This window comes from Poecile atricapillus, chromosome W (assembly GCF_030490865.1).
Source record: "Poecile atricapillus isolate bPoeAtr1 chromosome W, bPoeAtr1.hap1, whole genome shotgun sequence".
In the NCBI taxonomy this organism is placed as follows: domain Eukaryota; kingdom Metazoa; phylum Chordata; class Aves; order Passeriformes; family Paridae; genus Poecile; species Poecile atricapillus.
The window spans coordinates 50,781,541-50,853,629 of NC_081288.1; the positions used below are offsets into that span (position 1 = coordinate 50,781,541).

Genomic DNA, 72,089 nt, shown 5'->3' on the forward strand with positions numbered 1-72,089 from the left:
TGAAAACTGCATTATTTACCATATCCTCAATTCTTAGTTTCATTTTACATTCTTACTTTTATTATAGGCAGCTTTAGGTGCCATTTTAAAATTTGCTATTTTAAATTCATAATTTGAATAAATTCACAAAAGAAAATTATGGACTCACTTTACAAGGTCAAAAGCAATTTTTTTTTTCACTGACAACTCAGCCTGACCGTATTGGACATTTAAAATTCAATTTGTGTTATTTTTGCCAAATCTAGTACATAAGCATTAGCAATAATGATTTGGAAGCCACATTTAGCTGGTTGAGCTGTTATTCCTAATGTGACCATAACTATAGCATCTAAGTGCAGTACTGATAGCCTTGTTAAAGATTCATGCAGTGCCTGGGACACAGCTCTATTCTATAGCTACATCAGTGCTGCTGGACTGACAAATATAGCATTGTTTTTCTCACTGTAGCGTGACTCACAAAAACCTCTCACCATAACAAGATAATACTTGTATTAAATAAGTTTTCTGAGCACAGCAGCACGGGACAATAATTTGGGAAATAAAAATAACAATAAATGAAAAATTAGCATTTAAAAAACTATCTGTAAATCTCATTCTCATTTAGATTATTTTGGACATAACAGCAAATGTGACATCTAATATCAAACTGCTTTTAAAACAGCGATGCAGGTTTCAGTTTATGCCGTTGTGTCAGTCCAAACTGTAATAATTCAAGAATTTTGCAATTACTATTCGCTACATGAACTAATTTGTTTCTAATTTTATACAAGTCAACATCTTAAATCTTGGAAAAGCTACTGATATACACAGGTGGGAGAGCAGCACATCTGTGGATCATTCTGCGCAGACACTGCAGGTGCAAATTCTGTGCTACGTCATGACCCACAGTGCCCTCTTGACCATGACGTGACTTCAGCACATGAGACATTGCAGCTACTATTTCTAAAAGCAGATCCTGTGTCCATCAAAGATATCTGGCCCATATTCTGTTTCAGTTGAGCACCCCAAATCACAAGGCATATTCAAAAATGTGCCAAATGTTATGCCTCTTTCCTGACATTTCACTTGTGAGCTGCCCTATCACTTCTTCCCACTGGGCAGCTTAAAGTCATGTCTTGACAGCTTGCTGGAAGACCTTGTGCTGCAGCAGATCTAAGCTGCTGCCAAAGTTTAAGAAACTAAAGAAATACTTCTAACCAAGTACATTTTGACTCCCTATTCTGCTGGTTTTTTCTCAGTTGCCTCCTGTGCAACAGTAAGGAAAGACATGAGGAGTACAAATGACATTCAGTCCAAATTACATGTCCTGTATGTCCAGAACTCTTTTTAACCCTGAGAGGCAGATTCTGCTGCATTCAGAGTTCTTCCATCTTCTGAGATGTTTCAAGCTCTCGTTGCTAGTAATGCAGGTGAAAAACAAAGGAAATACACTGTGAGATATGCTAGGGTATACACTTGAGGATGTAAGGCTGGGCTTTGGAGAGAGAAGTCGTCATAATAATAAAGACATCAAACAGCGCACCAATCTTCCTCATGTCCCTAGCTGCACTTGTGGAAGGCAGAAGCTGAGGCCGTAGTGCTGTGCTCCCATGCCATGCCACTGCCACCAGCTGTGTTTCCCACCACACCACACCTGAGCTACTCCAGCTGTGTGCAGGATCCAGTCTGAACCACCACCACTACCACAGCCACCCCTGGCTGATCTTCGTGCCTCCTTCTGGCCCTTCAGCAGTGACCTCTTCTGCTGCTGCCTTTCCCCTGGAGCTGGTGCCAGGGGCTGCGTGTGGTGTGCACCAGCAGGCAGCAGCGGCGCTGCCAAGAACTCACAGAACACACTCCCACATGCCCAAAGAAGTGCTGTAAGGTCATGGATGTGGGAAAAGGGCATAATGGGCTGTACAGAGGTGGATCAGGCACGTAGTCTGACTCTGTATTCAGTGTAGCAACAGCACACGGGTCTTAATCGTTATAACATAATTTTTCATTTTTATTCTTTGAGAAGTAAGACACTGAAACTAGCCTTACATTTGGGGTGGGTTCAGAATGGTTAATCTCACACAGTGCAGTCCCATTTGGATTGGAAAATATGTAGCTTCATAGCAGTTAAGCTGGTAATAAACTACAATCTTAAAGTATTTTTCCCAATTAAAAATAAAATCTATACTTTTTTAAACAAATAAAAATGTCTTACAACTTTACATCCTAATTATAGTTTTAAAGTGCCAAATTCTTTGAAAAATCTTTACAAGGCAGCTAAAGGGAGAGTGGAAAACAGTTTTATCATAATTATACAATTGTAAAGTTTTACAATAAAGAAGTTGTTAAGAATTTCCGTTTGTCTGAAGTGCCTTGTACATTTCTTTACAGTGTTCTAATTGCACAATCATAAGAAAACACCTGTTTGAAATTAGCATACATCCAAATAAGGAACAAAGACATGCATTTTTGACAATGAGAATAATTAACCGCTGGAACAGACTATCAAAGGATACAAAGCATTCTCATTCACTCTCCTTAAATCAAGAGTAGGTCTGTTTTTAAAAGACACTGTCTCTTATTCTGGGATCATTTATTTGAAGTTCTATGATCCGCTATGCAAGAGATCATAATAATGATGGTAATTTTTTGTTAGAGATGTCAGAGAATATTTTGGCTTCTGGGACAGTCACATCCCTGGACTCTGGCTCCTGTCAGCTGCCATCATCCTGCAATCCCTCTTTCCTGAAAATGAAACAGTCAGCAAGTTTTAGAGATATTTATCCCTATTTGGTCTGCAGCTTTCACACTGCCCCAGTACAACCTTCCACCTTGAAACCCCTTCACTTGTTAGAATGAAAATTATACAGTAGTTGCTATGAAAGTATTTTGCAAAAGGAAAAAAAAAAAAAAAATCATCTATTAAATTAAAACCAGAGCCAAATTCAGAAGTGTTTTAAGCATCTTTCATTGGTTTCACTATCCTTACCATTAAAAACACAGTTTTTACTTCCTAGACTTGAATATTTGTACCTTGGTGTGCCAAGACATGCTCAGGCCCTGAATTAAATGTGGTCCTAAACATGAACAGCTTACATATATGCTGCAAAGCAGTGAACCAAATTCCACTCCAATTTACTACTTTTATACCCTAAATATTTCTCATCCCTTCTGGTCTGGCTGGGAGTGCAGACTACACCTGCTTGTCACTTAAATAACTAGGGGATGTGCCTGCACTCCATAAAGGACAGAGCCTCAGGGTTTGCCAGCCAAACCCAGCCTACCTTTGTCATATCCTCTAGGCTCTGCAGGAGGATAGATCCTCAACAGGACAGCTATTGCTGCCCTAAGTAGTACTCATAAGCCAGGTAGGGCTTTCTGCTGGGAAATCCACCCAGGTACAGTAGGATTATGCTGTGATGGTTCTTTTCTGCTGTTTCTCTGTTCTATCTTTTGCTTTCCTCTCAATTCTTTGATCTGCTCCTTGTAAACAGAGTGGCTCTTGTGAGTGAAGCAGTGATTCACAGCCATCTTGACCACAGTGACCACAAAGAGATTGAGTTTAAAAACTGTTGGTGAGAGGAAAAGAAGCAAAAATTCAGCTTCTGGATATGAGGAGGGCAGATTTCATGTTGTTCTGGGAATTAGTAAGTATGGTCCCCTGGAAAAAATGCTTTTGCAGGTGTTGAAGTCCATTTGTGCTGGTCACTTTTTAAACATCATTTCTTTAGGGCACAGAAACAGGCAATTCCTAAATGCTGGAAGTCATGCAGATGAGGCAGAGGGTCAGCTCAGCTGAACAGGATTCTTCTCTTGGAAATAAGGCAAATTAGGAGGGTGTATGCCTAGTGGAAGAAAGGTCAGGTAACATGGGACAAATACAGAGATACTGTTTGCCACTGCAGGGACAAAATTCATATAGCCAAAACTCAACTGGAGTTGAAGCTGCCAGAACTGTGGGGGACCAACTATTAAAAAAAAAAAAAATTATTAATGGCAATTGGCCAGGTGTAAAATTAACACTGACAATTACAGGAAGAGGATGGTCACCTCACAAACAGGGACATGGACAAGGCAGAGGTGTTTAACATGTTCTTTGCCTCAGTCCTCAACATGGATGATGAGCAAGAGGATCTCAGTGCCCTGAGCTGAAGGACCATGGCTGTGAGAACAATCAGCTCTCAGTCAATCATGAAAATGTGCAGGATCTGCTTCTCCAGCTGGATCCCTATAAATCTATGGGGCATGACAGGATTTATCCAAAAATCTTCAAAGAGCTGCTAATGTCAAAAGCTGGCACATCTTCATGAGAGGAAAGTACTGCTTATCAAACCTGATTTCATTTTATGACAAGGAAACCCACCCAGCTGACCAAGGGAAGCCAGTTGATGTAATAATCCCTTTGGATTTCAGCACAGCTTTTGATACTGCCTGTCACAGGATCCTTCTGGACAAAATGTCCAGCACTCAGCTGGATAAACACCCCATGTGATGGGTGAGCAACTGGCTCATGAGCTGGGCACAAAGGGTTACAGTGACTGGGGTGACATCAGAATGGTGACCTGTCACTAGTGGGGTTCCACAGGCTCCATCCTTGGCCCTGTGCTCTTCAACATCCTCATGAATGATTTGGACATTGTACAGGAAGGGACACTGAGCAAGTTTGCAGATGGTACAAAACTGGGAGGAGCAGCAGACTCTTTTGAGGGCAGGGAGGCCCTGCAGAGAGACCTCTACAAATGAGAGAACAGGGCAGTCACCAACCACATGAAGTTCAACACTGGAAAGTGCCGGATTCTGCACCCGGGATGGGGCAGCTCTGGATGTACAGATGGACAGTCTGGGGAATGTGGTGCTGGAAAGCAGCACTGCAAAAAGGGAGCTGGGGGTCCTGGTTGATGGCCAGTTGAATGTGAGCCAGCAGTGCCCTGGCAGCCAGGAGGGAACCCTGTCCTGGGGGGCATCAGGCACAGCATGGCCAGCCAGGCAAGGGAGGGGATTGTCCTGCTCTGCTCTGAGCTGGGGCAGCCTCACCTCCAGTGCTGGGGGCAGTTCTGGGTGACACAATAAAAGAAGGATATTAAACTATTAGGGAACATCCAAAAGAGATCCAAAAGGAAGGTGAAGGGCCTTGAGGAGAAGCCTTTTGAGGAGTGGCTGAAGTGGAAACTGAGGGGAAAAATCATCACAGTTACAAATTCCTCCTGAGGGGAAGAGGAGGGGCAGGCATTGATCTCTTCTTTGTGGTGCCCAATGATAGCACCTGAGGGAACGGCCTGAAGTTGTGCCAGGGGAGGTTTAGGTTGGATATATTAGAAAAAGGGTGGTTGGACAACAGGTTCCCCAGGGAAGTGGTCACAGCATCAGAGTCTGTCAGAGTTCAAGATACCTTTGGGCAATTCTCTCAGATACATGATATGACTCTTGGGCATGTCCTGTGCTGAGTTGAGAGTTGGACTCAATGATCCTTGTGGGTCCCTTCAACCTTAGCTCATTCTGTCATTCTGTGAAATCATAGCTCAGTGGAGGTTTCTGCTGCACCTAGGCTCCAGGCAAGCCCCTCAGAAAATGTCCTTGTCCTATCCATCATTTTATTTAGTGTTTTTAATTTCCACCCATTAACAAGAGATGAATATGCAGCTTCAGCCAGAAGCATTTTGAGAAGATATTCATGCCAAAAGATACAGTCTTCATAATACAGAGCACAAGTCATAATAGCAAGGAGAGGCTCTTAATAAGGTATGACAAAAATGGTTTATCACTGTAGCATATAACAAAACCTGTAGCCAGACTTACTGAAAGCCTCTTACACTGCAACCTGTGAGACCTTCCAGTCACTCTCAGGTAACATAAACCTGCTCCACAGGTTGTGTCTTAGGCATGTGCATTTTAAGTAAGATTTTATTTTTTTTTTTAAATCTCTGCTGTCTAATCCCAAGATTTTTACTAGAAAGATTTTCCAATATGAATTCGAGTCAATCTGCTAAGCAGCACTATGAAATTTTCATCAGTTTCTTGAAACTGCATTTGTGGCATTGCAAAATGACATGGTGAAACTTAAATTTTGCACTTTTTAAAAATTTGTATAAAATCATTAAGATTTTATGAACAAATCTAAGTGAAGAATTTGTCTAAAGTTCATGTATTTCAGATTCAGATTTGTGGAGTAATTTGCTTGGCTTGACTTTATCCACCCACCTTCCATTCTTCAGCACCTTCACCATTACCTATTGAGCTATTTCTCTGTTTCCTCCAAGCAGACATAGGCTCATTGTGCTATCCTTTGTGCAAACCAAGGACTGCTTTCCCATCTCAGTAGTTCAGAGTAGCCCATCCCAGGGAGCGCTCACTGATCAAACTTGGCCATGTGCTCAGCCACCTCTGCCCATCAGGAGAGCAGCCTCGTGCTGACCCAGATTATGAGCAGACCAAGCCTCCCCTTGCCTGCAAGGCACTGATTAGACACACCTGCATCTCTGCACAGCTGCAGGAGACTCCATGCCAGGAGGGGAAATTATAGTGTGATTAATAAACAGCTTTGTCTGGACTGCCAGACATGAAGAAAAGTATTGCAGATGTAGCAAGGTAGGTTTTTTGAAGGGGAATTGCAATTTTAAATGTTGCAGTTAGAGAGGTTTTCCCTGAAGACTTTAGCAACTGTAGGAGTGTATCTCTAGAAGATAAACCATTCCATAGGTGTTCCAGGGTCAGGAGCTTGAATTCTCTGTTTTTGTAGTCACTTCTGTCTAGACTGACCACAGCAAAGCTCTACCTGCCTGACTGCCAGCACCAGTTTATCTTGCTGCTGTCCAATTTCAATGATTTGTTTACCACTAATGTAATGGTAGTTTGTACTATGGTATGGTTTTATTTGTATATAAGTAAATTATCTGCCATATATTTGCATTAATATGTCTTTGTACTAAGCTGAAGTAAAAGAAAAAAACAAAAACCCAAAGGCAGTCTTCATCATGTCAAATTGAGTGAGTGGGAAAGCTTGTGGAATATGAATATTTTAAAGGACATAGGTATTAAAGAATAGGTAACATGTAAAAAAGGGGAGATTCCCTGGCCCCTTAGTTTGGGGAGGTTTACTTGAACCTTAGTATTTAATTTGTCTGTCAGGAAAGGCAAGACCTTTGTGCCCAACCAGCTTGTCAGCATTCTGTTAGGGGGACTCCTCACTGAGCAATCCTGCTGGATCAGGGGGTGATTTGAGTGACTTAGGCAAACACACTAACAACATAAGGGAGACCCCTCAGCAAGTCTTTCCACTTTATGACCCCTCAGTGGGTCTTCCTCTTTATTTGAGCTGCCAGCAGCTGTACAGTGCTCATGAAGGACTCACACTAACGGAGTAACATCCTTAATTAATGTAAAATTGTGACAGGTTAAGGTTTGAGGATTGTCAGTGATAGTAGCTGACTGCAAAAATATATTCAAAGCAATACACAGAAAAGGTCCAATAAAATTATTTAGCATTGGTAGGGATGCCTATTGGCATCCCTATAAGGATGAAGAGAGGTTAAGCCCATCGACTGATCTCAGCAGTTCTAATGGAGTCTTTCCTAACTTTCCCCCCTACTCTCAACTTACTTATATTTCTTTATGTTTAGTGGAGCTTGAGTGACTTTATTAATAAATTCTTTGTTTACTGATGGGTATAAAATTCTCTCACTTCACTTTTAAAGATACAGTAAAAAAGAGTACAGTGTGCATGCCCAGTGAAGGTGGTCATACCTTGGAGGTGGGTAATTTTGGGATAAAGGTGTGTGTTAAGATTACAATTAGGGTATAATCTAAGGAGAGTAATTTTGCCACAGCTGTTGGCTCAACAGCAAGACATCTCCTATCTCCCCTGGTTGGCAGGTGTTATGCAGCTTCTCAGCTGCAAAATACCTCCCTGAGAGGATTCCAACAGAGTCTGGTCAATGGCTTTCTCCATTCTGCACCACCCTCCATTCCATTCCATTCCATCCCCCTTAGCAGATGCTGTGGTTGCAGATTGTGGTGTGGGGAATCATTAGGGAGTAGGATTTGAATATGCCAACTTCATTCCATCCAGGGACCAGCAACTGTATTTTATAATTTCTATACCATAATAATTTACATTAGGATATGAATAAAACTTGGTTTCTTCTAATTGTATCCCCAGCCATCTTTCACCAACTGGGCATCTGAAAAGGAAGTTGTCTTAATTATAGCTGTGATGCTAGACAAGAGACAAATAAGGTCAAGAAAGAGACATGATAGGTATTGAAATCTAGATGCAAGTTTTTGTTACTAATTTAATTTAGATTACCATTAAACTTTCTTTCAAAATACTGTCTCTTCTCATGCACTGAGAGCTCTGGGTTGCAGTCCCAGCTGATGGTCACCTGAGCTGTCCATTGCTTCAAGCCCTGTGGACTGCGAAGAAAACCTGCCCACAACAATGTGAATATCTCATGGAACAAACAAACATGAAAACTGTGATATCTAGTGCATAGCAGAAAATGTCACTTTGTATCCACGCAGTTGAACACAGTTCAGCATTGGTTTATTAAAAATACAATTAATGAGATTGCAGTTGTCATTAATCTAAATTAAAATCAATTTTTATTGAATGTATAAATTCTTGACTTTTTCAGAATTAAAAGGAAAGTACATAGCAAGTCATGCTATTACTTTATGCTGTATCAGACAACACACTTTATAAAAAACACCATGTTTGCTTCTCACTTGATATGTTTATGTTAAAGGATGATATACAGCTGCAGGTGTAAGTCTGTTCAGACCAGTTAGTCTAAAAGGTCACAGCTGCAGTTGATAGTGTTGAGTTTCTTACACTGTATGTCTTCCAATGTTTGATAATTTCAAAATAATAACAATTTATTTAAACATTTCTTTATACCAAATTATATATCATGTAATGAATAGCACAGTGAATTGCTGTACATGCAGTTTACCATGCACACTAAGCATAAGATTGCAGGCAAGGACACAGGTAGCTCAAGTGGTTGCTAATGGCCACATGAGTGGGTGTATGTGAAACGCACAGTCCCAGCAAAGCAGGCTGTGAGCACATCCTGGCCACACCATCCGAACACTGCATTTACAGCAGCCTGCCCACCTCACCTGCAAGGTTAACAGAGGCATTGCCTCTGCCCCCAGAAACAAAGCCTTTATTAACTGGCTTTCTAATACTGATGGTTTTTTTGGTTTTTTTTTTGTTACTAAAATACAAGGTGGGAAAATAAAAAGACTCGTCTGTGTTTGTGCTCTTGTCTGGAGTGCAGCATGGCTTAAAGAACAGTGGTTAATCACAAATTCAACCTGAACTCAGAAAAAGATAATTTTCCCATTTATAAATCTCTTGTCTACTATGGAACAGTGCAGGCACATGCCTGCTTGCTTGCTTCCTTGCTTTCTCCCTCTCTTTTCCTGCTATTTTTATCTTCCATTCTTTCTTCTAATCTATAAGCTTTATTAGTAATTCTGCCATAATTCTACCAAAATGCTGCATTATATAGAGGGATTAGACACTAAAATTATGTCACAAATTTTTATAAAACTGCTTGATAAACCAGTAATTTATCAAGCAGTATTTCCCTTTCACACCTAATCTTATAAAGCTCTTACAAAAGCCTTACTTCTGTCTCCCAAAACATGAAATTAAGATGGGTACAGGCCAAGACTTGTGACTGCTGAGACATTTCCCATATGCCTTGCTTAGTGTGCCTAACTGCCCTAAGACCATTCAACAGCCAAGACCATTCAAGGAGGTATGAAACCTATACAAGAGGCCTCCTGCTCTTGTCCTTTATCAGTCAGGGATCTTGGTTCATTCATGGCACAGAGGGACAGACAGGTACATAGCTTGTATGAATAAATAAGGAGTTTCTGAGGAGCTTAATCGGAACTTTCCCCCAAGCCAATCATTGTTTTTTGTTTTTAAAGAGTTCAGGTCACTCCTAATTGTCCATGGTTGCCCTAGAAGCAGAAAGGATTCCTCCCTAATAAAGGAGACTTACTTAATAGGGTAACTTTTGTCTTTTCCTCAGAAGTTCTCATTTCCCCTTCAGAGACACCGGAAAATCTGCAGTATGGAGCTGCCTTCTGTCCTTCACTGGAGAAGGTAGTGCCAGGAGCACAAGCAGCTAGCAGCCCCAGAAAGATCACTGGTAGAGGGGATCAGAAATTTCCATCTGATAAGCTTGTATAGTGGCTTAAATGAGCCTGTGTGCCCTATGATCTCCCTGTGATCACATATATTCAAGACATGCTCCTGCCCTGTAGTCCTTAGGAATCTAAATGTCCTGCAGCCATGTTTGCTACTAGAAAATCAGAGAAGCTCCTACATGGCTCTGAACTACCAGACAACACAGGGATTGTGGGAGCTTCACTATTTTCAGGTAGTTTTATATTTCTGCACTAATAAGCACTGTCTGACACATACTCTTGTTTTCTCCTGACACACATAGCTTCATGTCATTGGGGACTGACCTGCATAAACAGACATGAGGTAGGTTTGTGGCTCCAGCCTGAGGCTGTCCCCCTGGAGGGTAAGAACATCCTGAGAAGGAGGCTGTGTTTCTAGTCCTCAGAGCGATGCTCTAATCTTGAATCACTGAATATTAAGGTCAAGGGCAAGATATGCTCCACTATAATTCCATTAAGTGGCAGTTGATAAGTTACAAAAAGAAGTTAGCATGTATTTTAATTTTTATACGTTATATAGCTAATACCATATTTGTGTTGTCTGTCCAACCTGCTCAGAACTTAGTAAACTTTCATGTCTCTAGAGAAAACTTTCCAATTAGACATTCTGTTTACTATTTCTTTTCCATTCCTCTATGGAATCTAGTTCTCACCTTCCCATTCCCTTTTCCTAGGGCCACCCATATACACATGAACACACATATCTCATGTACCACCAAATCACACATATCACACTTGTAAAATAGCTCAGCTCACCTGGTTCATACCTACTCTGAACTCACAAATTATCTGTTCCCTTCAATCTCCTTATGTTTTTGACAAATACTGTCCTCACTCAGGCACATTTAGTTTTGGTCAAAAAATCTCCCTTGACACCTACCTGAATTCTGAATCCTCAGCAGCATCAAGACCTCCTAGATCAGAAAGACGTTTTGAGTCCTGTCATTATCCATATAGCTCTAGGTCTCCTTTGCAGACAATGCTCTCAGAAGAGCTGCAAGTCTTAGCAAGCACAGCTGGGAGTCACAAAAGGACATGTTTTCCTGAAGTGGAACTGTGCTGGGATTTAAGCACCTTTATAGGTCTAAGAGAGAAATTCACAGGTCATGACTAGACCAATTCTCCACTCCTGATTGATGAGGCACTGATGTAGGCCTGGAAAAGTTAATTTATAGTCTAAGGAAGAAGTAGACCTCACTGAAGAGATGTAAAGGTCTTGTTTTTGTATTTTATCTAAATAGAATTTCACATAAGATGCATGAGTTATTCTTGGAACAAAGTTTATATCAAAATATCCCTCCAATCTATGGCTTAAGGGATTAAACTTTCTCTTTCTCTTGTCCCAAAACTCTAGGTTTGTTTTCTGCAAAGTATCCTGTTCCTGAAGGCAGCTGTTTAGGTACCTCAGTGCACAAGAGGGCTGCAGAATATGGAACCTGACCTGAAAAAAGCATGTCCCTGCCCAGCAGTAACTAAATCCCCCTGGTAGGGCAAGGGTGTACGACCTAACTCTGCCATCAGGGGTTTTTATTAGAAAAATTTGACAGTTCCATATTTAACACATTGTCTCTTTTGATTCTCATTCATATGTTCAATGACTAGAGAGTTCAGGTGTTTTATTCAGGGGTGTATATATTATTTGGCATATAAAATCTAGTATAGTGACTCAGAACATCATCATATTAACCTTCCTTTAGGGATCTAGTTCATACTCTGTCCTCTTTATTTTTTAATTTCCAATATTAACTAGGACTTTAAAGGCTGTAGATTGTTTCAGAGCCTATCCTCTGTTGAGCCAAAAGTCACTGATGGATAAGAACTAGCAAGCAATTAGCAACAACAAGTCATTAATGATGCAGCTTCTTCTGACTACCTCCTAGCAAGATATCTGAATGCAGAAATTCTTCTCTTCTGCCCTGAATTTATATTTAAGCCAATTCAACAGATTAGACATGCCACAATATGAAAATTAATTTATTTGTTACATGTGCAGTTTGGATAATAGCCATGGGACATGCCTGCCATGGTATGGAATGTAGATACACCTCATATACCTTGCAATAATGCAAGGAAGCCTTTTTAAATTATATTATTTTTGATCACTATATTGTACCAGAGTCAAATCCTTTGTGACCACAGGATTACCCTACCATCTAGGATTGCACCTTCTTTCTGTAAGAAATAACTAGAATCTACTAGAAATTAAAGTATTAACTAGAAATATGTTACTGCTGCCTTGTAGGCAAGATAAATATGAATCATTGCAAGAGCACAACACACCATTTATTCCCTAAAGTAAGCAAAACCCAATACTTTGCCAATGTTATAAAGGTGTTTCTTCTATACTAGAAACAAAAGTAAGAAGATTTTTAAAAGATCGCTTATCAAATGATAAATAAAAGAAGATAAAATTACTTGCTTTGTTGTTTTAAGCACATACATATTTTAAAGTTCGGGCACCTGTGCTCACAGATCAGTCTTGAGTCCTGTTTTGCAATCATAAGGTACGATATGCTGATTAAATATTTTAAATATAGAACATAAAATCCCAATCCAAATCTGAGAAATGCTAACAGTATTCCACTTGTGTGTAGATGAAATATGCTTATCCTAACACTCAAATATTTACCCTAAATTCCAACTCTGAATGACTGTACGTGTTAAAATGGCAAACCCAGATGTTTAACCTGTTGATTACAGGAATACAGCTGTTTAAAGCACACTTTCTGTAGAGATTGAAGTAATTTAGCTAAATGTTAGCTGATATTTAGGAATTGTTTAAAATATGACACATATTAAAAGCCCACTAGTTTTTCATGAACGTCTGTATTAATAGATCATCTCTATCTATCCCTTGCAATTTTTTTGCAGGTCATATTGACTCTACTGAGCTCTATGTAACATTTTTCTGTTGTCCGGAGACTGATTCAATTCACTGACTTTCCTCCACCCATGGTCCTGGGTCCATCAATCATCTCTAACCCTTTTCTTGCTCTTTAATCAGCTGAGCTGAGCCTTTGACAATGAACCAAATATTATGGGCTGAAATGCATAGGAAACAAAATTTTCACCTTGCAGATTACATACAGACAACTACCACACAAATGTATGGCTCTACTATGGGTCCAAGGATGTCTATGCTTCTGTGAGAAGGAGCAAAAGGATCCTTAAAATGCACACTGCATAGAAACCCCAAGATTCAATAGAAAAACACAACCAGGCTTTTCTACTTCCATGGTGACAGCTCTGCTTAAAACAAGGCATGTGTCCAAGACATTTAAAGTTCTTTAGCTGTCTCAGGTGCTTAGTGATTTAGACTGTGTCAGATTAAGACCTCTCTTAAAAATGGACAAGTTCTGGGAAAAGAAAACTCCTCTGTGATGGGAGCATCAAATGAGTCTCTAGCCTCAAATGGTAAAAAAAAAAATATCTATTGTTCTGTGCAGAGAACCATTTTCAGTTTTATTCAGCTGAGAAAGTAGGAAACCATCTATGCACAGCGGTACTGCCAAACCCCGGTGAGCACAGTTCTCCTCATAATAATACTACTCCTCATAATAATACTACTCCAACAGTACATTCTGCTGGATGAAAGGCCCGGGTTTGGTAAAGCTGAAGATATTCAAACATGGGTTTGAATCCTGTGACTTAGTTTGAGATCTTACCTAACCAGTCAGGAACCTGGACTTTGGTCCTTGCTCTGAAGTTTATGAATTTTGCTTTAAAAAGCCATGCGGTAAATTAGATTGTTGGGGCTTTTAACTGCTGACTGAATCTAAAGATTTTACTTTCTGCCATGGTTGTTTTAATTGTAAGATTGAAATGTGTCCAATGTCTTTGATTTCTCTCACTTGAGGAATCTGGCATTGTGAGACTTTCAGCAGGACAGGTACAGGATGCTTTCTTCACTTTTTATCCCTCTGTCTAAGGACCTTGATTCTGTCAGAATATAGTAGGTGTTATTTCAGAGTTTTCACCATACTATGAAGTAAAGCAATACCTGATGTCTCTATCCCAGTGAAGCTGAAAATCTGATCCACTTAGACCAGGGACTTGTCACACTGCAGGAGGTAAACCACCAGAAGTAAGGCAATGTTGTGCTTTTTGGAGATGTATAAACATCATGAAAAGAATAGGTTCTTTCAGCATTTGTTGTCTCCAAATAAAGGAAGGTCTGCAATCATTACTTTGGACTTACACTGATTTAACTTCAATCCTGCTTTAAGTCTAAGCCTAAGCTTTTTATTGGATTCATCTCCTAATGCCTATTGAATTAATTTCTTTATCTCAATGAATATTTTCCTCATATATACCTTTGAACATCTGGACACAACCCTTGGGGTAGCTCCTTAATGCCTCTAGCCCATCACTATAACTCATTCATGGATTGCTCTCAGAAGTCTTCAAGGTATCCAGCCATCAAAACACCTATTAGCAATAGATCACACACATACTTGCTCACCCCACTGAATGCACTGCTAAATGAAAATGTTCCAAAGTTTTACATTCCTGCAGAACAGGAATGCCAAGGTGCCTCCTATAAAAGAGTTTTCTATCATCCTGAAATATGTGAATAAGTTTTACATAGACTTTAAAACATTTATTCCAGAGCTAAGCTAACAACTAAATAATTCTGCTATTACATAACCAGTCAGATATGCAACCAAGACTTTCAGTTAGGGTATTTCACAGTGGTAGTAAGGAAAGTGAAACAAACAGCTTTAAAACAACTTTTTTACCTTCTTAATTTCTATGGCTTCAGAGACATTATGCAGTCTTGGTGCTTCTTTTAATATCCTACCTGTGATAGCATCTCTGAATATCCTCTGGGAAATGGCTGAAGAGCATCATAACCTGTCCATTCTTTTCCTTCTGGACAAAATTGGGCTTGATCTTGTGTGGGACACCTGCAGTGTGGGACACCATGCAGCAAAGCTGCCTATGTGTTTACCCCACAGAACTGCTGCACAGGGTCAATTTGGGCTCTCCTTAGGGCAGATTCTGACTGCCCTGCAGTCTTTTCTGCCTTACCCAAACCAGACAAAATAGCCTCCCTGGACCGCAGGGTCATGCTCAGTGCTCTCTCTTGGTGTTTTTTTATCTCTAGGTTGCAAGCCATAGGGAAAAAAGCAGTAAATCTAATTCAGACATGCTCCACACAGTTATAGCATTCCTTTGTAACATTTATTTAATGCTTTGTAGATACGCTCAAGCAATTCTGACGAAAAATGTCACTTAAAGGCTTTGCCCAGAATAACCGTTCAGTGAAATTCTCAGTCATGTTACTCAGTCCTCATTTGCAAAACCCAAAAAATTTTCGTGCATGTGAGTGATCAGTAAGAGGCCTGTGGCTGTGACCTTCAATCTTTACAGGGTGGAAACAGCACATCTATTCTGCTACACAGTTATATCCTGGAAGTTACATGACGTTATTGAAGTCAAAGCCTTACACTTTTCAAACAGGGGTACTGCTGAAGCTCTAAGTCAAAATAATGAAATAAAAATTTGGAAAAATGCATTAAACTATCAACAGATGCATTGCTTAGAGCATTGGCTAATTACACTAGCAGATTATCAACTGCAATGTCAGCACCAAAATACTGACTTAGGTTTGATATTGTTCCTTGTGTTGTTATGTACCACACAGAATCTTAGGAAAAAACTTCCCAGAAAAATATGAAGCTTTGATGCAAAAGAAATTAAAGCAAGTAAGTGGTGGGCTTAAGTACTATGGAGACATGAAACGTTGCTTCTTCATATCCTGCTAAGAAGCAACAGCTGTACTTCATTTTAACTTGATGTGCTTCAGAACTCATCTTCATATAGGTATTTAATGATCCAAACAAAATGGTCCTGCATAGTTTAATTACTTACATGAAGGCTCAACTTTATATGTGATCTCTTAGTAAAAGATGCTGCTGTGGAAATCTTGCTTTGGTTCTAGCAAAGAATAAACTCTTTAACAATGAAAATGCTGTGGTGGAATTGGAGGTTATTGACCATGGATCCTGAGCACAGCTGACAGTCTGTTATTCCTTCTTGACAGACTCCTTGTTTCGTCTTCCTTCGTGGTATAGCCAATACACGGAGAACAGGTAGAGTGCAAGGCAGACCATCAAATCATAGTGGTAGAGTGTTGCAGCAAATAGAAGAAACAAGAAGAAATAAAATATTTTGAAAGCAATATGTTTTAGACCTGGAGACTCACTAGGTAACTTAAGCACTTCACTCTTCTGGTTAGAAATATCTGCAGAATCAGAAGTGTATTGGCTTTCTTTCTGTGAGTCATTAAGCCAGTTTAGTGTTTTCTCTTCGGTTATTAAATGGTCAGCTTGAGAGTCTGTTCTTCTATTTTCTTTGGTAGACTTACTAATGAAAGCCTCTGGCTTCCATGACTTCTCTTGCTGGAGCTCTGCTTGATGGAAAAATTGACCTGTATTCCTTCCTCTTCCTTCTCCAAAAATTGCTGTGTCTGAAGTGGAAGGTACTTCTTTCTCAACTTCAGGAGAGCAGCTTGTTTTAATACATGTAATTTCCTCTGTTAGATTTAAATTGTACCCTGACTCAGCAACTACCTTCTCAATGACTTTGGATTCAAAGTATCTATGCAGGTGCTCCCTGCCTCTTTCCACAGTGGGCCCTTCTGAAGATGTCACTGAAGAGCTTTTATAACTGTAAGTAGGCACAGTATTTGTACCAGAAGGTGGCATTTTTGTTTCAGCTTTAGAACATAAACAGGAAAGTGTATCACCATGGCGTTCTTCCCTGTAGAGCTCTTCTGCTTTCTCAAGGTATAGATGCTTCTGAGTACTCAGGGGGCTTTCAGGTACTTCTGAACATAAACCCTCCTGCAAATCTTTCTCTCCTGTAGCAGAAGCCTTTACTGCTTCTCCTACAGGTAGAATATTATCTGGTTGTGCTCTGGCACATTTTTCCCTGCTATTGCATACAGGCTTCATTTCTCCTTGCAGTGTTTCATGTACGCATGCATTATAAATACCTAAAACTGATTCCTTTTCAAATTCAGTGTCATATAATACACCCACTGTGTTGAGTTGACAAAGAGCATAATGTGAACCATCATTTCTCCCTTCACGTGTATCAAACGCTGTTTCCTTTTCCTCTGTGGGCCTGTCACTTAGTGCAGTCTCTCGAGGTAGCTTAACAATTACTGCTTTTTCACTGCCAGGCATTTTTTCTGGAGCACTTTCTGATGTTGTTTTAATTATATAAGCTGTACCTGCCTCTGTTTTCTCTGTAATAACCTGCTCAGAGAGAGAAGACTTTTCACAACTCTCTGCCTCCTGGCAGGCAAACAATTCCTTTGTGGAAGTCACGGTCTGTGGTTCCATGCTCCCCCTCACACTCCACAGAGCCTCACTCCCCGTTTCTTGCCACCTCTGCTCTGCAAAGTTTGCTTCACTTTCCTTTCCAGTTGGTCTCCCTTTATTTGAGTCATCTAACTTCTCTCGGTCTTTTAACCTCCTGAATCCTCTGAGCTCCTGAGTGTTCTCAGGTCGCCTTTCATCCACGCTGGTGGCCCTGGGTGCCTGCTTGTTGTTCTCAGCTGGCAGAGGTGCTGAGTTCAGGGCTTTGGCATTGTGTTTCCCGTGTGACCTGAAAGGCTTGTATGCTTCCTCCTCACCAATTGATGCCAAGTCTGCCACTTCAACGACTTTCTTCTGCTTCCCTAAATCAGTGTTCTTTTCTGACATTTCACCAGCTCCTTTTTTTTGTGAGGAATCTGTTGAGACACCAGCACGTTCAAAAGTGCTGACATATAAATCTCCTCTTAAATGTACCTGAACTTTGCTTTCAATCTTCTTGATTTTTCCTTCATTTCTGTCAGCATCTGACAACAATGAATCCAAAGTCTGGTGAGACGTTTGTGGTGCCCGGTGCTCCAGAGCTGGATTAGCGTTACCATCCAGCGTCCTTGCTATGCATGCATTTAATTGCACGGATTCATCATGCTCTGGCAAAATGGTTTCTGGTCTCGTTTCACAGGCCCCTTTTGAGGTACCAGCAGCATCCTCACTGATGAATAACCTCTCCATCATCTTATTTCCTGAGGCACTATCTATTTCACCTTTTGAAATATCTGTGTGCCTCTCTCCTTGTTGGCTTGAGCCAGTATCCATAAAATTGATAGCCTCATTCTGCTTTGTCAGAGGAAAATGTTTTGCCAATAAAAGGCTTTCACTGGTACCAGTATGTTCCAAAGACCGCCCATAGCTGTTTACTGAGCCAGCAGTGACTTCCTTCCCTGTTAGCTGATTATTATAATCTCTCACAGAATACTTAGCTTTATCTTTTAGTTCTTCTCCTATCGCATGTGAAGAGTTTTCAGATGAGGATCTGATAGGCACAGGGTGCAAGTCACCGCTTCTTTCTATACAGGTTAGCTTTTTCACCAATCTTTCAGTTTCACTTAGAAAATTAATTGGTTCTGTTGTGTATAAATTCCTTTCATCTCTGGAAGAGGTACCTCTAGCTCCTGTGAAGTGCTGATTTAACTGAAACAATAGAATAGAAAAGAATGATCAAAAAGTGCTTTGCAAAAATATGCCAAATGAAGGAGGCAGGATTTCATTATAGAAAGTTTTGTTTTCAGTAACAAAGCTTTTATGGAAACATGTTTCAAACCATTTGCAAAATTTGCATTGCATGTATTTTTTAACATAGGTAATGAGCTTTATGGTGGTGCTGAAAGGAGCAGGAAATAAAATAGTGCTCAGAACCCTCTCTCTTTATTCATGAGTTCAGTAAGCTGCTAGTGGATTTTATACAAATTAAATCTGAAGAGAATATTCCCTTAAAGGCAGGCTAATTTGTTCTCTATACATTTTATTCTAGATTTGGAGAAAGGAAGCCGTGGGGTGAGGGGGGAGGAACGGTGCTTAAACGAGGGCATTGATACAGTACATCAGTGTCTGGTAATGTACAGTATTGTCCAGTAAAACAAAGACACATTTCACACTGACAAATACTGTAAGGATTATCTGTGCTTCATTTCTCTCAGGGACCATTTTACAGGCTTCAAACCAGACTGTTTTTAGACAATCTGGTAAGACATGAGATTAGCAAAGTAAAAGGCCAGAAACTAATCATTCTCCCTCCTAGCTTCCAAATATCATATTGTATTATTCAGCTGTGCCTGCTTGTCATTGCACTCTCTTCTCACTTTAGCAGAGTCACACTGATAGCACTAGCTGATCAATTAGGGGCTAGCTTCTTGGGCACCCCTTTATACATTTGCACTTGCTGTAGATACCCCCGTTACAGTTTCTCTTATTAATATGTTTTCTGCAAAGCCTCTGCAAACTATTAATAGTAAAACGTCACTCAAAGAAAAGTGAGGGAGCTAATGTCTCTGCAAATTCTGTTTTAATGACCCTCTGCCAACCAGTGCTCAAGTGTATTTGAGTTCTTCGGTGATGCCAACTGTCAGGATTTAACAGTGAGATGCCTGTGTTTTTTTCCCCTCCTCATAACTGACATTTGCATGATCTCAATAATTATATGCAAATCTTACGATTTCCCCTTCTTCTCACATAAGGCTCATGTTACTTGTCAACTGCACAGCTGTCTTGTGAGCCAATGCCTGTGTGTTTCAAAGATTTGGTTGTATTTCCATGTATTATAAGCCTTCATTGTTTAATTCATTAAAGAGCGCACAGTGCAAATTAACATCTAAATTATAGCTCCCCCTTCATTTATTGTATGGACAAGTCTGGCAATTGATAAACAAATGGTTATATTTGATCCTCTTTTTTTTTGTAAAAGGGTGGATTGAGAACAACAAGGGATTTTAGAGGTCCTCCTTTGCACATTTCACCATAAAGAAAAAAGAACCAAAAGGTTGACTTTCAGGCAGTGAAAGGTCCCACAAAAGGCAACAATTTTCAACTTTTTAAAGTAAAAGACAAGAAAAATTTATATTCAAGTGAGAGGAATTTTTACTCTCTATCAACAAGAAAAAAAGAATGGTTCCCATCTTCCTCTCTTGTCTGATTCAGCATTCACATTTTCACAGGTGATAGCTGTTATAATCTATGATTATGAATCTGTGCACCCAAATGATATGAGCTGAGAACAGACACTGGGAATAATAGATTGCTGTACGTGTCTCATTTATTGCCATTTTTTCTTTCATACTGAGAAATGCAAGGCAAACCTCACACACACGCATGCACACAAATCCAAATAGATTGAATATTCACTGAGTGTGAAATTCATTGTAAAATACATAATGTAAAATACTGATATAGAAGAACCCCCTAATATAAATATATATATATATTCTTACTTATGCTCATATAGTTACAATTTCAAACATCTCATAAGTAAACAGTAATACAAATATAAAATTTTTCAAATAGAAAGCATATATTTAAAAATATTCCCATCTTAGAGACTAAGAGGGGAGATTTTTTTAAATGTCACCCTTCTAATTCCTTAGAACTGTCTTTCAGAGCCTCTGGTGAAGAAGTAAAAGGGAGACATCATTAATTTAAGACCAGAAAAAGTTGATGCACAGTACCAAAATCAAAGCACCTTCTTTTGTTGAATCAGTTAGAGATTCAATGTAAGTACAGACCAAGGCTTTACATTTGTAAATTAGTACATCAGTCAGCTCTGTTAAAAGGGGGCATTTCACCAGCTTTGAAGCGTAAATGGATTCAAATCATTTAATACTGTAGATATAATTGTATAACACTTACCAGCAACTCTAATTCTTCTTCATCATCTTTGTGATCACCCTGGCTGTATTCTGCATTTTTCTCTTTTATATTTTCATTAGCTAGTTTGGTGTCTTTGTCTTCTGCTTGTGAATAAACAATCTCTGGGATGTTTGTGTCTGAAAAGTTAAAAAAACCAGTTGAATCATTTCCATGAGGCTGGTTGTTGTACTATTTTTAATTAACATGTGCAGTAAGGAAGAACTAATTAAACCGGGTGTTGTACCTGAAGTCCTTGAGTTATTCCATGTGCCATCATCAGATGTTGCCAATATTTCTTCTTTTCTGTTAAACAAAAAGAAACTTCTTGTGTTATTCTGCAAAAAATATTGTTCTAATCCCCCTTAGACTCAAATGTAAAGACTACTAGTTAATTACACAGAATTTTAAATGCTGTTTGAAATTCTGAAAATAACAGCTACATAAAATTTAGCGTTTCTGGAGTGACCTGATATTAAGGCTTGGTCATAAGAAAGAATTGGCCAAGAAAATGAGAATGTGTTGAGCTTCAGATTACACTGCAAATCTGATGGCTTTTCCCAGGCCTTTTCTGAGAAAGCAGCACAAAGGTGATTAGATGGGTCAGTGACAGGAGAGCATAATTTTGGGGTCAGGCAAGGGTCTGGAAGGATATATGTGTTTGAGAGGCCAGGGCTCTCTCTTGCTTGTGTTTTTCAAATATTTGTATGTTTACAGAGATGGCTGGAAAAAGGCATCTTTGTTATCTGAAATAAATCAAAAGATTCTCCCTGCATGTGTACAGTATAAATCCTGTTGCTAAATTATGCCTGGCTAGCAGGAACAAATTCTGCTTCCTTCAGCTAGTGCAATTTTTCTGTTGCTTTGCTGTCTGTGAAAACAAAGGCCAGGTTCAACACAAAAAACACCTAGAGAGAGATGCTGAGTGCCTGCAGTCCTCATCAATATCAATTGATATCAATCGAACTGCCAAGTCCTAGTAGTTGGAATTGTCTGCTTATAGGGATCTAACCTTTAGTGGAAAAGGAAAAAAAATGTTAAAAGAATGTCACTTATGTAAAATGTAAATTATTATATCACTCCTAATGACTCCTCTATGAGGAGCAATTTTTTTTTCTGTAGTTCTTAATTTATGTGATTTTCAACCAGCCGTCCACCTCTGTTACTGAAAATTACTTTCTAATTTTCAAATATTAATCTTTTCTCCTTCTATTTTCTCCTTGTGTCTTTCATTTGAATTGATATAACATTAACTCTGCCACCTAAATGCTTAATTCAGAAGGAGGATGCTAAATTTATACTCTATTAAAAGAACGTAGACATGTACTGTCACCAACTTTTTAAAAAACAGTCTTTATAGGGTTTGCCAGACTAAAGCAGACAGAAACTCTTCCCAGTCTAGCATCTGATCTCTGACATTGGCCACTATCAGATGCTTCAGGGGAAGGTGTAGAGTTGTTGTAGGAAAATACTTGGAGTAATTTGCACTGCCTTATTAAATTTCCTTTTGGCCATTTTTTGCTAGAAGCTGTCCTTGAAGCACAAGATTTAATGCTCTTTCAGTGGTTCTTTTTCACCATTAATTGCAATAATGGTAAATACTCCTGCAATGTGTAGGAATGTCATGTCATGTCATGTCACTCTTGAATTCTGGTATGTGCATAACCTCCATGTATTTTTCATCCCTCCACTCACACTGAGTTGTATGTTCCCCTGCCTGCAGTTGTTATAATCTGCATTTCATTCTGAAAAAGGTGGCAGATTCAACTTTTTTCAGTTGATCTGTGGTGGTTTTAAGGTAAATCATTAGCGGTTATTATTTATACATAGGGGTTTGAGGAGAGTGGTTGCTTTTTGTTTGTTTGTTGGTTGGGTTTTTTTTTACAGTTCAAAGGCTTGTCTTAGTGTTACATCTAGTTCTCAGTTTTCTTCGCCTCTTTTGCATCTTGTTCACTCATCTGCTTCCATAAATCTAGGCACTGTGTAAGTTGGGGTTTAACCATGATACAGATGCATCAAAACATTTAGATGTTATTAGGGTGTCTGCAAATGCCCCAGATTAGGAGCCGAGACATGTAAAACACATGAACAGAGTCATCACCGCAAAACAATGATCCCAAAACCACATGGACCCAGCAGGAAACCGTCCACTGCTTCCCAGTGGTGAAAAAAAGAGCATCCTAAAGTGTCTACATTTCTTTGAAAGGAGCTGACTACCTACAGTGTTCAGCCATATGAATGCCACAACTCTTGGAAAGCAGGGATGGAACCATTTGCTGCTAGAAGGGACTCTCATCTCATTCTTAAAGGAACAAGAGTTTGACAGTTTTTTCATTCAAGAGGCATTCCCAGAAGAAGGGGAGTTGTTAATGCCTATATCTAGCCTAATATTCTACTGCTAGCTAAAGTTCACAGCACCTACTGTGGCATCCAAGTAGCAGTGCCACTTTCAGCTTCTATCACACCCTCGTGTGATAAAAAACCCCACTGCACATCATTCATGCAAAAAATACCCAGATTGCCAGAATAGAGAACATCTGGGGAAAAACTGGAGGGCAGATTTACCTGCTCCAAATGGAGTTGGATGTACAAGCAGGGTCCTTACTCTTTAGCTTTGTTTTCATACCTTGGAGAAAGGAGAAACTAAAATCTGCCCCATTTCCTGTGTTTCCTATGCAGTGAATATTTTTTGTTTCGATTAAGAAATTTTCAGTGTAGAAATATGCACACAGTGTTTGAATAAGGATGCTAAGGATGAGTACCTATTTTATAAACCTTTAAATGTACAGGTAAAAAGATGCTTCAAAGTGGATAATTATGGGTGTGTGCCAGGATAGTGTTACCTTATCTAACCTTATTTTTCTAACATCTGTGTTCAGGCAGTCCTGTATATAATCCCTATTATCAGTGGTGAGTGATTATCACTTCTAAAAGGAGATTCATTCCCTATAACATGGGAATCATGAGCAAGGTGGAGTGACATATCTTGCAAAGATGCTTCTTTACCTCTGAAAGAGACTGACTAAAAGGAACCTACATCTTTGGAAATTATCTAAAGCTGCATGATTCTCACCTTGTAACTTTAAATTCAGACTGGAATGTAGTTATGGATTTTTAGTGGCTGGGACTGTAACACTCAATGTATGTGTGATCTGAGCCCCTCAGTTTTACTTTTGCTGTGATTAGAGCTGAATTTTTCCTTAACTTTTGTTCTAGTAGTATATGGAGCCCTGGCCCACAAGTTTCTTTTCACAACAGCAATACAGGTAAAAAATGGCAACGATAACACAGCCTCACAGATACACTGCAGAGCTTGTAGCATAATTTCTTGCCTATTACACTTAATTTTATAATTAATTTATAAATTTATAAGTTAATAATAATTAATTTTATAAAGATTTAAGGTTTATAACCCATTATTTGTGCACACCTGCCCTGCAAATACCTGAGTACAGGGAACATCAATGTAACATTTATTTTACTTAATTTAATTTTAGATGAGAAATATCTGTCCTCATATAATTATTCTCAGGGGAAATTTAAAACTGGCTTAAATTGAGGATATTGATACTCCAGTGTTTGAGGATCACAGGGAGCATAAAACAATAGTAATTTAAATCACTACTTCAATTTAAGAAATTATATTTTGAGGCTGCAGGTGCATATAACTACTGAATAATCTGAAACTTATTTCTATATCTTAAAGACTTAAATACTTCCCAAAAGCCATTAAAATTTAGCCCGTTCATCAGACAGGGGCAATTAGAAGGTGTTTCTCTAGTTCATAAGTTTTTTTCTCTGTGTTATATTTTTTCTATAGTTTTCTGAAAATGTCCTTACACAGTATCAGAATTCCATGAGCAGATTTTAAATTAGAATATTAATTAATCTTTTGTTTCAGAAATTAATTATTGTTCTTTGTTGTGAGGCGTGGTCTAAATATCCTATATGATGAGAGACACAACATTTGTATTCTGTTAAAAGCCTTTAGTATTATTTTTAAGTAACCCAGGTATTCTGACAACAATGCAAGCTACAAAAAAATCCTTTATGTCAGATTACACAATTCCATTCCAGCATAAGTAGCTGTAAACCTGCAGAAGCTCTGTTGTTTTTTCTCATTCAGCTGAATGGGACACAGCTTCATAAAGAACACCAGGAACTTATGAATTTAAAAATGCCAAAACCTATGCTCATATGATTAATTCTTGATGAAATTATCATTCACTTGTATTGAGTTAAAAAAATAAGCCAGGACTGAAAACAGGTTATCATTGTAATTTTGCATTAGAAAGAACAAATACGAAGTTCCGGGTTAATTAGTAGGAACCAGAGGACTGAAAATGTGATTGACATTATGTGAAGGAGTTCAGAAGTCCCAAAGTTATGTGGAATTTTCATCCCAGAGAGGAAATGTTAAACTTGAATGCTAAAGAGGTGAAGAGTAGACAGAAAATGTCTAAGGAACAAGAAAAAAAATTAGTCAATAAACAATTTTTATTTGACTTCCTGAAGGGTTGGAATAAACTCACAAATGTCAAGGCTTTTGAACCAACCCTTTTAAGTTAAATAAGAATTTTTTTTTTAGAAGTGAGGCTTCATCAAAATTTGAGATAATCTATATATAACACCACAAACAAAAGACTTCTCATAAACTCTTCTACCATAGCGGTAGTGGTGGGGCAGATTCTTACAGGAAGATAAATCTTGCAGGGCATAACTGATGTGAACAGCAATTTAGAAAATGATATTATTTCATCCAGTCTGGTAGAAGAACTTGTTTAAATATCCTCCGATTAAGAGAAGCATATAATCTCTGACCCAAATATGAGAGACCGAACAGAGGCAAACATATCAGTTTAAAACCTTTGCTATTCAGATCTAGTCAAGTGGTCCTATACTGTAACAATATCAGAAGAGCAGAAAAAGTAGAAGCTATATTTAGGAAAAAGAAGAGAAATAGCGTCAAGGCAACTACAGGCCCAAGTGTCTTCAGAAAAAGTTTTCACAATAGACTTAAAAATGAGAGAAGAAATATAGATAAATGGAAAATGGCGTAAAAATGCCAGACTCACCTGATAATATCTATCTTTGATAAGATTACTATATTTCCCTTGTCTAAAAATCAGTTATCTGGACTTCATTAAAGCATTTGTTGTGCAGCCACATGGGAAATTTATTAATTAAACGAGAGAAGAGGGAGATGAGCATCAGAGCTGGGCGGTGGGAGAGGGGCTCGGTGCCAAGCAGGGTCCCAGGAGCTGGGCTGTGGAGCTAGCAGGCGTCGCTGGGGAATTGGAGAGGACAAGCCATGTAATCAGACTTACTCAGTCATGTTATTACAGACCAAAGCACAAGAAGTCAAAGTTAAATTAAATCCGTGGCAGAGAGGAAGTTGGGAGACATCACCAACGCAGAGGAGGATTGAAAGAAATCGGTGGCCTGGAGGATCAGAATAATAGATAAGGGATGAAATTCAAAATTATAAAGTGCCAGGTTATACATTTAGGGACTAGAAAAAATTTCTGCCACAAAACTAGGCCTCAGAAGTTGGAAGAAACAGGTGAACAAGAAAAATTAGAGGAGTTTTTTTGCCAGAAACCATTTCCAAGCCACTGGTGTGAGATGAAACAGACACTGTGATATAAATGCAAACCAAGTTCAGCAGTAATGTCTCAGGGAAGGTAGTCCCAGCTATGAAAGATTTCCAAGAAATGTTCATGTTGTGGCACCAGGCACCAACAAGAGCTCCTCTAGAACGTTTGTCTATAATGTCCAAGAAAGATTGATTCAACCTGAAACATGTTCAGAAGAGGACTAGAGGAAGACTGGCAGAATGAAAAATCTACATTAACCAAGGAGACAGATTGAGTAGTTCTATTTTCAGCATAACAAAGTCTGAAAGGAGGAATAAACTCCCTCTATTTATATAGCAAAGGTGTAAATACTCAAAAGACAAAAAAGGCAGTGAGACTGTTAATGCATTAATATAAAGAGTTCACAAAAGTATTTGTTGTGAAAACTTAAAAGATCTGCAAGCACTAGAAAAGTATATCCTGTAGTTTATTAGTGCAAGTATCAGATACAAGAAATTGAGAAGGTCTCACTGTGGAAACATGAATGTATTTTTGTGAATGAATTATGCAACACATTTCCCAAGGGAATAAGACTTTCATGATCCCACAGTCACAATCCAGCCCTATTTCAAGCGCTCCTGTGCAGCTATATGCCCTGAGAGTTACGCCTGCAGGAGTTTTCACTATGGAACAGGAGATGCTTTGGTCTTGCCTGAAATAGGTTTGGGACAATAGCTAGGACTAACAAATTTCTTCATAGTGGGTGGAGTTTATCATAGCTTGTCATGATTTTAATTCACACACCAATATTTGGCTAAAGTTGTGTCTATATATTTGTACAACTCCTGGTACTTTGTTCTGTGCTGTATTCACTTATGCTGGATCTTAGTATCTAAGTCATAAGATATTTATTTTTAAAAATGTGAAAAAAAGGCTAAAACTGCTGGATTACAGAGTATAAAGAGATGGAAATGTACCTGAAAAACTTTGAAATTAATGCAAACTGATCAATTTTATACTATCTAATATTTAAAAGAAAATGTGGGATAATACTATTTAGTCTGAAATTCAGAGAGTTATGAGGTTATTAAAGCATTCAAAGACTGTATTTCTCAAATATTTAGTTAAAATATGTAAAAGGGAAAAAAGTTTTTAACATTATCTTATTTAAAAATAGTCTTAGGTTTTTGTGGATTCTTTCATGCTTCTGATTTTTACTGTAGATTCAAAACAAAACAAAATTCTACCCTGAAGGTAGAACAGAACGTATTGAAATTGAAGTTGAGGTGAAGCTAAAATGTCCTCATGAAAAGAGCTAGCAAGACTGAAGTTGCTAACCAAACCATAGTTATATTTTAATTTCAGGACAGATTTCTAAGCCTAAGAGTAACCTCATACAGCAGCAGCCTTCAATATAACTAGTGCTTTTGGATCGAGTGCCAAAAATAGCCAGCCTTGCAGCAGAATGATGCCACTGGGATGTAAACAACATGTGAGATCCCTAAAATGAGGTAGTTACATGTGTCAGCAGTGTTTTACTGAGAAGCAGAAGAGCAAAAAGTAAATTAGCGCAGTTAAGTACTCATGTTTGAGCTGTCACTGGAGCAAACAGGCAATTCTGCACAGAACTGTAACCCCACGGAGCTGAGAAAGGGAATATGGGGAGGGAAGGGCAGGCAGCTTAGTTTGGTTATTTTTGTATCATTAGAGGCAGATGTAATTTCAGAAGGAAGTAAAGAAGGAAATAACTGCATTTAAACAAGCAACAGCATAAATTATTTTCAAATGTTTATGTACACTTCAAAAGTAAAAAGCCTGCAAAATTTCTCAAAGACCTGGGAGAGACACTAGAGAAAGGATTTTCCGCATATAATTCTAAGATTCAGTAGTATTGTATGCAGTATCATTCAAAATTCATAAACATGAAACAAGAATGAATTTCTCAGGAAGAAAGAATTTTGGAAAGGAATAAGAAAGATTTTGTACGTGTAAAGTTCTAAGCAGAGCTCTAATGTTCTATTCAATTCCTTGTAAGGCTCAGAAGAATAAGAATTCAAGATTTTTTTTTACTAATACAACCCTTGTAACATTTGGCTCACTTTAAAATATTGCTGTATTTGTATCGGTCCTAAAATACCAGTTGGACAGGTGACAAAATATTTCTGAAACCAATTCACACTGAGAGGAAAATGCAAGAAAAAAAAAACAACCCTTGTTACTAAAAAAAAATAAATTAAAAAATAAAATAAAAAAAGCAAGTCAAAACATGAGCTTCATTCTGGTTCAGGAGCCACCAAGGATCCCGATGTGGACCTTCAAAGTGTAGACTTTGATTTATTTTGTGATGGTGTCTCCATAGTTGATTTTATTCCATCTCACTGACTGGATTTATGGACTAACTTATGAGCAAAGACAAACTCATTCCATGCCTTCATATTGCTGAGTTCAAAACTCACTACAGGGACAAGTCTCCCTACTGATTTAAACTGATATCTGTATTCTTAGCATTTGAAGCTATAGTTTAAGAGTAAAACCACTTCACAATTTATTATCACATGCAGTTCTTAGTCTCAAGCCCTGGTGCTTGCAGGAAATGCACAGCTGAGCTCAGGAAGAGGAGGTACAGATGGCTCAAACCCGCCTCTGTGCCTCCTGGGGCCTTGCCTCGCTGTGCTGCAGCACCACCAGGCTCCGTAATGTGGTCTGGAGATGACAAGGAGGCTGAGAATTACCTGCCTATGCACTGGCATAAGAGGGAAAATATATTATTTCTCCTCTGGAAAATTTCTAACATGGAAGAGTGCCTGCTTGGGGTGTGTCCAATGGCCTCACCACTGATCAGTGCTTGACCTCCTGTTCCAGGACTCTTGAAAACTGTGTGGCCACAAAACATCTGCAGCAGAGACGCATGCAGTGAGACACCTTTATGTTCCACCACCTGGGTGCTATGGAGAGAAGCCATAAAGTGCCTGTTGAGCTTCCCAGGACCTGTGCCCAGTAGTGCCTGGCAGTGCCACTGGACCAAACCAGCTGGTGGGCACTAGGATCTGTCCTCCTCCAGAGTTCCACCTGTAAGCTGTATCTGCTCCCTGTGTCTGTAGAAAAAAAAAGAACCTTCATAAAGCTAAGGAGCAGAATCATTGTTATTGCCAGACCTAGTGCTTCTTATTTGTTTACCTGCATATTTAGTCTAAATCAAGGCAGAATATTATTTTTATGAACAGTATGCTCTCATTTGGAATTGACACTAATGAATGCAAGGCCCTTTCCCCCTCTTGTTTGTACCATCAAATTAATTAGCTCTATTGTGACATCAGTATTTTTCTCAAGTAGTTCAAGGCTTGAGCGTTTTCCTTTCTTTTTCTAAAGGGCATCTTCAGTGCCCTTTATCTACCATAAGAATCATGCATCACTTGTATTTTTCACAACTAATGCTGTTTATTATAAAAAACTGATTGTGATGTGAAGATTGTTATACTGTGTGGCAAATTGCCCAAACAATTACTGTAAATGCATGAGCCATAAACTGTACTGCCAAGGACACTGGTAGGTTAGCTCCTATAAAAGAAACAATTAGAGTCTGAGGTGAAAATAATAGAGATGAGATGACAGTTATTGAAAAGGCAGAACATCCAGTTTAATGTTGTAAATATAGGTTTGTAGATTACACTGATGGTTTTAAAGTGTTCATGACTTATTGAATGGAATAGAATATTCCATACTTTAGAATGGGGCCATAATTATTATTTCCTTTTAATTGTGATGTCTGATGCATTTGTGAGCAGTTGTTGAGAACATCTTCACATTATACTGATTCTATTTCTAAATTATCATCCTGCTTCAAGGGTTGGAGGTTTTTTTATTATTTTACTTTCTTCGCATTTTGTTGTTCAGGGTCTGTTCTGAACAAAGTATTTTCTCTTGAGGAACGTGGAGTGCTTAGAGGGTTACAGCAATAATTATTTCAGTTTCAGCCTACACACTTCACTGCTTTAAATCATCATTAGAAGTTTCATCCCTCAGCAACTCCTGCTGAGACAGTCTTAAACTCCAAGAAACAATTAGATAAGAATAGCTAATCTTTATAGCAACTTGTATATAAAGGTATTGATAAGAATTTGCCAGAAATTAAGGGAATATATTTTTTTCTTAGAAATAATCTAAATACAGAAAAAGATTATTGCTATGATCGCTAAAGAATTCCAATAATGCAAACCAGATTTGGAGTGTATGAAGCTTAGGGTGCATGAAAAAAAGATGTGCACCCTACAAGAAGATGTTTTGCAATAAACTGTGGTGTACATAAAGAAAATGCAAGAAAATTGACATTACTGCCTGAGAATATTAAATAGTCCTCTGTTCTTTTTTTTTGAAGACAAGACATATGTATAAAAGAAAATGAAAATAAAATTCTAGTATTAGACCCTAGGGAGAACACTAAACAACAGGACAGAATTATGGCTGTCCAAGAAGGCAGTGGTACTGGGCACATAAAATCAGAACAGGGAAGGGTCTTCCCAGGGTTTAGAGGAGAGGGTAAAGTGAGCAGAGCAGAAGTAGCAACCAGCAAAGGGCAGTCAGTGTGAGGCAGCCTGTGTGAGTTCTAAACTACCAAACCCATTAGTCAGGGGAAGCTGGAAAAAGCTCTAAATTGGCTCTGAAAGCAAGTTGCAAGAAAATTAAGTACTTGTCTAAAACACTTTTCAGGGAAATGCTCTAGGTCGTTTTTCAGGCTTTTACATACTGTTAAAAAAGGATGATCTTAAAATGAGGTGGGGGTGTCAGAGCTGTGCTGGAATTTGATGGAGCTGCACTGAAGTTCAGGGAGGTGTTATGGAGCAGAGATGGAGAGGTGGCAGAGCTGTGGGCCTGGGCAGTGGCAGCATCCTCAGGCTGAAATAACTGCCACTTTCCAAAACTCAAGGCAGAGTCCTGGGAACTAGACCTTAAGAATAGCAGAAGCCAACAGCCGCAGTAGTTAGAGACAGACCAAGACTGCTCAGAGCAGTGTGAGCACAATGTGGAGAATTGCTCAACAACAAAATAGAGGACAGCTGAAGCTCAGCCAGCACCATTCCTCGATTCTGGGCTCCTAATGCACACTCCTGATTTTGACTTCTCAGGTGGCTTTACTTGAAAAATGGCCAATTCCCACCTGAAAACATTTGGGCTTCAAATGATCCTTCCTTGTGGAGATGCTATGTTATACTTGTCTGAACCATATTATATGTCATGTGTGGTGGTATCATGGCTTTCTGTTTATACCATTACTTTCTTTCAGGAGGTATTTTAAAAAAACAGAAGCACAACAAAAAGAATTTAATGTAAACAGTGCAGGAAATCATAATTTAAAATTATATTAGATTCAAAACTGATTGAGACCACAAAGGAAAAGATTCAGAAGCAAAAGCTGCAGACAAAATCAACATGTATAAATGAAGAGCTGTGTGAACACTAAGCAGAAATAACTAGATAATAAATACCTAGATAATATATATTAGATAATATATATATATACACTAGATAATAAATAAATAAATAAATAAATAAATAAATAAATAAATAAATAAAAAAGGAATATTTCAAAATATTGCCAGTACGACTGATCCTTTTAAAATGAAGCTGTATGAAAAATAGGAGCCCCGATTATGAATCTAGGCAAGATTTATTTTCTTTTATGACCTTCAACTACCAGAGCTGTTAGAGACGGCTCAACCTAGTTCTTAGTAAATAGGTGTCACCCAACAAATGGGACTGACACTAATTAGCTTCCTTGTTGATAGTCAGGAAGCAGAGGACAGGGGCAGGAGACGGCATGGTGCCCTCATTATTGGAGCAGGAGGTGAGGGCATTTGCGGATGCGTTTTGGAAACTACCCTGGGAATAGAAGAGTTCACTTCCAGAAGAGTTGGTCAAGCAAACTTCACAAGCATCTTGAATGAAAACAGAGCCACAAAGAACCTCTACTTAAATGTCTGAAATTTGAGGAAGAAAATATTAACCTGTGGTATTTCTCCACCTTGAGGAAATATCCCTTAGTTTTTGTCTTCTCACATAAGAACAGGGGCTGTTACCAGAAAAAGAGAGAAAGTGAGCCTAAAAAAGGACAATAAAGGACTGTCAGTAACAAGGAGAAGTTAGAACAGAAGTTTGGAAAGTGAAGTTGAAAAAGATGCTCAGAATAAGCAATATATGGTATTATGATTAATAGTATCAAGGGGGACAATTGATCAAGAGAGCAGCTGTAAGGGAATTTAAGCATTTTTTCTGCGAAGATAATTCCCAGTAGGATTCAGACAATGTTTGTAATAAATCTATTTTTATTAAGATTATTGGATTGGTGTTATCCAGGGGATTATATTTTTCCAATTACTAATATTTTCATTTTTCAGTCTTATTTTATGATTGAAGCAGGGACATGGGTGGCACAGAACAAAATGCATTGGCCTGACTTGGGATGAGAATAATCATTGCCTCAAAGCAAACAAAGTCCCAAGAAATTAGTCTTTATTTTCTAGCTCATTAAAAGAGACCTTGAGTTTTAATAGCAAAACATTCATACATTTTTATTTTTTTAAAAATATAGATGTATATCTGTCCATTTGAAGATTTTCGTGCCATCCAGTTTGAACCAGGAGCCCAATACCAATTTGGTGCCAGGCTCAAACCTTTAATATTGCACTGTCTATCCCCAAATCTCATGATTATAGGTATGAAGATTCCATAAGAACCCATTGCATAATAAGACAGTTATACCTCAAATTAAGCTACAGCAATTATAAGCAGGAGCACTGCCACTTTTTTCAGACCCTTTCATAGCTCTGTCATGATTGTTGTACCTTATAGTGATATCCATGTAGCAATGTTGAAGCAGTACCTGTTCAAAAGTATAATACAGCTGTTTTATATGTGGATTGGTCAGAAAATTCATTGCATCCTTTCACAGAATGGGCTAATTCATAAACAGAGAACCTCTTTCAAAAATATTCTCCAGGTCAGTGTTAGAAAGTCTATTGAGAGGTCCATTGTGAATTAGTAATGCAGGACTTTATCTATCTCCAGGGCCAACTGTTGAAAAAAAGGAAAAGGAGAGTGAGCAGTCAAGTTTTCTGAGCACTAGGCTTGGCCTAATGTCAGAAGATATGCTTCATAGGTCACTATTTTGTCTAGAAGAGGCATGATCAAATATCAAAATGGTTCTGTAGAAAGGAGCTGGGGGTGGTGTCCCTTGCTCCTCTCTTGCTTCTTTTCCTTACTGCTTTAAAATATTGAAACAGAGAAACTTTCAAGTTGTGCCTATTTTGGATAAATCTGAGAGGAGAAAAACATGAACCTATGTTGCCTCTGGTCTTTTTCTGAATCTCACATGGGAAAAATAGAGGTCTCTTCCTGGCATGTCAGAAGAGAGTATTTTCCAGGAGGCTGCCTGCAGTGTGCTGAGGCACGTATACAAGAACGTGGTAAGTGCCTTAGATAGAATGTAGAGAGATAGATGGCAGTCAGGTGAGAGTAAGACACAGATATCACTCCTGGGGAGGAGAACAGAAAGGGTGACCACAAAAAAAACAACCTTACAGAGTTCCTAAGAGAGGGCAACTATGATCTAAGTCTTGGAAAGCAATTGTAAATTCAATAAGTATGTCAATAGGATGAAAATCCCAGGCATTATCATGACAAGAGCCTTTATAACTTTTTTTTTTTTCATTTTTCACATACTTACTATGGCACAGCAAGAAGGCAGCTGTGTGATGGGTATCAATATTTCTATTAAGACACATAAAAACCTAGGAGACACTGGCTCAGATTTACTAGGGTAGCTGCTGAGACTGACAGACTCCCCAGCCCTCTACCATAACATGAAGTGTTTCAGCCTAGCATATCTTATAATTATCACTCAGCATCTATAAATGTTATTGCAGAGACAACAACTGTGCATCAAAACAAAATGTAAATGTCAGTCCACTTGGTGCACCTAAGTTCAAGGTAAGAAAAACCTGCTAGCTTTGCCTCGTTCACATCCAATTGTGTAGCCCAGTGCCCTTCAGGACTACATTTAGTAACCAGCAGTAATAAATCTTCAGGTTTAGTGTTAGAGTATCAGCTGATTTCACGAATCAGAAGAGTGAAAGACGCAGAAAACCAAGCCCCCTATTATGCTTTGGCATGTCAACTAATACTTGTGTGTGTCACTGAAGGTCTAGGGATCAAATAGCCACTTCTAACATTCTCCCACGGTGTTTAAAAGGTCTTACCCTCTCCTTTGCCCTAAGGCAGAGACTTCATTTAACTTTCAAAGTATTTGTTTGGACCATTTTTTCCACCTTTTGTAGATGAGAAGATAATCCACATTTTATATTAAAAATACCACGGGCAATTGTTTCTCTAGACCTACACTGTAGTGTTAATTTCATTGCTACAATTTGCTTCATTTTCAGAGTTACAGTGCTGAAACTGGATCACAGCTTAAAGTTCATAATCAGAATAAACAGCTCAAATGACACTGGTAGTCATTGCAATGATTAAACATGACTCCAGTGCTCTCAGCTAATGTTGCACTAACTTTAAACATCTTTTCAAGACTAACATTTAGCAAAGCCAAGGTGAATGTAATGGAACAATTTTTTTTTTTTTTTCCAACTGAACATTTATGAAATGTAGTACCTGAATGGTGGACAGGAGAGAGTATCGAAATGGTAATTTACAGCCTGGTTCAATTTGAAAAATAGATATCTTCCTAAACAAAAGAATCATTGAACATACAGGAGTTCATTTAGCAATGTACTTCCATTTTTCCAAAGGTTCTTAACCAGCAATCTGAAAGAGCATCTGGTCCTGTAAATATTAACATTCAAAGACAGTTTTACACATGAAGAATTCTACAAAGTTCAGTGAGACCCCTGACATTTATTAAATTATTTATTGTGCCTATTGCAGGATAAAGCCAATTGCTGAATTAAAAAGTTCTACAAGTCAGTCTAATAGTGTTACAGTATTGGCATATTTAAATAAACTGGTGAAACTGTAGTAACTAGAAAAAAAAATCTTACAAGTGTAAAGCCAAGCAATGCATGTATAATACAAGTACTTATCATGGCTGAGAAATGACACCCAGATTACAGAGCATTGGTTTTATATGATTTCATGCAAACAACTGAAAAAGCTTTGTAGCAACCAATATTTCCCACACAATAGAACATAAATTTCTGTTCTGTAGCATTGGTGAGAACAGTTTCTAAAGCATATCATGGAAATGAATAAGAAACCACTGATAAGAAATAAATTCCAGTGTAAGTACTATGCTAGGATTGCCAGTACAGCAACATGTTATTTTCATGGGTTATTCCCTTAAATGTAAGAATCTTCTTTTAATATTTCTAGTCCAATAAATGGATGGCAGATGGGTGGCACAGTTTACAACCACCAAAAGTAAAAATGTGACAGGTTTTCAGCTTTGAGATGCTCTCCAACTAGGAGACCACAAGTACGGGAAGAATGTGTCTATTTGTCTGTGCATGCCATTCTGATCCACATCTTCCACCTCTTTCTTTAAAACTTCTCTGATAGCATTCATAGACTTAAGCCATTAACCTAAATATCTATCTTTAGGGCCTTTAATAAGTTTCATATTTCAAATAGTATGCATGCCCAGATTTTGAAATATTATGATTAAACAGACAGAAAAAAAAATTGAGTGTAGTTTCTGGCCAAGTAGGATTGTTCTCTGGAGAATATTTTTCAAGTGGTTTATCTTAGCTTATTCTAAATTACTTTGGAGAGTAAGGCTGCAGCAATTTCCCCAAAAGATAACCCTGGAGTTGCTGCTAAGAAGCATTCCTAATGCTGAGTCAAACACAGTTCCACAACTTGCCTTTATCCCACTTGTTTGAATAATATGTTTCAGAGCACCTTAAAAAATTAACATGTGTCCCTGATAATCATGGTCCTCAAGTACAGGGAAAAGTCTTATTTCAGTGCCAGCCCTATCTAATTCTACAATTGAGAAAGACTGGCAATGACCAGGGGGCAAGAGAAGGTCTGGGAATACTAAGTCACATTAAACAAAGAGAGAGGAGTGTTCCTCTTAGCTGGCTCCCTGTGAATGGATAGCTTCTGTAGCAGCTGCTCTCCTGGTAAAAACAGTGACTGCAGTCATTTCCTATTAATAGCAATAAACTTTAGTCAAATCCCATATCTGTATGCTGATCAAGATGTAGCTCATGACTTAAAATGCCAGAAACAACCCTGAGATTAAATAGAAGTACACAAAGAAGATGTGTGTTTTAACACCTTTCCTGCTCCTCTTTTCCCTTCCTGATTATGATGACACACAATCAAAAGAACAAGGATTAAAAGGGAATATAATTTAAATGCCATGTTTTAAATGGAACAGAAAGGAATGATACAGTTGTTCCTCATAGCAAAGTGCATGAGAGACTATTTCCAAACATCTTTGTCAGAAGCCTTTGATTTTTTTTTAATCACATGATGAGCTTGTGGGAAAGGCCAAGAGGAGCTGAATCAAAACTACATTTCTCAGCACAACCTAGGCACTGCTCTGCCATCTGCCTAGGGAGACTGACTGAGCACAGTGCAGTCCTGCCAAGCTGCATCTTCAGCAACTTTCACCTCCTTTGCCTCCCATCAGAAAGGAGATGATCAGCAGCTGAAGAAAGAAAGGTACTCAAGCACAGAAGAAATTTTCTCAGTGACAATTGCTTAGAGATCATTCAGTATATATGCTGTCAAATTTGGCACTGGCAGCCCACAGACAACATCTTCTGTCTCGTTGCATGTTGCACAAAGAGCAGCTCTTGTAAGAGCCATTGTCCTATCCTCTGTTGTGTTTTAAAGTGGCATCATGGAGGGAAGAGAATCGATGCACTACTACTCAAAAAAATATACAGTTCAGCAGTTACAGAAAAAAAGCATAGGACCAATATCAGATGGATCAGTGATACACTTGTGGATGAGTTCAGAGTTGTGTATTTGTGGGCTCAGAGAACTAAGGGAGGATTAGCTCCAACTGCTGTGACAAAATACTAACCTTCCCCTTCCTTGTCGGAGGACAGAAGTCCAAACACAAGATACCCTCCTGTAAAACAATTCTCATGCTTATCAGCCATTTTCCTGGTGCTGTCACTTTTGCTCTTGACAGATGGTAAACCAAGGCCAAGCACAGAAATGGGATGTAGCATCCCCCGTGACAGAGGACATGGCTTCTGTAACTCCATCTCTGCACCTTTCAGCACAATCTGCAGGAGTCTGCCTCATGCAACACCCAAACAGTTCCTGTCTGATCAGACCAATGCAGGAGCCTAGTGTCCACAATAAAATCATGTGGGCTAAATCTGAGGACTGGGAAGAATTCACATTCAGAATCATTATCTATGGATAAATCCCAAAAGCATGACAGTCAAAAAAAGAGAAAAGAGTGGAGCTGATGCAATTAATTTACATTTTTCTGACTTTTATATATATATATAAATAAACATTCTTGTGTGTATATATTTATAAAAATAGGATGGAAATTAGGTCTGTTTATTGGTAGAAGCTTTTTCATTTCCAGTCAGTCTTAAAATTTTAGGAGTCAATTTTTCTCCTGAAGTATATTTATGACTATGACAAGCTAAGCAAACACTTTCTTCATAATAATTAAATTAATTAATTTAAACATTATTTTCCCAAACTGTATTTTGCCCCTGTGCATCCTTTTACTTTTAAAAACCACAAAAAATGTAAAAGTTTAAGAAGAAATAATTTTAGGTTCTTAAAGTACAGCTAGAACCAAATACTTTTGAAACTTTAAGAGAAGACATGGAAGCAAAAGCAAATGAAATATGAACTGTAGAGGCAGAGTTTTAAGTAATGTGGTTCTGAATAGCCAAATACAGACAGTTTTCAGCATTAATTATTTGATGCATTTTTCCTTTTCACTATGAATTTTTTTTCAGGAACAACTTTTGAGGGTTAAGTTCATTTTTAAAATTAATTTCTTAATAATGGTGTCAGAAATCAGCCTGTTGCCCTCATTCACTCATCTTAGGCCTGGACCATATTCTTAAGCGTAACTTGAAATAGTCATATTATTGTGTTTCCCCAGTAACTTCCACTGGAAGTGAATATTATTCCTTTCACCTAACTAACACAACTAATCCTTGCTAATGACATTTAATGAGCCACACAAGTATGCCATAGAGTGGATCAGACTCTCTGCTTATAAAACATGATCCTTTCATGTCTTATTTTTTAACTGCAGAGGTAAATTGTACATTTTTAGAGAAAGTATAAATATCTCAGAGCCAAGAGTTTAAAAAAAATTAAAAATCTTATTACAAGTTTCTAAATTTGAAACAGAAGCGTAAATGAGCGTCCTTTAAAATTATCCTTTTATTCAGATTGTGATAAGGAAAATTTTAAGATATCTAACTCATGTGTATGGACAGCAATAGGCCCCACCTGTCACTTGTGAGAATCATAGATAAAATGGCTTTTACTTCTATCTATTTGCAGTGCTGCAGCTCCAAGAACAAGTTAGTTACGTTCAAGGACCGCCTTCCCCCAGCTTTGCTGCATGTTCTATAACCGCCCAGCATAGGTGGTTGCTGCAGAGTTTATCATCCAAACTAAAAGTAAGAGGAGAGAGAGAGATGGGCTGCTGGAGGAGAGCTGGTAAATGGGCAGCACTGCTCAATGTGAGATGAAGGAATAACAGCACATCAGCAGCCTCACTTTGCCAGTTTTGGGGGGTTTGTTTCTCCTGTGCTTTTTTCAAGATAGCAAAGCAAAGGAGTTTTAATGAGGGTCTGAAGGAGAATAATGAGGTACTTTTGCAGATGTCTGCAGGGTGTTCCTCCTCACTCAAAGGGGCAACTCATACAAAGACACTTTGAAAATCAAGTGAGCAATGGAAGTTGGCATCTTAGTTATTTTGAAACAAAAGGCCCTGATGCTGACCTCATTTACATTGGCAAATCTGTGACTCTTGTGAAGTCAAAGTCCCTGTAGCATAAAATTAGTCCTGGATTACATACTGCCAGAGCTGTCTTTCAGAAGCCTTGGTGACCACTGAAACAATATTCCGAAGATATTTGGGATTTCAGAAATTTCAGCTCATTTTTGCACTTATTGTAAGGTCTCTGTACATTTTTCTGCCACTAAAGAGAGTCTTGAAAGTGCATGCTTGTTAACTGTTCGACAGAAATGTGTAGTAGGTCCTAGTGTAGACAAGAATCTAACCACCTTGGTTTAAATATTTTTAAATTTACATGTGTGTACGTGCCTATATGGACAACTGTACAGATAAATGTATACACACATAGATACATATGCATTCCTCTTCAGTCTGACACAGGGGGAGACAACTTTATAGTCTGATTAGAGACAAAGTAATTTTGTATTGAGAAGAAGACACATTAGCTCCTTTCTCTTTTTTAAAAACATCTCTCTGTCTGGCTTACACATAAATCATTTAGTATGATGTTAAAGAGTTATTACTCTATGTTAAAGAGTATCCACCAGAAGGAAGGCTTCTACAACTCTTGGTAGCATTATGCATGTCATGGAAACTTTAGGGAATTAAGCATTCAGAAGCCATTTCACCTTAGAAGCCTAAAGTTTCAGGTTATTTCTGAAACCATGTGGAAGCCCAGGGCTCACTAAATCGAGATTCAGCTCCCCATGTCCCCATCTTTTCCTTGTGGGCTACCTCAGCTCAGGCTGGAGTCATACTGCCTGCACCTGCCTGTGGTGTTTGATATCACAGCTCTTCTGCGGGCAATCTCAGGCTATCTTACTTATCCAGAATGGGTCATGTGACACACCTTGAAACACAGAAATTTTGTAGAAAAACAGACACAAATGTCAGGAATTGACCACAGGACATGTAAAAGCATCGTTCTCTCTGCTCTGATGTTCCTTCATGGAAGTATCCCCATGAGGGTTCCAGAGCTGGCCCAAGGGACACTTGTCAGGAGAGTTTTGTGGACTGGCTATGAACCAGGCCTTGGGCTGGCCTTGGAGTGGCTCCTAGCCTGTGATGTTAATACAAGCACTAAGCCATATTGTGAACCTCTCCTCACAGGGCTAATGTGTGCTTAGGACTGGCAGAAGTTCCCAGCACAGCAAATCTGGTTTTGGGAATGAAGGCTTGGAGCAGAAGAAGCCCTGGCTGTCTCCCTCTTCCTTAAGCTCCCACCACTGCTGCAGTTCTGTTCCCCCTTCCCTACCACTTCAGTCCAATGGAAGAGCACCAGCAAAATCAAACAGCCCTGTCTTATTTGGAAATAGTATAGGAACTAAAACACCAACATAAATTAAAAAACCTGACATCAACGTAGTTCTGGCATCCAAGTGGCAAAGGACATCACAGGCAAAATACAGATTTAATTCTGCAGAATTAAAGAATTCCAACTGATTTGAAGTGAATTTGGGGAGGGAAATAATTAAGAATTAGATTTTTGCATGCAACATTGTTTTGCTAACAGAAAGAACATAGTTAAAAAGTAAGAAACCAGAAAATACTATTCCTAAGTGTCTCTATATGCAATTAAAGTATAAGTTAACAACTGCCAGAACAGTATATAGAAGATAAATTCTATATATTTTCTCTTTAATATATTACTGATTCTGCCTTATTAAATATACTGCTTTCCACCATTTGTGAAACAGAAGCATGAACCAGTGGCAGGGAAAAGGAATTAGACCCCTAATATACAAGTTGCAGAATAGCCCAACCACTTGCAGAAAAGTTTGTACCAGCTATTTTAATTGCTGGATTCTTCCCTAAGTTATCCGCTTCTGCTTCATGAACCACTAGTGCTGTTTCTGATTTAATAATTGCATGTAGAGAAATAACTATAAAATAAATTGTGTGAAAATCCAGCTTTTGTTTTGCTTTTAAATTTTTGTTGACTTACAAAGGAAGTGGATGCAAATTATTTTAACTGTACAGCTACCTTAATCTGGAACAAAGATCCCATTGATGCCAGCTCAGTGTGTATCCTACAGAGATCAGAATTGGTACGCAGTGTCTAGAGAGTTTATAGACCCTCACACTCTGTTTCAAATGTATGGCATACATAAAATCATGATCCCAGCTAATATGTCTGCAGAAAACCACTGGCTGACATATACAAACAACAGTTCTTGGTCTATTTTTTCATTTAGAAAAAAAATTTAAACCAGAAGACAATAACATGTCTTGACTTGAGTAAGCACACATAGAAAGCCAGCATTAGCCAGTTATATTCTAAATTACCAAAAATTAAGGTGTAATCTCACCTGCTTTGTGTTGTCTTTAAGCAGCCTTTAAGACACCTATCTGTAACCTCTTTCTGGGGTTTATTATCCACCTTGGGCACAGTTTCTTTCTTGTGACAAATCAGTGTGTAATTTTTGTCATCATTGTTTGCCCAGAAGGTACCAACTGATGTCTCATAGCGTATACAGAATTCCACCTTAGTTCCATCTTCCTGGAAAGGAGGCACCAAGGAAATCTTAAAGCAAAACTGGTCTGTTTCACCACCACAAGAATTAGGCATGAACTCTGCGAGGATGTCATAATAACTGAGCCAGTTATTCAATGTCATTCGAACGTACACCTGCTTTTCAAAGGATACATTGAGGACTCGTATAATGCCGTTCATACAGGTAATCCCAGGCAGGAAGAGGACTGACTCCAACATTACTTTCTGCTCTCGCACTTTTTGTAAAAGCTCTTCTTGAGAAGCAGGCAATGTAAACTGCTGGGACAAAAAGTATTCATCTTGAGGAAAAACTTCTTCTTCCATATCATTTTCTTGTCCTGTATTTGGAAATTCCCAGATATTAAACTCTTTAACAGACACAAGATCAAACCCAAATGCATCAGCAAATGAAACTTTTCTTGAGATGTTGGTGGGAGTATCTGCCTCCTCTTCCTCTGAAGCTGAAGAATTCCGTCTTCGGGGACGTGGGGAGAAACGAAGTTTAATGTCAATATTAACATCTTCGTCCTCTGAAGTGAAATCATTTCCAGTGGGGACTTGTAATAACTTTGCTCTGTGAACCTGACTAGGTCCTTTAGAAGACTCCATTGGGCTTGCTGATATAAACTGAAAGAGAACTGTACAACTAGTAGCAGCTGCTATTTGAGATACTATGATTTAAAACAAGGATTAATGTTACAGTTGACATTGCAAAAGGGATCAGGTCTATTAATAGATGCCATGGTGTGTGAGCTATGTTGGCCTCTCTCCATTTGATAGTATTAGATGTTACAATTTCGGTGATACATTTCAAATATTGTATTCCCTATTTTTATGCGGCTAAGAAGAACAGCATTTAAAAACTATCTTCTTTGCATAGTTAAATTGCACAAAGCTATTTTAAGATGATCAACTTATGCTGCACAAATAATATATCATATTGCACTAATGAGGAGCTATTAATCTCTGATTAGGATGTATACTTCATCATGTAAATAGTTTCTATATTGATAAAATATTCCCATATATATTTTCAAGGCCATTTTTGCAATATTTCCAGATATAAAATGCAATGCCACATTCTGCCCTGACTTTATACCACACTAATTGAGCCAGATACTAGGACTAAGTCAGCTTCTTCTAGCTAAGGATTGGCTATCACCGCTTCAACGAACCAGGAATTCAATGAAACAGTGAGGTGAGTACACTGGGCATGAACTTGTAATGTACCATTGTAAATATGGCTGAGCTCACCATTAATTAGATTATGAAATCATCTCCTGCTAAATTGCATTTAGCATCATCTAGCCAAATGGAGAGTAAAGCAACTGGAAGAATTTAGCAGCCAACTCTGAAACACAAACCTGTTTCATACAGCTACAAACAGGAGGAAGAAAGACACTAAGCTTCTTAAGGAGTGTCCAAGCTTTATTCAGAATATCTTCCCATTATATGAAATGAAACAGTGGCTCCTTAACCAGCTTATTCAGATAGCATTTGGCTTTTGCTTTTATGGCACTCCATGCATGGAAAGATTCAGTCTTTACAGAACAAAGTTCTTGAAGTTCAAAATGTCACCTTTTTCCATCACATCATTTAATGTTTCCTATTTCCCTTGCCTATATCAAACGGTAAGCCTACATCGTAATCTAATAGTACAGTACAAGTTAAGATATATAGCAAGACTATCTTGAAATTAACCATGCCAGAGACAGAGCATGAGTAGCATCATCACAGATTTCAGTACAGGTTAGAAACCAAATTCTTCATTCAGGACACTTTGAATCCTTCCCCTTGTTATAGTTTCACAGGTAACTTTAAAGCTCCTCTGTGTATGTCTATTTCCAGACCACAAGGTAAACTGCATCTTACCACAAATCCACTTTTCTGATGAAGAATTCCCCCCTGCACCACGAGAACATCTCCAGGTCTTACCAGTGCTCTATCAAAACCCTTCAATAGCCATCGTATCTGCTATTGCAAAAACATTCCTAATTCACATATCATACTTTGAGACAATGGAATATCAGAAGATATTTTAAAAATAGCTTTTTACCATAAACTACATAACTCCTACACTCCAGGGACGTTACTGACTTTGAGCTAGCCCTTTACAATGCTGTTTTTTAACAAGGGTCAGCTGTAAAAACATTCAAGACTACTTGTTTAAATACAGACAGTAGTGCTATCCAGTCATATTCATGACTGTCTAAGAAAGGAGATCTCCAGAACTTCCTCACAGAAGAGTCCAAAGTCTTTCTCAGAGGGATTCCAGAAGCACCAAGTTTACCTGCTCCTGCTTATGTCTCTGCACAGAGCTTGAGCTGATTTGCTACACGCACATTTCGACTTTGTACTGTGTGAATTAGTCAGTTTGGAAAATGAAACTTCTTATTCTAATGGGAAGTCAATTTCTTCTGTCAACATAATCTAAGAAAATATTATTTTAGTAATTATGCAAACAAGGAGAATTTATTCATGACACTGTTAGCTTATTGGTTACACCTGTTCCCGTGAAAAACTGTTTCCTCTTTTGCATTTGGTATACTTTTTTACAAGAAGCTACACAGACAAATGTAAATGGGAAGGTAACTTCCCCAATTAACCATAGCGGGACATGGAGGCTAGAGGTGCAGGCAAGAGGAGAGCTGCCAACCGGCAGCTTGGTCTTCGATCAAGGCAAGCTTTGAGAATGGATTCATTTCTAGGAAAATGGAAGGAGAAAACCAGAAAAAGAAAACTCGTAGAAATTAGTTTTGCCTCTAGACTGCATGAAAATAGGTTAAAAACTCTTTAAAGAGAGTTTTGATTTATTGATTAATGTTGTTGCAATTTTTCTTATCTTAATGCTTGCTGAAACCAAACAGTGCTTTTTCTTGGCCCAGTCCAGCACTAATTCAATTAGGGAGAGCCTTTCCATAGGCTTCAGCAGCTATTAGACTAGATACTATGTCCAACTAACAAACACACCACTGCATTGCATCATGCTGTGCAAGGACTGCTTAGGAAGAAAGGGTAGGTCACAGAATGTTCTGAAAACAAAGACATAGTCAAAGACATATTTTTGTTTAAATCAATTATCCATTAATTAATGGATATTATTTTGTACCTCTCTATCCATCTTGCCATTCACTCAGTTCAAACCCTTTACTTCTGTCCTGGATGTAAATAAACATTGGAGATGGGAAGGAAAGGTCAGAAAAGGTGCATTTATTAGTTTAGTCTAAGTGCTACCACTGATCGACAAAGTCTTCAGTCTCGTGCCATTATCTAGTTAGAGAAAGAGCATGTACTTTGTAGGGGCAGTTAAAATACGAAACAGAAAAATGTTGTATAAGAAATAATATGAAAGAGGGAAAAGATTCTTACTTTGTACAAGAAAGAAATACCAACAGTTATAAGGAGGGAGACTAACAAGCACAACTGGGAACAGAGGGAGACCACAATCTTGTTGAAAACAATGTCCTATCTACAAGCTTCATCTTCAGTGCAGAGGGGAAGAGGTTTATGTCTGTTCTCCATTTGATTTAGTTTTTGTCTGAACAGTTTGCACTGAGTTAAACTTTGCACAGAAACCCACTTTTTTATCAAAAATATGCAGAGAGTTACACCAAATCAAGCACAAATATAAGGATTGCATTAACACTGTGAAAATAACACAATTAAAAAGAATATAATTTGTTCTTCGTATCTTTTAAAATGATGTCCTAAAATACCTAAATCACACAACAGAGTAGCTATTTCCTTTCAAAGTATAACAGCAGCAGGTCATTTTAGAACATTTTAATGGGACAACTTCTTTAATGACTTCTTTACTGAAGCCTCATTCCTTTGAACACATCAAAACCAAATGTTGAATCAAGACAAATAGTTTCCAGGTGTCCTTAAACACTCTCTAAGTAACAGTGGAAACAACAGAAAGAATTAAAAATGTGTAGAAAATAAGACAGCTCTATATGGGTTAGCCTCTGTATTGAACAGCATAGTAAACATTAGAGGGAAAAACATTACAGAATTAGCAGACTTTGGACCTAATTAAACAAACAACAGTACAACAAAAACTACAGTCAAATGTTTTTGTCATATCTATTATTAGCACTGACTAGCTGATCTTTCTTTGCCTTAACTGAAAGAAAAGAGGCTATACCTTTGCATCAAGTGGAAAACAATTATGTCTTAAGCACGGACTAAAGATGAGCAGTATAAAATCTGGTTCCACTTGGCTTCCTAACAGTGAATTCCCCAGTGCCCTAGAAAACTGCACTTCTTTAGCAAATAGTATGAGATGTATTACTTTCTGCACTGCTATTAAATAAATCTATTAGGATAAGGCATAAATACATCTTCTCCTTGCAGAGAATGCTGTTCTTGCTGACTGTTGAATGGTCAAAAGTGCTGAACCAGAGGCAGAAGAAATATTTTAAAGGTTATATACTTTAGAAAGAAACATTGATGGCATATTTTGAGAGGTATTTTGAAGCAGCAATTAATTCTGAAAGTATGTAGAGCCAAGGAAGAAAATACAGTATTACACTTAAGCAGTATTTTCTTTCTAAATTCCATATGACTGTAGTTAAATTTTCGTAATAAAGGCTGAGTGAGGACAAAGGTTGCTCTCAATTGTTTTCTGCTCTTTGTTACAGTTTGTAGGCACTGTCAGACTTTTTAACAAAACTTTGTCCTATGACTGCAACTGGTCTACTCTGTGACCCAAAGTTGAAACCAGACCACTCCCTAAAATATGTGCTTGTTTTCACAGTACCAAGAAGAAAAATTGCAGGCTTTCTATGTAAGGGGATCACCTAGATTCATACAATCAAAGCTAAGACACTGAAAAACTCTCCTTAACCTAAATTAAGGGCAGAGGAAAAAAACCCTTGTACAGTGAAAATTCAGAGCACATTACATTACTGGAACAGAATTTCCACATACTCTTTTGTCCTCATTCATCTTTTTGAGAATACATAATTTATTCACAAATATATATGATAAACTATTTAACTAGTCTAGCTGATAAAGCCAGCCCCTTCTTTTTATGGAGCTTTGTGGGAAATCTCAGATTTATAACCATGCAGGGTTTTAGCAGCATTGAAGAGGATGTGGCAACAAAAACGATGCTTTAATAAAGTGTGTGCAGACGTTTGAAGAGGAATCTGCTTCCCCAGGCTGGAAAAAGTCTGCATAGTAAGAATATACAGTATGCTTTCCCTGTCTCTCATTTTTCTTTTCAGATAAAACTGGACATTGAGCCCATGAAGGTTGTTCCTCTAATGTAAGAGCTTTGCATACATTTCAGACAAGAGGGTTCCCACAAAGAATAAGGATAAAACAGGGAACTTGTCTTAGTTTTTTAGATGAAATCTAGTTTTGGGCAGAGAGGAATTTCCACTTTTAATGAAAAGACTCAGAGGAAAACAAAAGCTAACTCCAGAAATATTGTGCAGAAAGAAGGAACAAGCAAGACAAACAGGAGTATGGGATTAATATTTTCCTTGGTGGTATATCTGAAAAACAAAAATTGTGATTTTGGAGACTGGGACTTGCAGCCCTTCCAAATGTAGGTTTTTCTGCTCACCCTTTTGTCTTTCATTCCCTGTATGATCTTCCTTTACTTACTGAAAGAACTGTTCATCTGTTCATATATGGAGCCCTTTCAACACAATTTTTCTTCTTATATAGGATTTGGCTTCAAGTATTATGCATTTGACTTTTGGGCATTTACTGCATTTAAATTTCTATTTCTTCAAATTGTGTCCTTTTAATAAAATCGGTTTCCTCTGTTCCTGAAAGACTGCCCTTAAAATTAAAAAACTCTAATTAGATTGTTTTCCTTATTGTTAATTTAATTTGGATATTTGTAGGCACTCAAAATCTGGGTTCTGTGCCTCGTCCTTCTTTACAATCCTTCAATTTACAAAGTCACTACTAAAATAGCAGAACATGTGGTTGATTCTGTGTTTCTTGGAGCTATGGGGAAAGGAACACACAGTCCTTGTCACAGTGAGCAATATTAGTTCTCCAGTCTACAACTGCAATGTTTCATAAAAATACAAATTTATGTAGAAATAACCTAATATAGAAAATCTGGTATTCTGAACTAAAATCAAGTTTTTAATATTATTATTGTAGGAACCCCTTTAGGTATAACTTGCTTAAAGTTGAAACAACAGAAATGGCATGAATAAATAGTCTAAGTGCCATATCACAGATTTCAGAGATAATCTCAATAATTTCTGCTATGACTTGGCAACCATTCAGCTGCAAATGAGAGAGCAGGAGAAAAAACTGGGTAAATTAGTCATCAGAAGGTTATGAAAAACTACCAGTAACAGAGAGATGATGGCAACTTTAGGATGTTCCAGGCAGACAAATTCTAGTAGGGATAGAGCAGGTCAAATTAATGCCTTCAAAAGAAATTACTGCTGAGACTGAAGACCAGGAAAAAAACTGTTAAATAGCTCATCATGTTATCACTAGGATTTTTGAATGCACAAGGCTGTTAAAATACCAGGTATATCCCATTCACAATGATTACTGGGAAAGTGTTCTATTAAATCTTGCAAGCAAGCAGGTGGCAATTCTACCCTGGCACAGAAATATTAGATAGCCCATGTGACCTATAGCGTTGCATTATGAGTCTTGTTTCCTAATCTAAAAACATCAGGCTACCAACTGAAACATTGGTTTCAGGTAATGTAACTGAGACAAGACTTACAAGGGCACAATAAAGATGATCTCTCAGGGCATGAACTTCAAGATCAGGAGGAAAGGGATCATTTTAATAGATACCCTAATGTCCCTCTCTCTTTGACAGAACTAGCATATGAAAGGAGCAATCAAGGGTTATTTTCAGAACCCAAAAGAGCCTGAACAACAGCATCAACTTCAGGCTTTTAAAGTTAAATTTTTGATGCCATTGTTGATACCCCAAAACATAGACCTCATTTGTTAATACATATTTTGAACATCAAAAGTGACCCAAAAAGAAAATACATCCTCTTTCAAAGCTTCCACCATGTTGTTTCATTTTGCTTTAGAACGTATTTCAACATATTTAATAACCTTCCTAGACTAATCTCATGAGATCATAGAATTATTGAATCATATAAATGTTTGGGGTTCAAACCCCACTGTCATGGGCAGAGACATGACTTCTTCTAGACCAGGGTGCTCAGAACCAGCCCAACCTAGCCTTGAACACTTATGGAGAGGGAGTATCCACAACTTGTCAGGGCAGCCTTTTCCAAGATGAGATGACTGTCTTCTCCTTAGCAGTGCCAGACCCCAGGAGGCTGAGGGCCATGTCATAGTTCAAGTGACAGTTTGTGCTTTGGGGGTGACAGAGCACAGAACTCTCTGAGTGTTAATTGCTCCCTCAAGTGGTATCTTGTGTTGGCAGAACTGGTCACCTGCATACTCAGCACAGAAACTAGTTGCTATCAGAGAGCTAATAAGAAAAAAACAGGGAGAAATTTGTGTTTGGGTTTTTTTTTTTTTTTGCTTTAATTCAATTTCAGCAATAGCTATATGGCAGCTATAAAATTTGATAGGTGGTTTCCTTTCACACAGAACTTTATATTAGCAGGTAAAACAAATGTTTATTGTACTAAATACAACATGTATGACTAAGTGTAAAACACAGGAACCAACATGTTGGTTTCAGTTTGTTCTGCATATCACTGGAGAGTCTGATCCTTTTGCAACTCTATCTAAGCACCTTAAATTTCTCATTAATCATTATGTTTCAATGGGGAACACTGAAGGGTATTTTCTCAGATTATAATGAAGTGGGAGGTTAACGTCATGGTCTGTTTATCTTCATACTTAACACAGTATAATTATTTTGTATTTTTTTTTTCATTCAGCTAGGACTTGCACCTTGACTTTTGTAAACACAGGCAGTTCGGTTTTCGTTGTTAAGGATGTTGATTTAACAGAGTATAAAATAGAAATCTGGATACGTGAGAACAGCACATTTGAAGTCCAGTTTTCACTTCTCCTGCTGGTTATATTCAGTGGGCCAATTATTCAACTGGCTATTTGCAGTAAAATATCAGAGCGCTTAAAATAAATGCTGTGTTTCAGGCTGCTATAATGAGTGAAGACTCTTCTGAAAACAACGAAGGAAGTCTAGACATCTGTACAGTAGGAAAAGAAGAAGAAGAAGGAAAACTGGCTCAAGGGCTTCTACCCCGAATTCCCAGCTCTCACAAAACTGCCAAAAAGGGTCTTCCTGTGATTGTGGATGAAGGAAGACTTCTGGATAAGCCACCTCTGTCATACATAGCTTTGATTGCAAAGGCGATACTTTCTTCCCCCACAAATAAACTGAATTTAGCTGCTATCTACAAATATATTGAAGATAATTTTCCTTTTTACAGGAACAAAGGTCGAGGTTGGAGGAACAGTGTAAGGCACAACCTTTCACTAAATGATTGTTTCATCAAGGTGGGAAGATGTGAGGATGGCAAAGGAAACTACTGGAGTATTCACCCATCAAACTTAAATGACTTTGTTCATGGGGACTTCAGGCAACATCGAAGGTCACGAAAGCGAGGGCACCAAAAGGAGGTAAAGCACTGCCTTGCTGTGAATTATTTCACACCATGGGAACTCTCTCCTTCCTGCCCAGCACCAAATTGGCTTTACCAAACACATTATTTTCCGGATCCACTGTGGAAACTTCTGTATGCTGACAGACTGCAGTTTGTGCATGAATACCAAAAGTGGAATGTAAACAGTGATTTAATCATGGGGAAGTTTTCACCTCAATTACAGACTGATAAACCCCACAGCATTTCTGGGGACTGGTTTTATGGATCTCCTGCCACTTCATTTATGCAGCAGAATATTTTCCTAAATATTCAGCCAGGTTTCCCTAACTCCCTTTTATTCTCTTCTCAAAAACAGCACCAAAGTGAAGCATTCAGACACATCTGTAAGTACTAAAAAGTATTTGAAGTGCTTGAATAACTTCACAGGTATCTTGGGACTCTGTCAAGATATGTATGTTGCACAATTTTGAAATTTTGTATATGTTTAAAGACAGCAGAAGAGTTTGCTTACTTATATAATCCATTGATTATCCATGATTATTACCTAATGTATTGGCTTTGAAGCCATAACAATGATTTTTTAATAATTCTGCTAGTCAATGGCCATGCATAGATTACTTCAGTATAAAAGCAAATCCATCAGCACTGCCTAATGAAATTATTTTTAAATTGTTCTGTATTAATCATATTATTGTATACTACTTCTATTGGATTCAAATTAAAACACATGTATGTGTATTTATAACTATATGTTCAAATATGTACAGGCATATATTTTCTTTTACACTATCTTGAATAGGAAGGATTAATACATTTTTCCTTTGTCTTTTGAGAATGTCTTTGAAATTGGACTTGTCATCTCCCATACTGCTGGCAATACTGAATTATTCTTCTACTCATTTAATATTATACATTGGTTAGTACTCACTTGACACTTTTAATTGTATTGCATTGTATGGATCAAAATGTATGTTTGTACTTTTATATATCTTTAACTGTTAAGTTGTATACTTGTTCTTGTTTAAATAATTGTTCAGATTAATAAATATTCCAAGTGAAATAGTATTGTAATATTATCTAAAATATGTTTTTAAGATCAAATCTTCTTTTAAAATGCATGGCCACATATTAATTAACCTACTTAAATGATAACTTAAAGGCAACATGGTTAATTACAAGTTTACCCATTAACTGGGTATAATCCATTTCAGAAATTTTATTTTTTTTGATATTTTCACCTATTGCTTAGGCTTATATCTATATTTTTAATTTACATAGTCATACTTATGTACATACCTACAGAGTATATGATATTATAAAGTGCTCACTTAAATACATTTTTGAGATGTATGTATCTATCCAGCAACTCCATGGTAGCAGAAACTTTTGAAGTTTCACATGGAGAAGTGTAACAAGCATTGTGAAAAAAACCCAGCTATGCTAAATTATAAAACTAGTAGAAGAGCTTCCTTTGGAACACTTGCTCACAGAAAATGCAGATGAAGGCACTGCAGTGTCTCAGTCATGAAATGCCCTTGTGTGTGGACAAAACCTGAGAACTGGACAAAGGTGGGGAAGGTGAGATGAAGGTGGGATGGGGAGACTGGCTAGAGGAAACTGAGATAACGAGTTGGGACAAGGAGCTCAGACATGTTGATCAAGGAGCTGTGAGACGCCTAAGGAAGACAAATTGTGAATGCCAGGCAATTAAAATCAGATGAGCATGAAAGCTAGGGATAAGAGTCTGGGCAGGCAGGCTTGATGAGCAGTAGATGGGAAAAGTCTCTGCCTGCTATAGTTTATGTATTGGATAAAATCTAATATTCATGGTTCTTTAGCTGTCAGCAAATGACTTTAAAATTACACAAGAGAACAAGTTACTCCTGTTTGTTCTCACTAGTTTACCTGGAAAAAGCCTGTGAAGTACACCTGAGGATGTTCCCAGAATGACACAATGTCGCAACTTCATCTTCCCTTCTAAGAGTTGGAGAATGGTATTAAAGTGTATAACATGACACTCTGCTTGAGCTGTTGTGACCTATCACTTATCAGCTTATCCTTTATGCTTGAAGTAGCCATTTTAGTCTGCTGGGGAAAAAGAATTGTATTTTACCAGATTAGTGATGGTGCAAATGTGACATGTACCAATCCCTAGGCACACTTCCAGATCTTTGTTCTAGTTTCCTGTGGGAATGCAATAATAGTAACTCATATGAAGGAGACATTCTTCTGTTCAGATGCTCAGATTTTATTTGAAGACCACTTTGAAATAGTTTTCATACCACTAGTGATACACATACCATAGAATGAGAACTCCCATCTTAGCTATTTCCACTATGATTATGTAGCTGTCCATATGCTTTCTCACGATTTTTGTTTTATTCAATGTGTTTTAATTTTTTGTTTGTTTGTACAGCAGCTGCATGCCACATTGTAGGAGGATTCTTTCCTATTTATTTTACTATTTATTTTACATTCATCAATCAGTGGGTATCCATTGCTTTCTAACTGTTCATAGTTCAAACACTGCTCTGAAGACAAAATTACCCAATCACAATTATATTATTATCCTTCAAAGCAATAATATAATTTACTTTCAAAATAACCTGAGAGAACATCTTGAAGAACAGACCTAAAAGTCTGTTCTTCACTGTAGACATTCACTTTGGACATCAGGCTGGTGAATCACTGAGTAGCATTTTTTGTTCTCAAAGCCCAGCAGCTGAGCTCCCATTGCCCTGTCTTTCAGCTCTGAGTGTTCAGAATCTTCCCAAGACACAAAGAACATGGAAACAAGTGACCATCCTGATAGGTTTGATTTCAATAACTTGTCCTACAGTAGATGAAAGAGGCAAATCCATATCTCTATGGCAAGCTACAACTGCCATAATATAGAAAATACTATTTCTTCCTATAAACCCCAACAGAATTTGAAGTTATTTAACAAAAAATACCCATCATTTCCTCACTGCATGATTTTAATTAATATAGAAAAAAGGTCCACCTTGAATATGAAATATGGCAAAACAGATTTTTTCATACAACTACAGGCAATATTTTAATACCTTCAACTGAGGTAAGGGCCAAGTTATGAATACACTATTTAGACAAGATGCCGTTTTTCTCCTGCCCTAGTGTCTGAAATCTTAATGATGTTTTTTTAAATTTCAGCTGAAGGAGTAGAGTTAATCCATCATTTTGTGATGAAAATGTCAAAGTACTAATTTGAAAACAACTTGAAGTAAAAATTTCAAAGAAATAAGAAAAAAATCTAGTTGTATATTTTACCTGAATTCTAAACCTTCAAATACACTTAGCATAGGAAAAAAAAAAAAAATCTCATCTTGAAATATAGTCCTTTGATTAGAGAGGACATTAGATTTCTGATACAGGAAATTACCATTTAATCAGAAGACAGAAATGTTCTTGAAAATTAAACAGATTAATTACATGCTTGTACAGGAATTTATGAGGCAGTACTTATGGTGTAAGAGACTTCCTAAGAAGCAAAACCAACAGTTGCAGATGCTGAGTTACAGAAAATCCAACAAGAACAAAATATCTGAAATCTGCATGTTGACAACTTCAGCATTTTCCAACTGAAACATATTACTGGGGTTGATAAAAATGTCAGGAAGTCAGAATTTTTGCATTTTGACTATAATCCTCTGTTATACCCAAAAATAAGACAGAGGTCATCTTTTTATGGCAGATCTACTTTAGGAGTCCACAGATGCAATGTCAGTGTATGACATAAATAGCTGAGATGGAGGTCACATATGCTCTCACAAATAAAAACATCAATTGCTTTCATCTTCTTTTTGCACTAAATAACATTTTGAACATTTGCTAATACTTTAAATAAACTATGCCTTAATGAGGAGCAGTAAGAGAACTGGGACTGAGCATGAGAACCTTTTATTCAGGTAAAAATACACAGGTAATAATTTTAAGCCAGAAAACAACATTAACTTTGCAGTTGACCTTCACCAGATTATACATACATTTATTCTAAAACTAAAGTTTTAAGAGTTCTGCCTGCTAAGCACAGAAAGTTAGTATACACTTGAGTTTCTGATACATTTGCTGCCCAGCAAGACTTTTGACTCTGAGACTTGTCCTCCTTCATATTGAAAATAGCCACTGTCCAGAGGAACAAATGAAAACTTTGCAGAAAGAAAAGCCTACAGGTCCTCTAACCACTCACACACACTGACTTATGCTCACCCAACAGCGATCCATCTCTTGTAGTCCCTGAACAGGTTATAGAAGATGACCTTTGGAGGCAGCAGAACAGAAGTGCCTCATCCAGTGTGCTGAGGCTCATGTACATGGATCTATAAAGAATTTGTCAGGTTTGGCCTGTAGTGACACCGTGAGGGAAAAAAAGAAAAAAAGGGAAACACTCAAAGCTTCTTTGAGAGATGGTGTAATCGGAAGTGAGATTATGAAAATGAAAATTTCCCAATCAGAAACGATTTGTGACCAATAAAGGATGCAGATATGGTTGATTTAAGTGTGTCCTCCTGTAGTTAAAATTCTTTTAATTTCTTTGAAGTGTAATTTTAGTTAGGATCTTCCTAGGTTGGTATAATCTGCTGCACATATGTTAAAAATATGAAAAAGAATTGTTTAAAAATGTTCCTGATCTATATTACACACAAAAGAGCAATGAGGACTTACAGAATTAATTCTTTCTGTGTAAGGGGTAGTGTCATGCCAAATGGATGATGCAGATATGAGTCAAAGTACACAATTTTTGTACCACAGACCAAGGTTTGAACCTTTTTGCCAATACCGATTCCTGACCAGGTGCATCCCAGTGTGTGAGAAATGTCCTGGGATAGGCTACTGAAATGGTTGAAAGCTACCACGGAAGCCATAGACCACCTTGATCCTGTAATGTGTTGGCACAGTTATTGACTGATATATGATGTGACTGAAAAAAGTTGGAGGTCAGACTCTCCTGAGAGCTTTGAAACTCTTTTAGAGTGTATTTACACTATGTTCAATATGTCCCTGAATGACTCCTCTGTGTCTTATCTGTTCCCAGTACAACTGAGGATCTGGTCATTGGCATTAATTATGTCAGCTTTTCATTCTCCTTGTGCTCCTCCAGGATTTATTCTGTCTTTCTGTTTCTGTGTTCCTTTGTTGTCTTCCAAGGTTTTCCTGTGGCTCTAGTGTGTTACCTTATGTACAGTTCAGCTAACACTGTCAGAGAAGAACCCTGGATCCCAGTATTCCCATTTCATCACAGACAAAATGATGCTTATGTCAAACATTCTGGAATAAGATTTTAACTTCTGAAAGAACAATATAGAAAGAAGCTATAGCAACTGATTCTATCAACAGCCATGAAAAAAAGAACTAATTTCATTGGAAGCAACAGATCAAAAAGCAAATAAAACTGAGTCTTGCACACTTTATTTCTATCATAAGACCATACTGCACTAATTTTCCTCTGTGTCTCACAGATTTCTTAGCTCAACCTATAGTAAACTTGACTCAGTAATAGCTTCTAAAAAAGGTCATGAGAGTTTATTACAGAAAACATATGTCAACTGAATTTGGTAATCCAGAAGAGTATACAGTGTTAACCAAGCAATGTTGCACATAAACTGAACTAATTATATTTTCAGTACAAGACACATTTTAAGCAGTTCAATAGCAGGCTGTTGAGATTGTTTACCTAATACAGAAACATTTTAAGACATTTGAAGTATGTGTGTGTGTGTGTTTGGGTGTGCACACAAGCACTTGTGCACATTTATGAGTACTCAAAATCTCATCTTTAAACGGTATGACTTTGCAACAACTTGAAAAATCTATATAGGAAGTACAGTGGGTGTAAAAAGCACATCAATGATGCTCTAGTATTAATAGCTGGTATGTTGGCTGCCTTCACTGCTTCTCATATTCATGACAGAAAAGCTAGATATGTACAGATAATTATCCCACCATCTTAGTAGTACTAACTCAAAGACGAGATTAAAAACTGCAATTCCTGTTTAATCCACGTAGCCTGTGACACAATCAAAGATAAAAGGTAATGAGAATACAACTCATGTACAAGAAGTAGGAATAATATCATAAAGGATACTCCATCAGTTAAAACCACTAGATGTACATCTGATTGCTGCAGATGAAGAAATCATTGTTTAAAACATCAAGCACCAGGTTCACAGACAATTCTGAAATGCAAAGCAACAAATTAAAGAGCACACAGTAAGAGTCAGAATCAATCAGGACAAAATTTATGTCATGCTTGAAAGCCTTACTAGAATTCATACAGCAGTGCTTCAGTTAGTAGATCTTTTGTTAATTGAGATACAACAATACATACCAAAATTTAGTGAGAAATGGCAGATGTGCTACTAGCTGATAATTACTTTGCAAATCTGAATCAAATAATAGCTTTCTAACAATTAGAGTAATCATAGTAATTTTAAGGGTGGAGAGAACAAGGATGATATCAAGTTTGCGATATAAAAAACTGGAATTAATACTTGAATAATCTCCATCATTAATCAAGAAATAAATCCATCTTGCAAGTGGATTTCTTGAGAGCAGTTAATAACTGCCATCACACTTTCCTGAGCCTGCAATCCAAATATAGATAGAAGAATGACTGATATTAGTTGTCTGAAAGTGACAATTCCCTTCTGAATATCACCAGAGCATGTGACCTGTATAATATGAAGTTTTGAAGTTAAATGATCTTATAAGGAAATAATTCAGCAGCCAGCTTGATGACAACTGTGCATCACAAGCAGAGACATTAAGACTTTGGTAAACCTGTTGTACCTTAAGGTTAAGATGAAAAAAGGAGTGTTATTTTTTGGTGTGCAAATATTTAAACTAAAAATCAAAATTTGCTTTACACCAATTTCAAAACATTCAACTGTTCCTATATAGGAACATATAGGAAATATAATAATAATTCCTATTATATCCAAAAGATTTAAACCTCAGTTTAAGGAAGATGCACCACCCAACAGGTGATGGGATAGTTCCCAGGCACACTGATCTTCCTGCAGAAGCTGTTCCCTCTACAAAGCTTTGGAAGTCACAGTCAGTAAAAGCTAAACTGGATGTTGCATGTTCTTACAGCCCAGTAGAACAGGGCAGCTTCCTGCAAGGAGAGGTGTCTGAAAATGCGGATCCTGTGCTGCAGCACATCCTTCTCTATTCACTTCAAATACATAGTATGTCAGGGGGCACATAAGAGATCTTCCTCCACCTCTTAAATGGGTTTCATAAACACACTCACAAAGACAGACCCTTCACTCCTCCTTTCTCCAATCTTCTTTCCCCTTTGTTTCAGAATATAATCAAAAGGGACAGAATTCAGGATAATCTTTTGGTCCTCTAGGCACCTGACTTCTGAATGTTTGAGTGTTAGTAGCACTGTAGCTTAAGAAAAGAATCTGAACTACAGAAAAATTAAAAAAAAAACAACCAAAAACCAAGGCAACAAAAAAGCCACTTTGCTCATAACTCAGTTAATACAAACTGGAATTTCATTTGTCAGATTCATATTTTAGTTAATTTTTTGCCTTAATAGTATGATTCTTAACTTATGAAAGTTAGCTATACCTTTCATGCCAACATAAATGTTTGTGAAAGGCAGTAGAAAACAGGTGCAATGTATAACAGTGAATAAATACATTGTTTTACAGACTCAGAACATGCCCATATGCTTTTTTATAATCCACCATCAGTGTGCAATCTGGCAAACTCCACAGAGACCAATGACAGTTTGTATATTTGGGGTATCAAACACTTAAAATAATTAGTATGGGGAATGAATGTGAAGGCATAGTCCTATGTTTCAGTGACCAGAAGACACCTATTCATATAGAACGAGAACAGATTAATTAAACTCTGCTGGAAAAAAAAAACAAGGTGCTTGCTAAACCTTCAGAAATAATACAGTAATCTGTTAGCAAACAAAAGTAAAGGCAAGTTTCCAGCATCCAACATGCCAGTGAATTCCTAGAATGGCAGTTTGATGTATGTACGTGAAAAGCAACTGCGATGGCAAATTTTTCTAACAGCACTTCAACAGAATACTGTCACTTGAAAGACCAAGGAAGAAATATGGTCTAACATGGCCAGTGGATGTTACTGAGAATTTATGCTGTGATTTAAATAGTACCCTACAAGAGACAAATATTGAAAGAAGAAAGAAAATTTTAATTCTACTGGAAAGCAGAATTTTTGAAAAGTAACTTTTTACCAGAAAGCTATTACAACAACTTCTCTGAAAACAAAACTACCCATTTGTCTGCAGAATGGTAGACTTTTCTGTAGTATCTTAACAAAATGCCTAAGACTTTTCCACATTACTGATTGACTCTTCCAGGTGAAGTACCAAAGTACACCTATTGTGAACATCCAGGATTTACTGAAGAGTGCAAGCCACTATGGACAAAAAATATGGTCCTCTGCCTACATGAGTGAAGACAGCAGCCTCAAATATACTTTTATGAATTTTTATGTTCTGTGACTTACAAGAGAGACAGACTAAATGCAGGGTTTTCTGTACCTGCTACATCAAACTGCCTATTTTCTTAACTAAGTGGCAGAAATTTATCCAACACATTCAATATACTTGGATTTTTGACAAATATTTCATTTGACAAGTGAAACAAACCATCTCCATGTTCCTAAAAGTGCCAATATCATATTTTTGAATAAAAGAAGAATTCAAAATGTGTTAGCCCTGGTTTAGTGCAGATCATCCAACAGTCGTTTATTATCCTGGCCTCTTAGAGGTATTTCAGATCAGGTCAGAATCTTTTAATAGCATCAAATGATACTGACTGATTGGAATAGTCAAAAGGACACATTACAAGAGAAAGAGAAGTAAGAACAGTATGTACACTGAAGGCTGATAACAAAAGAAATGCTCCCAAATTTGTAGAATGGGAGCCAGTGGGGGTCAAAGTTAATGTGACTTTCCGGGGATGCTTAAGTGATGGAGAAAACAGCAGCATGCGGGTACATGTTTCTCACTAAAGTTTTCCTCTATTTTAGCTCATCATCTGACTTAGAATCTTTCTGGCCTTTTGTGGCATTTTCCTGTGCTATGGCAGGACTCCAGGCCTGCATCATTTCTCTGACAGCTACCTGCCCAGAAAGAGGCCCTTAGAAGGGGAAGAGTCCTTCCCATTTCTTCTGTGTCCTTTAAATGACTATCTTTGAGAATTCTCTTTACTTTGAACTTGGATTTGGAAGGCTCCACAAGCTTCTACTGTTAGTTGTTTTTTAATATTTTGCAGTTTTCACACCAGTGTAAGGGGAATTGTAGGAACCAACAGGACTTCTGAAAAACAAGGTTTTATACAGATGAAGTCACCACACTGAGTATGTGGAAGGGACAGGGCCACTTCAACAGGGAGAAGACAGACAATGGGTTGAAGAGGGATAGGCTCTGGCATAAAGCCTGTCTGTTCCTGAATCAGAGAGTTTGCTCACTCTGGCTTATCACAGACTCCAGTTGCCTCACAAAAACATGGCTCAGTCAGGAGGAAATGCAAAAAAAAAAAGAATGGCAGTGACCAGGAACAAGCAGGAGCTGAGCTACTCCATTCTCACAGTTTCATCACTACTTTGGATCTGTCACGTCAATGGTGTGGATCAGTGAACTGGGAGCAGAGCTCAGAACTCAAAAAATGTACAGCCTCACAAAATGGTGATCTGCAACTCTAAAAGTAAAGCTATGTATTAGCTAATGTCACAGCCTGTCAGACTTGTGACCTTTAATTAAAGCGTGCAAAATCATGCTTTTCAGTCCTCTCCGCAGTGATACTCGGCTCAAAATGAGATATTTTGAGAGGCAGAAGTTTGGTTGGCAATGGGTCTGAAGAGGGATGGCCAATCTTTCTGCGGTTCTGGTTGGGTCTAGTGAATTAGTAGCATCCTGCTATCCCAAGCTGTGCCTTATATCAGTCTTCTTCATAGAGGCAAGTGACACAAGACTGGCACAAGAGACTGAGATGCAAGGTGAAACCCTTTTGTGCATTGACTGTGTCTGAAACAAGATACTGGGTGGTGCTGGCAGCCTGTGTCAACAACAGTCTAACTCAGAGCTTACTCTGCGAGTACCTTACAGAATCATAGAACTATTTGATTTTGAAGGAATCTGACAGATCATTTGGTTCCAACATTCCTGTCAGGGGAGGGTATACCTGTATACCTTACACAAGACCATGCTGCTCAAAGCCTTATCCAGCCTTGTCTTGAATACTTCTAGGAATGGGGAATTCACAACATCTCTGGACAACGTGTTCCAGTGTCTCACCACCCTCATAGTAAAGAATTTCTTCCTAATATCAAATCTAAACCTACCTTCTTTCAGTTCAAAGCTATTACTCCTTGTCCTGTCGCTACATGCCCTTGTAAACAGCTCTTCACCAGCTGTCTTGCAAGTCTGTGTAAACAGATACAATTCATACTGCATAGGGGAGCTGCACATGCAGTATAATAACCTTATCCTTTCCCTGGATTTTCATAGTATCAGTGCTTCCATTCCTTGAAACATTGGTCAGTTGCTCAGGGTTGTCTTCATTGCAAAATGTAGTGGTGGGTTCTTTGGTGACATGGTTATGAAGCTTTGGAAATCGCTGCAATTCCCATTTCACTGGAAGTTCACTGATAAGGCGCCAGGATGTGATTCTAACCTATATGAGAGGCACTTTGTCCCATTACCACCCTGAATTTGCAGCCCCTGGATTTAGTTTTTTTCATATATCTACAATAAAAATTAATTGGGAAAAAAAGAAAGGAAAAAAAAAAAAAAAGCTTATCAATCTTACACTAAAGGTTAATGCTGTTGTAAGAGAATTAAAGAATAAGGGCATTACCAGAAATAAGAGCATTACCAGCACCTTTAGCGAAAGCTACGTGTCTTCCTGCAAAAGGTACTAGATCCTAAAGTTCTTTCCAGATGTTCCTGTTTGTCAATGAATTAAGTACATGGTGGTTTAGGGACACAATTTCTTCATACTCATCTCCTATTTTTGACATTTACATGCCTAAATCCATGTGCGATGCACTGCTAATTTACCCCATAGTGTTCCTGAGGAACATAATTTGTATGCACATAAAATATCAATGTAATATCTATAGATGAAATCCAGTGGAAACAGTTTGCTGTGAAATCCAGTCTTTGTTCCCTCATTTTTCTACTTCACTGACTGTTGCTTTTTCCAAGTACTCCTAGAGATCCCTTGTGCAACCCCTCCTTATCCTGCATTATTACTTTATTTGAGAAATAAACTAAAAGTATTTTTATAAAATTTAATTTTCCATAATTGTTGGGATTATAAGACGGTTTTTCAGAAGAGAAAATGTTAATCAATTTTATTTCAAAACCACATTGAAATTCCACATAAATTGGTGCCAGAGTGCAAATGCTTGTCAACTGGGAATGGTGAAGGGAGGGAAGAGAAATATATGCCAACTCTCAGGTTAATAGAAAGGATGTGAGATCTGCTTTATTTGAATCAAATACTATTTAGCAACTTAAGCATCCGGAGCACATCTGATAACTTGGGTAAAATGTATTGATTTCTCTATTGATTTTTCTAATATACCTTCTCTGTGAGGGAGTTATAACTGAAAGTAGCAAGTGACTCAGCTAATGCCAGCTCTAAGTAGTTTGCAGATGCTCAGATATGCAAGATGGGTCATCACTAAATTCCAGAATGTGACAGGTCCTAGTCTTCCACTTGGAGGCAATACACAGTATTGGTTCTTTCTCTCTTGGCTTGCAATGTTTGAATTTTTTTCCAATATGAAACTTCTTGTGCATTTTTCCATTGCTATGAAAAAGTGGCTTTGCTCACAAACTAGATGTATATATGGATTAGATAGTATATGGCCTTTATACTACCGTATATTGACTTTAACCTTAGGATCAAGAATATAAAGCCTTTTTCTGCAGTCCCAAAGCTGATTCATTAGTTGAAATAATACCCAGAACCACATAAAATACCTGTGGGTTTCTGAACAATTTATTTCCAAGAACAGCTCTAAAACTCTGCAATGTTTGTCACTCTCTCTGAGCAATTTAATATTAACCAAGGATAGCAGGAAATTCTTGCACTCTTGAAAACACTAGAATTTCTGCCATTGCCTTCATTGGGATCTGAATTTCCTGGACGCAGAGGAAATTTATCACTGAGTTCACAGCAAGTTTTACTTTCATAGACTCATAAAACATGCTGTGTTGGAAGGGATACATCAAGTCCAACTCCGGCCCCTGCACAGGACACCGCAAGAATCAGGCCAAGTGCCTGAGAGCACTGCCCAAATGCTCAAGCAGTACATTGTATTGCTGGTTCTAGTATTGCAGCGCGCTTTCTTTAAATGCAGAGCATAAATTTAGATCATAGCCACAAAGTGTACTTTAGAAGTAGAAAAATTACAATTAAAAAAAGATAAAAAAAAAAAAAGCCTAAAAAACCCCAGTAAAGGCAACCGTGAATTACACTTAACATTCTACAAATTTGCACACAGAGAGTAACACTTGAAATATACTTCCAGCAGTAGGAACTCAGACTTCAAGTTTCAACTCTAAAGGTCCAAGAACAGAGACTGCAATGAAGACTATTCTGGGCCCTCTGGTCCTTTAACCAGCTGTCCACGGGATTTTCTGCATGCCCTAACTGTGAAGGGGATGTTGATACTGCTCCTGAGATGGTAATTACCACAAAGGAAGGAGGAAAGCTGGGCCATAAAGGTGAATGGCTGCACTATGAGCAGATTTTGCTACTCTTTCTGCAGATGCATCATAAAATAATGGGTCGTCCTTCCAGCAAGCATTGTGCTTACTCCTAGTTTCTCTGACAGACTTTATTCAGACACCGTTTACTCCAAAAAACACAATGGAGGGAAACTTCCCAAATTACACGACGTTATGTCCAAAGCTTCTAGATGAAACACCCAATAAGGTGACACAGACCTGATTCATATCAAGACTCTGCCAATTCCAGAAGTAAAAAATTACTTTGAGATTTATTCTCTAGATTTGTAACATTTTAGAAGCAATTCCCGATGGCTGGCACAATGTTAAAGGAAACGTTGCACCCAATGACTCTAAAAGATACGTCCTGAAAATACAGAGTTTGAAAAAAAAAACAAAAAACAAACCCCAAACAAACCAAGAATAGCCAAAGAAACTGAGTTCGGCCTACTTGCACTCCAGGCACCACAGGCTGCTGCGGAGTCGTGTCTCTGTCCGGGGGTTCCCTGCGCAGGGAGAGCCGCATCCCCGGGGCTGCGCGGGGACACAACCGCGGCACAGCCCCGCCAGCAGCGCCCCTGCGAGCCCGCCCCTCGGGGCTCGGTGTGAGTCTACACGAGACAGACAACAGCACCCACTCAAACCCAAACAAAACAAAAACACAAAAAAAAAACCAAAGACCAACAAACAAGAATCCTTCTGTTAAGCGCCGTTGAATCCCGGGACGTTTCCCTGCACGCCTCGCGCAGGCTCAGCCTGGATACATCTCCCCGCCGCGCTAACAGGGTGCGGAGTCATGAACCGGGGAGAGGCCCGGGGCGGCTCTCGCCCTCTCGCCCTCCCTGCTCCGCCGCCGGCCACGCGGGGGCACCAGAGCGCCGCGCTGCCCGCGCTGCCCGCACTGCCCGGCGCAGCGGGGCCCGCGCAGTGCTGCGGGATCGGCGGAACGCTGAGGGCTCGGAGCGGCGCTGAGGGCCCGGAGAGGCGCTGAGGGCTCGGAGCGGCGCTGAGGGCTCGGAGTGGCGCTGAGGGCTCGGAGCGGCGCTGAGGCCCGCGCAGCGCTGCTCCGGGCGTCGCGGGTCGCACCCCTGCTCCACCCTAACCCTAACCCGTCAGCAGGTCACTGAACGAAGGGAAGAGCTATCTGAAGGGTACTGCGGGCGAAGCGCGTTCACTGCGCTTTCTGTCAGGTGTGAATGGAGCGGTTACCAGCTCCAGGGTGTGGGTGTGAGTGTTGGCAGAGTTTCTCTAGCACCTTTTATAGCTCTTCTCTGCCCTTGTAATACTTTTTCTTGGCGCGTGGAAACAGGACAGCAATTCATCTGCGTCCACCAAAAGAATCACTGGACACCCTCCTCTGGGTGTTGCTCCATGGTGTCAGTGCCAGCAGAGCTTCTGTCACCACAACTGAGAGAAAATAAGCGTACGTGCTTTTAAAAGCAGATTTTAAACTGCCTTTTCACTTGTCCTGGGTAAAATTGCAATCACACCAATCATAATGGTGTCAAAAGAACCCAATATTGTCTTGCTCTACATGGATGCAACTTCACGGCTGCACGGAGTCGCAGTATCGGAAAAGGCATTCAAGCGCAGCCATATCTCAGTGAATGTATGTGATATTTTGCTGCTATTACATCTATAACTTAAAAAACCTCAGCCAGGCCCTAACTCCCCTGAGCCAAACGCTGGGCAAACAAAGCCTTCCTCGGTGCCCACCAAAGGCAGTGGAGGTTGGCCAGGCCCCATGGGGAGTGCTCCAGGCCTGAAGGGCTTACAAGTCCAGAAAGACAAAACAAACAATGACAGACATAACAGGCGTGCAGGCAGCTGCCTTGGCCCTGACCCTGCCATTTTTTCTGGTTTGGTTTAACCCTGCCTGAGAGGGTGCACGATCTGGACACTTATTTTAAATGCAAATCTTACTGGTTTACTAATCCAAGGAAGCTGAATATACTCTCTTTAATATAGTCTAAGTTGAGACTTTAAAAGCATTATCAGTATCAAATATGTTTTTGTGTATTTAAAACATCAACAGAAAATAATAAAGTGTCTTTTCTTTTTCTGCATCTAATTTGTTTCCTTTAAAAATTGTGTTTGGTCTTTTCTCTCTCCACTTTTGTTTTCCTCAGTCCTTTCTATTCTGTATTCATTCCTCCCAGTTTTATGCTCCATTTCCTATTTTAGGTTTCTATCTTGTGTATTTATTTTTACTCATGTAGTCCCACTAGGTATCACTGAAACTAGTCATATGCTTAATTTAACACAGAAAATTTTTGAGATATTATTATTTTTCTTTTTATGCAACTGTTAATCCCCAGGTATCCTTTTCTTTGGCTCTTTGCATCTTATCTGTCTTTCAACCTAGACTCTAAGGCAGTGATTCCCAAGTCTCTGCAGTTCAGCTCTTTACTTTTTCTGTGGGATTTTAGGTCCCCAGCCTTCAGCCACACTGACCATGCCTGGAGTACAAGAGTCTGTTTCTCCTTGATGAAACTTCATTTCAAGGTCCAGCTAACCTGCCTCACTCCAGCCTTCCAACCTTGCTCTACCCCAGATCCTGCCAGTTACCTTACAAGAGAAGCCCTCTGGATGCTTTCATTGCTTTGCCCACCAATCAGCCTCAGCCAACTCACCTTGCTCATGCCAGGTTCCTGCCTTCCACTTGCCTCCAGAGCTTCACAGCATCTCCAAAGACAGATCCCTGCACAACCAACCACCTTTCTTGTGAGGAGGTACCTCCTGTCTGGATAGCCACTTGCTATACGAGCTCCATGTCTCTCTGTCCTTTCTGGTTCACGCTGATCATTACAGACCTAAAGGAAAGGCAGGACTTCTGCCATTAAAAGAGTGCAAAGCAGTAAAGGTAGGTACAGAGGGAAAAGAAATGGAGTTGATAGGAGGTGAACTGGATGTAATATTCCTGAGAGTGTTGAACTTCCCTCAACTCCCCTTCATGTATTAGCATTCCCTGCTAGCTTGAGATCTGCATTGAGCTGAATTCTTTTGTTCATAAAGATAAAAGCTATAAAAGTGCCATGCCTTTCCCCTTTTTTATTTAGCCAAATTCTAAATATCAGTAAATTTGCTGAGCCTGATTTCAGAAAATTGTTCAGGTTACCCTCCATACCTGCAGTTCTTCTCTGTCCACACAACAGTGGGACTGTCAAAGGGAAGAAACCTTCACGTCTTCACATTTTGAGCACCTGAGATTTTTTTTCTTCTTGATCAGACTCCTGGAGGACCTCCAGATGCTGATCTTTCCTTGGTAATTGCATTTTGTGCATCATAAATAGGCATCACATACATCTCAGCTGCGCAAAGTAACTCCTTCTTTATATGTCAAATTTTAAGAGAGCAAGAGGCAGAATATGAGACTTCTGCTTACAAATTTTACCTAATTTTTGAATGTGTTGCTGGCTTGAAAGTATTCACATGGGTTGAAAGGGATGTTTGGTATACCTGTGTATTTGCCATTAAAAATCTACCAGCAAATTAGGAGGGCTTCATATGAACCTGTTGCTTCATAAATGAAGCTGCTTTTCTCTGGACTTTGGCAATTTCTCTGCAGACAGCATGACAATGGGATTTAGTAGCATTCTCTGCCCCCCTCTCCTCAAGCACATTTTTTACTTTATAGAGCCCCAGGCTGTTTTTTTCAAATGTTCTTTGGGAGGTATTCAGGATCCCCACCTTCAAACTTGAACTTCAAAGTTGATCAGGATGTCTAGTGCCCATCTTCTCAGCATATTTTTCAAGAACAAATGATAAACATTTCAAGCAAAGTGCACTTATTACAAGTTTGTTTGCCAAGTACTGCTGCCTCCCTTCCATGTTCCAACTATGTCAAAGCATCTGGTTTACAAACAGGTTCCTCCCTTCAGCTGGTACGTGGATGCCAGGGCACAAAGGCTTATCACTAATGAAGGAGTTTACAGGATGAAAGGGGAAAATGCTGTGGGAGTTACTTGACAGACTCTCTCACTTGTCACAAAATGTGTAGGTAGTTGTAGTTGCTGAGCAGATGAATGAAGTGATGTGCAAGCGGAGTTCTACCCCCAGGTTCTTCCAGAATTTCATCTAAAATTCCCTGAAGTCGATAGATTTCTTTTTACATTGGTCTTTCAGGTGATTACTTATTCCAATCATGAGACACTGCCTACCCCAGGGTTTACCTCTTTAGAGAAGCCTGAGGTCATCTGACATTCTCAGATATTTGCAACCTAGATTAACAAGAAAATATTTATTGAGGAGATAGATAAAGATGAGTCCAGCATATTTTGTTCAGAAAGCAGTGCTTCCCTTAGTTTAATTTTTACTTGTAGCTAGACCAAATGCAACTTACATAAAGGACAAATTATTTTAACTTGATGTTCAGGTCAGCCCCAATTCCAAAAGAACATAAATCTGGCGTGAAGCCATGTGCTTCTTGTGCATCACACACACTGTGCATTGAGATGTACCATTACACAGACTCAAATACAGAATGTGTACGCATTTCTTACTATTATTTTTCTTTTTTATCATTGCTTGCATAGCAGAATAAAGAACTTTCAAACATCCTTCTGAAAATTTGTGGGAACTCAAGAAGTTGCACCAATTGTTAGCCTGCTTAGAATATGTAACATGTATCAAGGAACTGCTATTGCTACAGTCTCCCATGACTCTAAGTCATATTTTACTGTGTTTTGCAGCAGATTTTATTAGTATGTCTAATGTTTTCAGGGGCTTTCACCCTGATTATACTAGTGTGCCAAAGGTGAACTTTGTTTAAAAGAGAGCTGTCTTGTCTAGGTAATAGTTATGGTAGATTTTTTCAGAAATCTTGTCCTTTTTTATTTTTCATTCATTCTGGTTATAATAAACTTTATAATATACCATAATTTGCATAGCTTGACTATATAGTTTCATTACATAAGGAAATATATATATCAAATTATGTAATTTCATAGCTCTGCATGAGATTGATACCTGATCCTCTGCCATACTGTACATTGTCTCATCCTTTCTTTGTTATGAAGAGGGAACACTGAGTCATGAAGCATGATGACCCCAGTGCCAGAAGTATTCATCTAAATCAGTGGAACTAAGCTTTCAATATTTCAGAAAATTTAACTTTTTGCTGCCTCAGTTACGAAAATGGTGAACTTTGCTTGCTCACTTCTGCAGGACTTTATTGCCCATGCACTAGACAAGTTACTAGATGTATGATTCATAGTCAGTGCCTTGTAGCCTGGATTTTTGTGAACTAGATGGGTCTAGTCTTATGGGTCCCTATTTTCTATGCTTGTATGCAGAACAGAAAGGCAATAGGAACCTTCCTCAGATCCTAAGAATCTATTTCAAATGCCAAGGCAGTGACAAATGCAGAATTTTCAGAAAACAGAGGGGTTGTTTCAGTGTGGCCCTGACTGCACAGCACCTCAGCTTCTGGGTACACCTGTGCTGCCCTGGTAGCTCAAGGCTCTGGTCTGTGTGGGAGCTTACTCAGCTTACACGCTGCCTTGAGCTCCAGGTCTAGTTTATAGCATCCAGCTGGACACAAGGCCATCGAGCTGATTGTGCTCATCGTGGGAGTATCTAATACAATATCTGTCTATAAAATTCTGGCCAAGTACTCAGAAATCTGAACAGTCATTTTTATTGTTGTATGAGTCCAAAATTTAAAAAGCAGAGAAATAATCATGCTGCACAATTAAGGCATAGTGATAAATGAGTAAAAATTGGAATGCAGCAAAGAAGTCTTTGGCCACATAGGGTTGTAACAGAGCTTAAATCTACCATGAAGACATTGATCAGAGTAAAAGTGGCATGCTACTAGGGAAAAACCTCCTGATTCTCAAATTTGTGTTTATTGTTAGTTTTTCATTTCAGTGGTGGGGAAACCAGTGCAAGGGCTGCCTGAAAACAGGACCTGCCATCTGCTTGGGCAGCAGTTACACATAACTTTTTTCAAACACAGCCCATTCTATGAGCTACCTAATCCTGTGAGGGCGTGCACAAAACCCGGCCCATCTCCCTTTCAGCTGTCTTTCAGCTCCAAGTGTTGCCAGTTAAAGAAACTTCTCTGTTTATTCTGTTATGTTTTTCATTATAAAGCTTATGTATTGTCTTCTTTTCTTGTTCTCTTACTCAAGATGCTGAATTATTGGTCATGGTTCTGTGTGACCTGGTTCTGATGTTCTTAGTCTAGCTGCTATATTTTTGTTACTTGGTATTTCAGGTACATCACTCTTTTGGAAAAGTACACTTCTTTTGTGAAGGAACTTCTATTGTGTGCCTGTTTTTCACAATATATATGTACGGTGCCTACTGCAAATGATTGTCTGCTGTATACATAAAAATAAGGTGTTTTAATCATGATGTGCCCATCATTCCTGCTGGGCAATTTACAGGAAAAACTTTTAAAATGTTTAAAAGAAAAAAAAGAAGCACTGATATTCCTGGAAATTTTCTGTTCAAGGAGGTAAAAAACCAAAGCCTAGACTTATTCAATGCTGCCTATTGGAGAAAAGAAAATCCAAGTGTGTACTTTTCTCTTATGTGTTTTCTGAAGCTCATAAAATGTAGGCTGTTTCATATCAATGTCAGAAATGAAATATCAGAATTAAAGGCCTTACAAATTTTCCTGAGCCTCAGCAGCCAAAACATAGAGCCATCTTGAGCTGACCTCCGTTGATGAAGAGGAGCAAAAGGAATGAAGAAGTTGACAATTAAAAGTAGCCAGAACTTAAGTGATGATGTGATTTAAAAATCATAACTACAGCTTTCAGAAACAAACAGGAAATGCCTGTGATCTGGTGAATTTCAGTATGATGTTTTCCATTTCTGAACTACTAAGAATTTTCAAAAGCCCAGATTAAACTGAGAGGAAAGGGATTTTTTTTTTCCACCAGTAAGGTTATTTATTCCACACAAGCAGATTTTGACTTGCGATGAAGGCACTCACTGCCTTAGGAATATGAGGTTAGTTTGAGCTGTCTTGATATCAAATAATAATTACATGCTTTCTGACCTCTGTCGTAAAGCATCCAAGAGATCAAAGGCCAAAATACTGTTGGTTCATTTTATGTTGATTTTGTTCAGTGCTAGTAACAGATGAGACTTGGGTTTTTTCTTGTAAAGAAAAACTGCTTTAAGTGCAGGAAGCTGATTGTTGATTAGTTTGTTGTGTCATTTTCATAATTTATCTTGAAATTTGTCTTCCAAACATAACATAACATAACCATAAGAATGGACATTTTATAACATGAAGGCAGTTCTTACATTTTCTAAAAAAAGTCATAAAATTGTATTTTAGATTTGCGAGAACAGAACAGTTTTGCATAAAAAATATAATTTAAGAATTTATTTTTATTTGTACCCTTTTCAAATCAGTGATGCACCCCTAATTGATTTTCTGCAGGGATCTTTACAAAATTTGTATAAAGTGGAAGGTATATTATATTGCTCTGCAGTTTAGTTCATTTAATACTACAACCTTTTCTGTCATAATAGTACAGATTTTTTTTTCTGTAAGGAGGATTATGAAAAATGTCATCAATAGAGAAATTCAAGGAGTTTAAGTAAGAATAAACTAATGCCCTAAACTGGCATTTTGAGAAGACACCCAAGTCAGTATCACCCCTCCCTTACATGAATGCAGTGGGGATAAATTACGGAGTAGATGCTCGGGACTTTATTTTCTATGTGTTGTTGAAAAGAGATGGTATTTTCAGCATCAGTGTGTCTTCTTGTACTGGACACAGCAGCACTGAGTTGATATTAACACATGCACAGGAATGTCACCTGCCAGCATCTTTACAGCTTGCCTGGCAAAAAAAAAAATAAAAAAAATTGGTTAATGCCCAGGAAGACATCTCAAAAATATTTAGTTTCCTTTCCAGAATTCCTTTTTGATCTTTATCACTTTGTCCCTCAATTTGTTCTCTATATAACACAAATAATAAAAGTTACTAATTCTCAGGATTTTTGAGTTACATGACTCATTAACTGTTGTCTATGAGGTCTTTTTGCTGGAGATATGAAAGTCTCAAGTTTTACTTATAGAGTTATTACTTTATACAGTAGCATACACTTAACAAACTCTAATGTTTGTAAAACAACTTCCAGTAGCATACCTGTAACTTTGGAGTTTCTTGGAATATTTCTGGTTTGGGGATTTATTTTTTTTTTTTTTTTTTGTTTGGGTTTTCTTTTTTAAAGAAAATTTAATAAAGTAGTATCTCATAGAAGTTTTGTTCTGAGAACAATATACTTGTTCCTTCGGTAGACCCACAGGTTTTGTACAGATATATTTTATATTTGAAGGCCTCTATTTTGATGGCTACAAGGTCCCAAAGTTCAGTATTTCAATCTGGTCTTTTCCAAATTTTGCAGTTGATTAAACTAGAAGAGCTATTGTATAAAGCAAGCTGATAGAGCTGCTTACGTTAATTCTTATTTGAGCTACAAACTGTCTTTTAGAAAAATATTTAAAGATTTCTGTTGAGACCATAAGCCATAAGAAGTTGCTCACTTCAGTTTGCAAAAATATGCATCTTTATTTCTAGAATCGTTTTGTCCAAATTTTCCTACTATTTTATCTCCTTATATTGCTAATGTCATGGCTTTGATAGATTTAAGAGTCCACAATCAAATCTGTATAATTCCCCATGGTAACAGCTTAGAGGTTAGGTCCAAATCAATCTTTAGTATTCTCAGCTGATAAACTAAGCAGATTGAGCGCTTTGAATCTTTTACCCTGAATCATGATTAACAGTTCCCAAGTCAGGCTTGTGACTCCTCTCTGAACTTCTTCAACAGTATTCCTGAACCATGGACCCCAACTCTGGACAAAATATTAC

At 38.2% G+C, this 72,089-nt stretch overlaps 2 protein-coding genes across 2 annotated transcripts; one reads left to right on the top strand and one right to left on the bottom strand.

Annotated features, from left to right (window-relative positions):
- Window positions 1-8,498: 8,498 nt before the first annotated feature.
- LOC131591614 (protein phosphatase 1 regulatory subunit 3A-like) lies at window positions 8,499-42,594 on the bottom strand. The gene is made up of 4 exons (XM_058862477.1): window positions 41,753-42,594; window positions 21,145-21,203; window positions 20,901-21,037; window positions 8,499-18,692 (listed from the first exon to the last, which is right to left on the bottom strand). The coding sequence occupies exons 1-4, from the start codon at window positions 42,544-42,546 to the stop codon at window positions 16,206-16,208; spliced, it is 3,477 nt and encodes a 1,158-aa protein (XP_058718460.1). The 5' UTR covers window positions 42,547-42,594; the 3' UTR covers window positions 8,499-16,205.
- A 7,332-nt stretch (window positions 42,595-49,926) lies between these two features.
- LOC131591992 (forkhead box protein D1-like) lies at window positions 49,927-51,666 on the top strand. Its single transcript, XM_058863175.1, has one exon. The coding sequence runs from the start codon at window positions 50,032-50,034 to the stop codon at window positions 50,884-50,886; it is 855 nt and encodes a 284-aa protein (XP_058719158.1). The 5' UTR covers window positions 49,927-50,031; the 3' UTR covers window positions 50,887-51,666.
- Window positions 51,667-72,089: the final 20,423 nt, after the last annotated feature.

Coding starts and splice junctions, on each gene's coding strand:
- LOC131591992 (XM_058863175.1), top strand. CDS start 50,032: ATGAGTGAAGACTCTTCTGAAAACAACGAAGGAAGTCTAGACATCTGT.
- LOC131591614 (XM_058862477.1), bottom strand. CDS start 42,546: ATGGAGTCTTCTAAAGGACCTAGTCAGGTTCACAGAGCAAAGTTATTA. Junction 21,204..41,752: donor TTAAAGACAACACAAAGCAG/GTGAGATTACAC, acceptor TTTGTTTAACAG/AAAAGAAGAAATATTGGCAA. Junction 18,693..20,900: donor AAGAAGAATTAGAGTTGCTG/GTAAGTGTTATA, acceptor CTATTGTTTCAG/TTAAATCAGCACTTCACAGG.